This window comes from Solea solea, chromosome 20, assembly GCF_958295425.1.
Source record: "Solea solea chromosome 20, fSolSol10.1, whole genome shotgun sequence".
NCBI classification, from domain to species: domain Eukaryota; kingdom Metazoa; phylum Chordata; class Actinopteri; order Pleuronectiformes; family Soleidae; genus Solea; species Solea solea.
In genome coordinates this window covers 8,036,312-8,098,461 of record NC_081153.1, presented here as the reverse complement: position 1 = coordinate 8,098,461, position 62,150 = coordinate 8,036,312, and the positions used below count along the sequence as shown (strand labels likewise).

The following is a 62,150-nucleotide window of genomic DNA, read 5'->3' as shown; positions in this document are numbered from 1 at the left end:
AAAGGTGTAAATACATCATCTTGATGTCTCTCTTTGTTTAGCTTGAGCTTTGAGAAAGTGAAACACTGACAACACTGAAACACACACACACACACACACTTAATTATAACATAGCAACTTTTTTTTCATAAATTTCTGTCACATTTAAACAATTTCTTTTAAATAGAATTTTATATAAATTTCCAATTTTTATTCTCAAATTAGTGTGAAAGCGTGTGTGTGTGTGTGTAACATTAATTTATTATTGATTCCCCCCCTGATCTTTCCATCTGCTCTTGCTGTCTGTTTCCTAATGGGGCAGAGCCTGAACAGATGATTGTAAAAATCTTAAGTCAGACATCAGCTCCTCAAAGAGGACGAAAAAAAAAAAATATGGATCAACGTCAAACTGAAGCAGTTATTTACCACGAGTGTTGTATACACTGATTTTTTTTTTATTTTTGGCAGAAAACTGCAATAATGTTTTTTGTGTGTTTTTTTTTTTAACAAACGTTATAAATTAAATCACAAGTTTCCTGTAATTCAGCATGTAATACTAATAAATATAACACTTACTTCATAATTACCGTAATACAAACTATAGAATCAGACGACTGTGACTTATTATGTAAAATTGAATGTTAATCTCATGATAAAAAGTGATTTTCAACTTTAATTCACATTATTTACACATATATCGCCTGTGATGCGGTAAGGAAAAGGACAAAGTGTCCCTCTCTGAGTGACGATGTGGCGTTGAGACCACTGTTGTCTCTGAAAGACGAGACACATTAACTGAAAATGTATTGAATGCACAGAAAATCAATATCCTGTATGGAATTTCATTATGTGTCTGCGTGAACAGCAGAGAGATCAGATCACTTCATTGATGATCATCATTGATCGTTTAAAGGAAGGTAATTAACATTGTAAAAATTAAAGAAGGGGTGGAAAAAAAAACCAAAAAAGAAACATTTTTATGAGCCCTTTTGAATATCATGAGTTTATACACAGGCTTAACATCTGTTAACGGTTAGCCAACCTTTTCTATAATTGAACTTCTGATATAAACAAGGGGAAACATGGTGGTAGCTATTTAATTTCTAGCTTCATAACTAAAGAAAATATATTTTACACCGTTTATGACAGTGTTGGGTTCGCTGTAGTGCAACGTGTGGGAGACAGAACGCTTTTTTCTTTGACTTCAAACTAAACGTTTCCAGATGTGATTTGCATAATTTCATAGAAATCATCAAGGGCTTCGACGTGAACTGTTTGTTTGGTTTGGACACTTTGAAAACCCTGGTGGAATTTTGAAGTCCGGTGGGTTTGAACGATGCTTGTCCACACTACATTTGTTGTTTGAAAAGATGGGCTCTGTGTGTGTGTGTGTGAGGATTCATTACTGTGAGATTAAAGCGGGGGGGGGGGGAGAAATGTGCCACCGGTGAAATAAATGATCAATTTTGCATTCTTAATCTTGTTTTCTTTACTTTTTCAGGCATCTTGGAAGTCACGGGGAGAGAGGAGAGTAATGGAAGCTGCCAGAGCAGTGAGGAAACACACGTCTGTGACAAATGCTGTGCTGAGTTCTTCACTTGGACTGAACTGAGTGAACATCAGAAAGTCTGCACTGAGGACTCCTTGGTGCTGATAGTTAAGGACAATGAGGTTCACGAGGAATCTCCCGCGGGACCCTCGCCAATTCCGAGTGTAGCGTCCAGCAGCGACTCTTCCCCGGAAGAGTCCACTGACGCCGGCTTTGATCTGGGAGAGACGCTGGTGAATGAGGACAGTCTGGATAACATGGATGAGGACGAAGCCATGGAGCTTGATCCTCACCCACAGGAGAAACACACTATGACCTCCAGCCGTCGGCTTCCACACTCAGCTGAGTCCACTTCCCCTCAGATGTCAGCTGCAGCTGACAGCTACAGCATGCCCAGCACCAATGTGACGCTGGAGATCCTCCACAGCACCAGAGTGGCCGTGGCTCAGTTCTCCCAGGGGATCAACGGCAGCGGTGCAGGAGGGAAGGCGGCGTCAGCGGCCATCCCCATGATCCTGGAGCACCTGCTGGCTCTGCAGCAGCAACAGGTCCACCAGCTGCAGCTAATTGAGCAGATCTGCAGTCAGGTAGCGACGATAAACAGACACCCAACACAAGCTGCGTTAAACCCCGCCTCCAGATCCCTGTCTCTGGCATCGAACCCTTTCCCCTCTCAAGGAATCGTCACTCCTCCCATCCTGCCTCTGTCCGGAACAATGCCGTCCAGCGTTAATGGACAGGCTGCTGTTTCTTTGTCGTCCGTGCTTGAAAAGTCTCAAACTGTCCCCTCGCAGACTGTTGTTGGGAAGTCCGACTTTAAAGACTTTACGTGTACCTCAGCTTCCTTGGACAATTCAACCCCATCTCTCTCAAACAGCAGCAACAGCAGCAGCAGAAGCAGCAGCATTTCCATGTTACTGCCTCCTTTCACCAGCTCGCAAAGTAACAGCATCAGCTGCACTCAGACACTGAGCTCTTCCACCAGCCCGCTGTCCCTGGGGCAGAGCAACCTCCTTAGCTCGTCCTCCAGCCTGCCATTTCTACCTCAGAGCCCCCCCAGCAGTGTCATTTTCCCCAACCCGTTAGCTAGCATCGCTGCCACAGCTAATGCACTTGACCCGCTTGCCGCCCTGATGAAGCACAGGAAAGGGAAACTGTCCAACGTGTCCCTATTTGAAACGAAGCCCAGCCCGGAGGAGCCCTTCTTCAAGCATAAATGCAGGTTCTGTGCCAAAGTGTTTGGCAGTGACAGCGCTCTGCAGATCCACCTGCGGTCCCATACAGGAGAGCGGCCCTTCAAATGCAACATCTGCGGCAATCGTTTCTCCACAAAGGGGAACTTAAAGGTGCACTTCCAGAGGCATAAAGAGAAGTATCCTCATGTTCAGATGAACCCCTACCCGGTGCCAGAATATCTAGACAATGTGCCAACAACTTCTGGGATTCCCTATGGAATGTCCCTCCCTCCAGAAAAACCTGTCACCTCGTGGCTGGAGAGCAAAACAGGTGTAGCTACTCTGCCGTCCACCATGGGTCTTCCTCTGTCCTCCACTATTACCAGTGTCGGAGGCTCAAATGACCTTGTAAGTGTAACAACATCCGTTAAGTCTCCCTACCAGCCATCTCCTGGTGAATGTGTGTCTTTGTCTCCTAACCACAGAGGCAGTGAGGCTCATTTCTCTCCTGTTTCAGAGTCGGCACCGTCTAACCTTGAGACAGAAGCATCCAATATACTGAAAACAGAGGGAGTTCACCTGCCCCAAAACTGTGCAATGAGGCTGAGAGCCACCTCAGAAACAGACACAGCTCACGCTACTATCCCATCTACGGCCACCACACCCGAACCCACCGCCTCATCATCCCCTGTCCCCAACTCTCCGCCAATCCCGTTCAACTCAGATGAAACAAACTTTCAGTCAGATGGCCTCCTGGATTCTATGCAAACATCGGAAACCTCGAAGCTTCAGCAGCTGGTGGAGAATATCGACAAAAAGATCACAGACCCCAACCAGTGCGTGCTCTGTCACCGTGTCCTCAGCTGTCAGAGTGCACTGAAGATGCACTATCGCATTCACACGGGGGAGAGGCCCTTTAAATGCAAAGTGTGCGGCAGGGCCTTCACCACCAAAGGGAACCTGAAGACGCACATCGGCGTTCACAGAGAGAATCCTCCGGTTCAGGTGCAGCACTCGTGTCCAATTTGCCAGAAGAAGTTCACCAACGCCGTTGTTCTTCAGCAGCACATCCGCATGCACATGGTCGGACAGATTCCAGACTCAACCCTCGTGGACGGGCTGCAGGACATGGACAGCGACGTGTCTGTCAACGGGACCAACTTTGACAGCCTCAGCAGCAGCGGCAACGACTTCAATGATGACATTTCAATGGAGGACGATAACGAGGAAGAGGAGGAAAGTATGAAAGAAGATGCCAGTCTCTATAAACCTTTGATCTCGGAATGTAATTCTCCTCCTAAGTCCTACAACATTGTTTCAAGCATAGCAGCTCTGGAGAACCAAATGAGGATGATTGACTCGACTGTAAGCCTAAACCACTTGTTCACCATAAAACCCCTTACAAATGGTTTTATCAATAACAGCCAGCTCAACATTAAAAGTGCTTTATCAGAGAAAAGGGTTGTCAACGGCCCAAACGTGTCCGAATCCTCCTGTTTACCTCACGCATCCACGTCTCCCCGTCGAAGCAGTTCAGAGAATGTGACGATCAAGTCACCTGCAGTGAAACACAACAGACCGGAATCCCAGGAGGCTTTGGCAGCATCAGTGAAGAGAGAGCAACCTGAGTCTCCCACGTCAGCAGCCGCAGCGGCCCAGGAGCAGAGAGGAACACAAGCCAGCAAACTGTGTGTGAAAGAGGAGACATCTTACAGTTTGTCCTTTCAGCTGAGCAGAGACAGAGGTACAGTTGACCTGGGTTCATTTTAGTGCACTCTTCTTCTTTTTGGTGGTTTTGCTCATTTGTGTGTTTGATTTCACCTGCAGGTCAAAACATCCCCAGCCTGGTCACCAGCACGTCGCCGGCCAGTATCGTAAAAACTGAGGTGAACGGCCACAGTCACCCGAGCAACACACACGAGGGCCAGCACGCGCCGTTTACCGTCCACATCCCTCCAGCTTATCCGTCAGTCGTCAGCCCGGCGATGACGTCGCTGCTCAGCCCCGCGCCGCTGCCACGACGGACGGCGAGGCAGCACAACTGCAACGTGTGTGGGAAGAACTTCTCGTCGGCCAGTGCGCTGCAGATTCACGAGCGCACGCACACTGGGGAGAAGCCGTTTGTCTGCTCCATCTGTGGCAGAGCTTTCACCACCAAAGGCAATCTGAAGGTAAAGCTTGAGATAAAGGGCAATTTTGTGGTTCATAAATTGAGAGTGTTGTGGCAACGAGATATTCATCTGGTATATTGCCATGGAAAATAAATAAATAACAACATGTCAAAGAGTGACCAACCAATTAACTTAAAGATCTTTAAAGCCCAAAACCAATTAAAAGTCGTACTAGATGAGTTATCATCTAGTTATCATATTATATACTCTACTGAAGGAAATTGGCAATAAAATATTCTAAAAGGTCATTAAAGATGTAGCAGGTACAAGTAATGGCGCTTTTCCATTATGCAGTTCTAGCTCAACTCAACTCTGTTTTCTTTTTGCTTTTTCATTAGTGATAGTACCTGATGCTTTTTTTTAGTACCCGCGCTGGCGAGAAAATAAAATGTGATGTCAACAGACTGCCGGTCACTGATTGGTCAGAGAGTGTCAACACTGGAAGAGTCATGAGCGCGACGTCCGACACAAGAATCAAACTAAACAATGCCATACTGTAGATCAGTTAAAAAGACTTAAAAATCCATGAAAACATGCGTTAATCTCCAACATTTAGCAAAGGAAATGTTGAAAATGTCAATATTTAACAGAGGAGTCTGGTGTATTTAGCGACAGCACCACTGAACGCCAGCGATCATGAGCCAGATCATTACCTGTTCAGTCGTATTTCAGTTCAGTGACTGTGTCAGACGGAGGAAGTACTGAACGATTCTGTGAACAAATCTTTTGAATTCTTCTTTAATTAAATGTATGTCATATTTTTTAGGTTCACATGGGGACTCACATGTGGAACAACGCACCAGCGAGGCGAGGCAGGCGACTGTCAGTGGAGAACCCCATGGCCCTGCTAGGTGGAGAGGCGGCCAAGTTTGGGGAGATGTTCCAGAAGGACCTGGCGGCTCGAGCCATGAATGTAGACCCTGGATTTTGGAACCGCTACGCGACAGCTATCACTAACAGTCTGGCCATGAAGAACAACGAGATCTCAGTGATTCAGAACAGAGGCCTCGCTCAGCTTCACCCTCTGACTGCAGGCATGGACAGAGTGAGCGCCGCAGGAAGTCCCATACCCAGTCTGACCAAGACAGGCATGGACAGACATTTTTCTATGCTGATTGATGACAGCAAAGAAATTGGGATCAACTGAACAAAAAAAGCTAAATGTCGATTAAAAAAAAACAAAAAACAAAACAAAAAACACTTATGCAAACTATTGTGGACGTTAAAATATTTGTAAAACGACTCGTTTGTTCTAATGTATTATATAGACTTAAAAATTAAGTTTTTATCAATTCACATTTTGCTATTTTTTCCTTTGCAGTCATTTGTGAATGTTTTTTTTTTCTATAAATGAGGAATTCCTACGGTGCTCAGATGTATGGAGGCTCCAAAAAAAGAAGGGAACGTGTGTTCACATCAATAATGCGAAGGGACCGTCATCTCCTGAGGACAGCTGCCCAGTGCTGCTGCTAGAGCTGGTGCAAAGCACAAACGTATGCTCCTGAAACGTAACCACAACTACACACTGCAATGGTCTGTTGTCAATGTTATGGAGCGAAATTGTTATTCTTGAAACAACAACAGTTGGACTGAATAAAAAAATAGAAAAAGAAACTTACTGTATGTCTACTTCACTTCCTCACAGATTAAACACTGATAACTGAGATTATCTTGATGTCATTTTCACACACATTACACCTGAATCAAATGTTCAATGAGGATGGATTTTTTTTTTCAGGCAAATTACTGTTCCCTCTAAAAACGGCAGCATTTTCATTATGTGTAAGTTTACAAATAATTATAGGAAGTATGTATGCATTTTATTTTGTATTCATCGATCACCTTACAAACTAAATTCATATTCATTAGATGTTGGTCATCTCCAGTGAATCAATTTCAAACAGATAGCAGATTATAGCTGAAGAATCCTCACAAATAACAGTTTTAATTGTAAATGGCTGTTGCAGTTGTATTTTTGCAGATTCAGTTTAGATCTTCAGATTTTTTAAGGAAATAAAATGAAAACATAGTGGTCAGAAAAATCTAATTTTCATTCATAATGTATACTTTGTCAGCTGTGTTTTCAACCCAACAATGATGGGTTTCTTTCTTAATATGCATCAAATTATGTGTTATACATACTGCAGTTCTTATTTTCTTATATAGAATATAACAGTGCTTCACAGTCTTATGTTTATCATAAATAAACTATACATTTTCTTCGACCACAGTGACTTTGGTGACATATGCTACCCTCAGTTGCTCCAGGGAAAAACGGTTACTACTGAAAATAATTATTATTTGTAAGAATAAGAACATTGTTAGCTATTTACATTATTTTATATCATACTTTAACACATTGAATAGAGTGGGTAAAAAACGTAATATATTAATTTTATTTTAACATTAAAGCCCTCGGTTTGAGCTCCTTTTGTGCAGCATTTAAAAGTTCCAACTGTTTTTGACAGTACGTGAATGCTGCACATACTCGGGTCTTCCCTCGTGCGTGTGACGTCAGGACGTGCAGGTCCTGCCCAGCCAAGATGGCTGACAGCATCCCGTTAAATCCGGTGCGGAGTAACTCGAAGAGAATCACGTATTACAACTCCGCCAGACGTTCAAGGTATGAAGAGGCCAGCCGAGCTGTTCTTCGGCCTGACACCGCAGTAAACGGTCGGTTGTGTGACACGTTAACCGTTAGCTGCGTCGGTTCCTCCCTTGCTCCGTAATTGTTTGTACCGCGGCTGTTAGCTTGTGTTGCTAACACTGCTGCTGACAGCTCATACGCCGTTTCCCGTTTGACAGCTCATTCCTGTGCTCACATTGTCACCATTTAACATAAGCAAATGTGCTATGTTTATTAAAAAAGTGATTCGTTGTTTGTTCAAACGCAACGTGACGTAGCTTTGTTGGCCACTTTCATTTAATTGAAGTCACATGACATCAGTTTCTCTCTGTTCCTCGTGCTAGTCAGATGTCATATACATTGTTTTGTGTTTTGGGATTTTTCTTTATGGACGTCGTTGCCTGTGTTGGTTGGCAAATTGCTTAAAAGTTGTCAAGGTTGTGTATTTTGGGATTCATTTTATGTTTTAATTACATTGGAAACAAAATTAGGCAATATGGGTCCCTTAGGCATTTTTTGTACCATTTTTAATTCCTTTTTATTCCACTGACAGGACTATTTGAAATATTAATATTTGTTGTATATGGTGAGGAATTAAGTTAATGATGGCATTCATAAAAAAAAATTACAGTCTTTAATAGAGCATTTTTTTTGTCTTCAGGACACGTGAAGTAATTAATTTACAACCTGACTTTGCCAAACAAATAAAAAATGGATCAAAATCAATGTTGCTGTCCATTTTTGACACTCTTGGACCCAGGTTCAGATAACCCCCCTAAAAAAAATCTAATTTTCATGAATGGGATCGAAATAATCAACTTTTTTGTTTTTTTAAGAAAAGTAAAAAGGACTGGAATTTAAGGGGTTACAAATCTGAAAATGCATTCATATTTGTTACGTATCTAAGGACTGAAGTTAGTGATGGCTGCTGTAAAAAACACACAAAAACATTGATACATACATTATTAGAGCAGTTTTTGTGTCAAAGAACTACAGGTGAGCTGATAATCTGGCTTCGACAGTCCAGATTTTATAACTAGATACTAAACATAAAAATAACTAACTTACAAAAACACAAAAATGGTAGTATGGGACAAACTGGAACGACTTGGTTCAGAATTGGTTCCAAATTGAAATTGAAATAATTAGGGTGGAATTGTTTAGTCCTTATTCTCCATTAGTGCCATTACTAATGATTTATTTTATAATCACTGAAGGGCTGAAACAATTACTTGATAATTTAATTTTAATTTCTAAATTAAATAATCTAACTATTTGTCTATTTAACTGGTTTCTTTGCTACATATAACAAAGAAATCATTCAAACTGAAACATTTTGGTTTGTGGACAAAACAAGACATTTGAGAGCGTCATCATTTCCAGGTTTGAGAAACACTGACACACGTTTTTCTAGATTTTATGATTAAAAAACATAATCGTTAGTTGCAGCCCCAAATTGCTTGATCTGATGATTATTTCAACAGCTTGATGTCTTGTTTTTGTCCACAAATCAAAACATTTCAGTTTTGTTCAGTTTGATTTCTTTTTTATATGGAGCAAAGATATTCACAGTTTAGAAGCTGAAAAAAAAATACACCACAACCATTTATTAGATTTTCAAAATACAATAGATTAATGTAGTAATTTAGACTACCTACCAACCAACCAACCAATCAAATAAGCAATCAATCATTCAATCAATTAATTATACATTTTGGCTTTTGCTCAACTCTTACCCAATTTACTCAGGTTCTCAAATAAAACATTACTGACAATCTGGTTGGTTATTCTTTTACCTTTATTGAGTCTGTATTGATTTTCCATCTAGATTTCTACATGGTTTAAAAAGATCACTTTTTTTCTTTTTAACTTACCAAATGATCTTATTGTTGTTATTATTATTATTAGTAGTAGTAGTGGCTAGCACTGTTGCCTTACAGCAAAAAGACCCGTACTCTTTCCTCACACAGTCCAAAAACATGCAGAGGTTAATTGGACAACCTAAATGGACCCTAGGTGTGAATGTCAGCTGAGATTGGCTTCAGCTTCCCACGACCCTCATGTGGAGGATAAAGAGGTAGACAATGAATGAATGAATGAATCTTCTTTCTTCTAATGAACATTAGCAGAGTGGACTGTCAACGTTTTAATGAATGTAGCCCCCGTAGTCTCTTAAACAGCCCTTGTACTACTGTTATACCTGGCATCATATTTAAAATACACATGTGATGTAAACACCGGCTACTGTAGTGATGAGAGAATGTGTAACTTGGACAAAGATGGAAACTGTAGAGAGAGATGGATTTATTTTTAGAGGACAGAGAACAGAAACTGAAATTTGAGCCTAGATGCGATTGATGTCACTTTTGTTTCTCCCTCTTTATTCAGTTTTCTTTGTCTCGTGGTCCATGATTAACGCTCTTGTGACAGCGGTGTTCTTGCTGATACGTAGCCTTTGTTTACGATAACAAATGATTCTCATGTTTAGCTGCTGATAAGCAGTGTCTGATACTTTGCTTTTTGGATTAGGGGGTAAAATTGAATTAAATGGACCTGATGTGAGTCTGATTTTTATACATCTGAAGGTGAAAAACTTTTAAGATGTTAGCATCTAAAAATAAAGTCTTCTTCCTGTATTTAAATGAGATTAAAAGTGACTACTCCCCACGATCAACAGCACAGTGTTTACTTTAGCTGTATATGTTGATCAGCAGGTTTTGTTTGTTAGTGCTGGAGTTCCGAGTTCTGCTCTGCATCGTATACGCTCTCCAATGAAATTCAGGAGACTATTACTTTGCCATGTGTACAGCTGCGACTAACGATTATTTTCTCCATTAATGGAGTATTTGTTTGGTCTGTAAAATGAAAGAAAATGTTGAAAAATCTGTGTTTCCCAAACCTGTAAATGATGATGTTCCCTAAATGTTTAGTTTTGTCCACAAACCAAAATGATTCAGTTTAAACCACAACATATACACATTTAAGAAGCTGAAAAATCAGAATTTTTGTTTTCAATTATTAAAAATACTTGACTAGCGCTTGTAAACTGTGACTAGGTGGTTGCAGCTAGTTGTTGACTACAGGGTGGAGAATAATCAGAATATCTTTGAAGGATCAACGTTTAATCAAATATTTGTTGGAATTTTTTTTTTTTTTTAAACATCCCTAGTTTCCAATTAATAATCAATAAACTGTTACAGACCTAGCTGGGTTTACATTGACAGTAACATAAGTGTTGGTTGTGTTGTTTTAACTAAAGGAAAAATAGTTTCCTGTATTGTATCCTGTGTCGTTATGGTATTGACACAACTCTGGTTACTGTCCTCACAGATACTCTGTAGAAGATGAGCCATCTAACCTGGATGAAATGCCACTGATGATGTCGGAGGAAGGTTTCGAGAATGATGAGAGCGATTATCAGACGCTGCCCCGGGCCAGAGTCCATCAGAGACAAAGAGGTTTCGGGTGGTTTCTCCTCGGAGGGTGGAAAGTCCTCTGTGGCAGGTATGACTCATATTAATATATTTTTAACTAATAATGTGTTGGCAAAGACATTAGCCTCTAGAGGTCAACTGATATGCTGATTTTTAGAAATCAGGGCAGTGTCCCCCCTGTTTTTTGGTGTTTTTTTTTTTTCCCTTCCATCTGATAAAATATAAATGTCATAGTGATAATAAATCATTCAAAAAAATTGCTTAACTTCAGTGACCAGTTATTGAACTACTGTAATGGTCTGTCTCTTTATGTCTGAAACAATTATATACAGTATTTCCCATAAAAATAATGTCTAAACTAAATATTAAAAACATGACACAAGCCTTAAAAAAAAAAAAGCTTTAGTGACTTTAGTGACTAATAATCGACCAATGCAAAAAAACGGCAAGTATAATGTATATATTGCAAAATATCTAAAACAGATCTCCATTTCTAAGGGCACAGGTAAAGGACCTTGGCTTAATATTTATTGTAGATTTGTTAATAATAAAATCCCAAGAATTTATTGATTCTAATGTCACAAATCTGTACTACTTTTAAAGGTGCAATGTAGTGCTGCTGTAGGAGTACTTGTTTGGTCTGTAAAATGTCAGAAAATGTTTAGCAATGTTCCTCAAACTTGTAAATGATGATGTTCTCTAATTTCTTGTTTTGTCCACAAGTAAACATTATTCAGTTTTCATGATTTCTTTGTCATATGGAGTAACAAAACCAGAAGATATTCACATTTAAGAAGCAGAAAAATCAGAAAACTTGCTATATTGAAAAAAAAAAACACACTCAAAATTGTTGACGATAAATTTCGTAATCGAATTATGAGCGATTAATCGAATATACATTTTAGCCCTAGTGCAGCGTGTAAAATGTAACAACATTTATTGTTGAAGTTTTATGTTGCAGCTGAATATTCCTCACCTCACTCTGCCCGTCCAAGGGTGTTGAAGAACATATGCAGCCTTCAACTGAAAACATGTCAAGTTTGTCCTTTATGGGCTACTGTAAAAACATGGTGGTCCAAAATAGCAGCCTTAGAGCTGACCCTGCTAAATACGAAAGGCTCATTCTGGAGTAATACAAAACAAGAATTGATGATATGAAAATGATTTTACTCAGATTTTGCACACTGGACCGTTCACCTCCATTTGGACTGTGGAAGCTGCCGCCGTTTTGTCATTCAGTTAATGTATGTGCGGTGTATAATGTCAGTACGTCTGCCTGTTATGATCAGCTTGGATTTCCAACGCTCCAGTAGCTGTGCGTGAAGTGAAAAGGGAGGATAAGGGCATATTTTTGGTCGAGTTCCTTGATGCGCATCATCAGTCCAAAAAAGATTTTCAGGTCAAACAGAAGAGGGAGGGCGGTTTATCCAGCTAATGATTCATTTGACAGGTTTTGTCCTCTAAAGATGCTCCCGTCTCTCTCTCTCTCTCTGGCTCAGAGATGAGTGTTTGTTTATGCCAGAACAATAAAGTGTCACAGTAATAAACAAATGTTTGTGCAGCACTCCACTGCCCAGAAAGTAACATTTACCAACAGAGCAATTTCATAGAATATATGGTTTTAGTTTTTTTTTCTGTTGTCAGCGATGCATCTCCTGTTGAAGCCACATATTGATCCCCACCCCTCCCCGAACAACCACCCCCCACCCCTCCCCCGACTAATGAACAAATCGGATTTTTCACAGCTGACCAGTTTGATGCTTTCCAGTAATTTTATGTGTGCTTAGTGTGGGATTATAAAACACAAATAATTCACACTGAATAAGCCCCGACTGTTCAAATAGCATATTATTTGAATAGCATTCATTTGCTCAAATAATCGCTCTTATGAATCTGGACCGGGTTGTGCACAGAGAACAGGGCAAATCCAGGCCAATACAAACAAGGCTCTTTATATTTTTTTAACCAGAGTTGATTTATTTAGTTTCATGTTTTGCCAACTTGCTTAAAAGGTGGAAAAGCCAGGTCGATCAGCATGACGGTGCCCAGGTGCCAGGTTAGGTCATGCTCACATCGAGCCGCTCTCATTGTAATTTGCTGCTGTGTTTGTGTTTGATATCAGATATGCTAGATAAGCTCCAGTGTAGTCATTAGCGGGTTGATGGAAAGTCAAACACTTTTTTTTTAAAAAGTGAACGTCAACATAGCAAGTTATCTCTCTTTTCTTTCTTTTAGTTTTGCACATCGGTATGTTCTATAAGAGAGGACTGGTGCTTATGTTAGAACAAGGAAATGAATGCCATCAGGTATGGTGCGGTTTGGTACAGTACGGTATGGTTTGGAATGGTGAAGCCCTGGCTTGTGTTTGGACTGAGAACAGTTTTTATGGCTGAAGAATTGTCAAATGTTCAATGAGTGAGTGCTTCTGCCCCTTTCTCCAACATAACTTTCACTTTAGATATCTGGCAGTTGTTCAACCGTTGAGGAATTACGATACTGAGAAGCTGACGTCACAAACGTGTGACGTGTTGGTGATTTTTTTCCGTCATTAGACGGTCGTACCGTGGAAGTCCTGAGGGCTACCGTAATGACAAGTATACGGGCACAAAGCTCTATTTCTCTGCTTACTGGTGTCCATCCATCCGTTTTCTACCGAAAGGCGGGGTCACACCCTGGACAGATCGCCAGACCATAGTTTATGAATTTTCTAAACATCACAAATGGTCTAGGAGTTACGGTAATGAGAACCACACATGCCAAATCCCTATTGTTATTTATGTTTTCACATTCTGTGCATTGTGAACCATGTGATATATATACTTTAGCCTTCCGATATCCAATCGAGTTACTTTGATGTCCTGTCACAAATAGTCAGAGGAACTGATTTTTATAACAACAGAGTCATTTTATAACTTTTTATAATAATCTAATACTCAGTATTAATGTCTTGTTTTTTTTTTCAGCTGCTGCGACTGCCTGGCTCATGTATTTTGGAGGAGGAAGGAGCTGAAAGCACGGACGGTTTGGCTCGGCTGCCCGGAGAAAAGCGAAGAGAAGTATCCGAGAAACGGCATCAAAAACCAGAAGTACAACGTCTTCACCTTCGTGCCTGGGGTGAGTCAGCGTTCACAGAACCACATTAGTGTGTTCTCTTATGTAACATCGTTGACGTTTTTTGTTTGCGATCTTTGTTTTTTTTGTTTTTTTTCTGCCATGTTTCCTCTCGTAATAACCTTTGCTGTGCATGCAGTCAAGGTTCGTCCTTTCAGTTGAAATACAGCCATCGTTTCACATATTAACAGTATGTGAGGCACTGTAGCATATGCTGGATCTATTTGTTAACCATCCTGTCATTAGGGTTAAGGGTTTTCCACTGTAGGAGACATTAGGGATCCATCAGTTACTTATTAAAAAGCAACCGCTTCCATGATTAAGAGGGCCACCTTTGGTTCGGGCCATAAAATGTCAACTGACTATTAGAGACGTAGATATTCTCATCGATGTCGAACAAAACAGCTCCACCCCCGTTCTTTGAATTATTTAATGCACACAAATTAAGTTTAGCAGTGTGCGTTTCTCCCCCCTAAAGGTCAGGGGGGTTCATTAGCCGAAGCGCGTTGTCCATTGATCACATCGTCTCTGATAATCTGTGACCACACACTAGTCTCTCATTATTGCAAACATTATTCAAAATGTGACCTTAGATTAATAGAATACTTAAAGCTCCTCCCTCACTGTTGATGTATGGCCCATTAGTGACGAGGTGTCAGGAAGTTACAGTTGGCACTTTGGTGTAAGTGAATGAAGAAAGTTTTATTCTCTTTTTCCCTCCCCACCAATGTTGTCATCGGCGTGAGTTTATCTGTAAATGTGTCCTTCTGTTAGCAACTTCCTGTCTACAGCTTTTGACTGATCAATCTGAATTTTTTGTTACGCGTAGGTGAGCAACCAAGTATGTTCCCATGCAATTTTGGTAAGAATCTACCCACTGTTGACGTCACAAAAATCTCTTACAATGGGCAAAAATGTATCTCAAAACACATGTAAGACATCCAAGATCCAACCATCAGATTAAGTTTCATCCAGATCTGATCCAGATTACAGATTTGGAGGGAGTTTAAATGCAACATGGGAAATCCCAATTAATAAGTATGTATACGTATATGTATATCTCGGCAACAGAGATATCCTCACTGTGTGCTCTACTGTAGGAGTTGTTAAAGCATTAACACACATTATACTTTTTTAATACATTGAATTGTTTTTGCATGCTCTTCGTCTCCCTACTGACATTTTTGTTTCACCCTTGGTGGATCCTTGTCCTCTTGTCTCTTCTTAGGTTCTCTACCAGCAGTTCAAGTTCTTCCTCAATCTCTACTTTCTGGTTGTGGCCTGTTCCCAGTTTGTGCCATCACTGAAAATCGGATATTTGTACACGTACTGGGCGCCTCTGGTAAATAAACTTTAGTTTGCTCTCGTGAAATAAAGTAAATAGGCAACGAGTAACGTTCTTAAATCAAACCACAGATTTTCTTGTGTCTGTTTCTTATTTTGTCCCATAAATTTCAGAAAATGTATATCAATATTTCTCAAACCTGGAAACAATTATGTCTTATTTTGTCCACAAACCAAAATGTGTCAGTATTAATGATTTCTTTGTGATATGAGAGCAAAAACTATTCACATTTAAGAAGCTGAAAACTCATTAAAAAAAACCACTCTAAAATAGTTTATTCAGTAATTGATTTATAATCGATTCGTCATTGGAGTAATTTAAAAGTGTGTTTATTGTAGAGTATATTGATTTCAGTGTTCCGTCTCTAGAATATAAAAAATAGCAAAAATGTGATGTTTTATTTAAAAAAATGAAAAAGATTATGGTCTTCTTCTTCTGTCCTTCAGGCTTTTGTGTTGGCTGTTACGATGATGCGAGAAGCCGTGGACGAGATGCGTCGCTACCGGCGGGACAAAGAGATGAACTCCCAACTCTACAGCAAGCTGACAGTCAGAGGTGAGTGAGGGGGATTGAATGATATCTTTCCACTCTCCTCCTTGTGCCAGGAACTGTTTGCTGACGTTATGATAACGGATATTTCAAGCTGCTCCCCCGTGCAATTTAGAGACGACACCCCACTGCATCTACACTTGTAACTGAAGTCATTCGTCTTGCTGTAATTGCATTGATTTTTTTTCTTTCTCTCCTCTCTCGACTTCTTGAGACCGTATGATCAAAGATCTGTTCCTTTGTTAGAAGTGTGGTAAAATCCCCTTGTGTGATATTTGTGACTGTGGCGGAGGAGGCAGCTTTCACATTCAGTGTGTGCTCAAGTAGAAGGAAGAGGAGGACGAGGGTCGCAGTGTATACAGGGGAAATAAAATTGACTGACCCTCTTTTATGGAGTGGGAGTCACAGGGTACCTCACGGTACGATATGCGATACAACGGTTCTGTGATAATCAATATATTGCAAGACAATCACATAGCAATACATCACGATTCCTCTCTAACCGAAGAAAACAAAACGTTAATGTGAAAAGTTAAAAGTGCAGGATTTCTCTTTTTATTCCCAAAATAGAGAACAAAGTGCATAAAATCTGTGTAATGAACGTGGATGGAGCATCTCTTAACGTAGCTTTTTCCACTGTTATATTTAATCTTGAATAACAAATTCACAGCTGTTATTTATCTTTATGCAACCTGTGTTCTTCTTCCTCAGGTAAAATTCAAGTGAAGAGTTCAGACATACAAGTGGGAGACTTGATCATTGTTGAGAAGGTAAAACCTTTTTTTTGGATTTGGTCAAAGTTTCATATAGTGTATTTATCTGTTTGTGTGTAGCTGCTGTGGCTCCTGGTTAAGTTTACAGCAGAGAAAGTTACAAAAGGACGGAGAATGTTATGCCAAAAAACAAATCTTATATTGGTAAGCAAGTTCTGCTATAGAACAGATCTAATTTTAGGAAAAAACATTTGTTTGTACTTTAAGCTTTCATTACCAGTGACGAGCTGAATCCTAACTGCTCCTGGTTTGTGTGTTCACGGCTGGTGTGTATTAAGTTTATTCACTAACACAGATTAGTGTGTGCAAATATAAGAAATTGTAATTTTTTTAAATCAGCGCAATCAAGTAAAGGAAGACTCATTTTTACATGAGAGAATTTGTTTGCTAAAAGTCCAACTTTCTTAAAGTTTGGTCAGTTTTGTCCCATTTGTGGCCTTTTTTCCTCACATTGCAGCATAAAGGAAGCCTGATTTAAGTATTCTTCCAGCAGCCTGGATGGACAAACCAGTCTGAATGTGCATTTTACACTTTGAAGCAAAAACAAAAAGAAGAACCCTTATGCACTTTGTTAGAATCTGCAGTTTTACCATCAGATGTCACTAATTCTTTCACACTGGACCTTTACATTTCGGGGCTAATCTTATTAAGGAGGTGGACACAGGGATTTTTTTTTCTTTAACTTTGTGATACAGGGTTGTTTTAATGATGCTGAGGTCCAGTATGTGATTACCTTTATGTTTTATTAGCTGTGACTGCACCGCCCTGTTATAATAGTTTTTCAGGATGAAACACTAATCTTGTAAGGTCAAATAAAAGGGGACATTTTAAAGGCCAGTCCACAGTGTTGATTACACATTTGTTGTCGCTGTAACTGTTGTTGCACTTTTGAAACATTAAAACTCACCCGTGCTTGAGCTTGTGTTTCAAGTGGACAAGTTAAATTTCCATTACTGCTCTCGATAGACTTTTTAAAAAATGACCCACCGGTCAAAGTATTGACCTCGCTTAATTATTCAGGAAGACTCCAAAGGCTTTTGCCACAGCTCAATAACACACTTCTTTTTTCTTTCTTTCTTTCTTTCTTTCTTTTTTTCTTTTGTAGAACCAAAGGATTCCTGCAGACATGATATTCCTGAGAACGTCAGAGAAAAACGGTGAGTAATAGTGTTTTTGTAATTCAGTGTCAAGCAGGCAGCACTGAAAGGTTTGTTACAATATTCAATACACTGAGCGAGTCTTCTGTTCAGGGTTAGATGTGGTGAAGAAATAAATGACCATTTCAGTGCAGCTCCCTTTCAATAGGTCCCTGTTTTGTGTATTCTTGTTTGTTTTTCATTGGGGAAAAAAGGAAAAAGCGATATTTCTGTCACATTTTTACTGATATCTCTTGCATTTCTTATTGAAATAATAGTAAAGTTGGCACTGCACTCACTGGTGCTCTTAGTTGGTCACTTGCCAAGTTTGAAGCCTGTCCAGTGAACTCGTTGACAGAAATTCAAAGGTTTCAAAGGCTTTATTGTTAAAAGTAACATTCTTTCCTTATGCCACTACATGAGCCGCTACATAAAACACTTACAGTCTCAAAAAGAAAAAAAAAAGAATATGAATAAGAGAAAATACCATAATAAGAATTGTGAATGTATACTCCTATGTAAATAACATACTATACATAATAAACAATATGTACATGAGTGAGCTAGTGCAACATAATCTGTGGATATAGTGGATGGAATGTGAAACAGAATATCAATAGTATATTCAGTTTCAGATGTGTGATTAACAGACTAGAATTTCCTTTTCCGTTGCTGCTGCCCTGTGTAAAATGTTGATCAGTGTTTTCCCAAACCTGGAAATGATGATGTGGTCAAATGTCTTGTTCTTTTGTCCAGGAACTAAAATTATTTAATTATATGGAGCATTATATCTCTACAAAGCTCCCCCTACAGTTTCGGAGTACAGATTTTTACGACACAACCCTAAACATCCATCCATCGTCTACCTCTTTATCCTAACACAGTACGTTTACATGCACGCTTTAATCGACCTCAGGCCATAGTCCAACTAACACAAAGACATTCCTTGCATTTATCGACAGATATGTTGAACTCTTACTGCCCTGTGGAATTTGTTATCACTGCGTTTAGATTGTTTTCCTGCACTTCCTGTCCTTTGACATCATCCGATCAAGGCAGCATGCTATTCATATGATGTATTTTGCAATGTGCAAGTGACCGATGATGCAAATTCCAATTAATCAATGAGCTGTGCCACATCCCAGCTCTTTTCTGAGGGGCATCCGCAGGAAATGTTCTGAGGACATCGTTTCCATCAATCTTCCATGTGTCAATACGCTTTGACGGGAAGTTGTTGATGTCTTTATACCTCTTACACACTCACACACATACATAAACACTCTCTCACACCCTCGGTCATACACACACACACGCACACACACTGCAGTGGTGTTATGTGAGAAGTGCCACTGCAGCAGAGGGAAGACATGAATCATCCTCCTTGTGTTAGTGTTTTCCATCATAGTTAGCCCTCCATGGATGGTTTATAGCCGCCCTTTACCCCCGCTGTCAAATATGTTGCTCTCATCCATCAGTTTCATATGTAATATTAGCTCAGATCAATGCAGGTCACCACTGCTCAACGTTTATCAGACCCTGCGGTGTCCACAGCAGCCGCAGACTCTGCTCCACAGCCTCTCTGCTAATGTACTCTGCCAGTTCATCACCATTTAAACAGTATGTACCAGGGCTGCAACAATTACTCCATTATTAGTCGATTTTTTTATTAATTGTCAACTATTTTGGTCATTGATTAATCGGTGTGTTTTTTTCAATAATTAAAACAAGTTTCAGCTCCTCGAACATGAATATTTTCTGGTTTCTTTGCGCTATAACAAAGCTATAACAAAGAAATCATCAAACTGTGACAGTCTTGACAGTCTTGTTGTCTGTATTTGTTTCCAGGTTCATGTTTCATCAGAACAGATCAGCTGGACGGAGAAACAGACTGGAAACTAAAAGTGGCTGTTGGCTGCACACAGAGACTTCCAGCAGTCGGGGTATGGATACTTTACAGTGTATTGAATCTAAAAGTGGTCAAAGTTTCAGTAAGTCATTTCATGATTGGGCTTCATTAATCCTGACAAGTTATCCTCAGTTTAGCCTATTTTTTCCTGCGATGGCATGTTATTGATCAGTTCTTTTTAACCTTAGAAAAAACAAATAATATTTGACAGTTTTGACTCAATCTCACTGTGTTTCTTGTGGAGACAAGAATGAACCATTTTTAAAGCTGTACTATGTAAGATCAGTGTAAAAAACAGCTGATTGTTGAATTTTTATATGCTAATGTTTTGAGTCTCCTGCACTCTGTTCTGAGCTCTTCCTTTCCAGATGAGCACATGTCACACATGACTCCAGGCAAAATTCTCTATCTCTAAAATGAGCAAACTATAAAAACAATCATATCTATGTTAGAACCTTTCAGTTGTTTTTTAAATGCAGGATTTAGACACTGTATCATCAAACTAAGGCCCCCTTTATACCTGGCATTAAAATGCGGATTGCAGTTGGATAGTACATGAGGACTGCAAGACCACTTTAGGAGGTGGTCGGAGACGCATTGTGACCACATTGAACACAAGTGTAAATGCGATGTGTCTCTCAGGTACTGACAAAAACTGCACATGCTTGTCTGCTTTCATCGGTTTTTCTGCTTGTCAAAGATGACTTCTCGATGAATTGTGTCATGTTTCTGAAAGATGGTAATAGCTTATAAGCAGGTAAAGGTCTATACAGATCCAGAAAGAGTGGATCTAAATCATTTATTTGTATAAACTTTATTGTCAGTCCAGTGTCTTTCAGACTGTGGCATTCATCGGCCACATCTCTGCCTCTGATTGTGTTCAGACTCTTCAAAGTCTCTGAAAACGCTGGAGCAACATTACTCTCCACTGGGGTTTCAGTAAAATAATCTTCCCTGCTCCTCTTTAACCGCTCTGCCCATGTTCTCACCAGGAGAACACTATCTGAGGACGAGCGAGGGCCGTCGACTCGCCTGCCTGAATAATTTAATGTTTACAATCAATTTTCGCTCCATTATGAGGAGAAAAGAGGCTGGTGTTTGGTGCTTGACAGGTCATAGGGATGATGTGTCTTCTTTTTGGTCAAGCTGATCAAACATGATTATGGTATATCTGCTGATATATTTTTAGGTCCACTGTGGTTGTTTTAAAGTGCTTTACAGTTAAAGTTGGGTTGGATTGGATTGATGCCTTAGCATTAGAGATACACTGTATTTGTCCACATTTTGGCATTCAGGTGTTTCAATCAGGCTTTGGTCTAGACCACTTATCTGCAACGAAGGACAATGCTATGCTTCGAAACGTTTGAGGACAGTTTCAGGAAGGTCCTTTTCTATTCCATCATGACTGTGTCCCATTGCACAAAGCAAGGACTATGAAGACATGGTTTGACTTTGAGTTTGGTGTAGAAGAACTTGACTGGCCCACACAGAGCCCTGACCTCAACCCTATTGAGCACCTTTGGCATGAACTACAACATAGATTATCAGTGTCTGAGCTCATCAATGCTCTACAGAATGAATGGACACAAATTCACAAAGAAACACAAACACTAAATTCAGGAAAGTCTTCCAAGAAGCTTTTATAGCTGCAAAAGTGACCAACTTTATATTAAAGTACTGTATATGCATTTGAATATGTCATTACAATCCTTGTTGGTGTAAAGGTTAGACATCCCACTACTTTTGTCCATATAGTTTAGCTGTGGCATTAATGTTCACTTGGACTAATGCATTAACAGTTAAAAATAAAGTGGCCAACCTTTGGTCAGTAAAGGCAAAAGGACAAATTTAAATTAGCATATTTTAACAAAAAAACTCAGTGTCCGTTGAGCTGCAATTTTGCAATGGTTATTTTCATAATCGATTAATCTGTCATTTGGTCCATAAAATGTCAGAAAATTATTTAGTTTAAAGTGATTTATTAGCTATATGGAGCTTCTTATTTGCATTTAAGAAGCTGGAAAAAATCAGAAAACACTCAAATCGAACAGTTAATCATTAAAATGGTACACTATTAATTTTGTAATTGATCGATTCATTGTGTCAGCCCTAAAAACTAGGGTAGTAAAGTTGATTGAGACCTTTTTCTTTTCTTTTTTTCCCACTTCAGGATCTGTTCTCCATCAGCGCCTACGTCTACGCCCAGAGGCCTCAGCTGGACATCCACAGCTTTGAGGGCAACTTCACCAGGGTACAGTTGCCCGTTGACATATTTATAACCCGAACAACAAATCTCAAGCACATGCGGATTATTTCTATAGAAGCTGAACTGACGTAGAAGATGTGTATCACTGCAATATGTTGACATGAGGTAACAATAAGCTCTTGTGTGTCCATCTGGGCCCCGTTGTTATCTCCTGCAGACATGCCTCTTACATCACAGGCAGGTTCTCGCTGCTTCAGCTCCATCCATCCCGTCTTGCTTGTTGCTCAGTGATTTTTTTTTCTTCCCCCTCCTTCCTTTCTTTTTTTTCTCGTCTTTTTTTTTTTTTTTTTATTAATAGGAGATTAGTGCAGCCCCCACAGAGAGGAGAGCTCCAGTACAAAGGGAGGCTTTGTGGGCCGTCTTCACTCTTGGCCACACACCAGGCTTAGTGAGCGAGCACTTCCTCCGCTCATTCATCCTCCGCGGCCTTCCTTTGCATAGCGTGTGCTTTTAGTCTGAGCAGGATGGGAGAAAAAAAATGGGTTCCCACAGATCTACAGCAAATGAACTTACCTATTTATGAGGGGTTCTCCCCCCCCCTCTTTTTCTTTTTTTTCTTTTTTTTTTAAAGGCGGATATTGTGGCTTTGTTTGTGTGGTCTTTAATCGAGACCCTGTGCAGTTATGATGCCAATGTCAGAGCGGTCAAGCGTTCTGCAATCTGCCATTTATTTTTCATGCACCTCTTCCCATTTGTGAGTGGTCTGACAGGATGTGGGTGCTTAGGTATCATAATTATCATATCAGGAAAGCCATTTGAGCCGAAACTGGAGCCTTGACTCTGCACTCCTGACTCATGCCATTTTCAGAATTCGTCTTTATTTAAGTGAGAGGGCTGAAACACGGGAGGGTAGGGGGGTGAAACAGGAGGCTCTCCAGGGGCATATTTATCACTGAAATCTCATCTACATGCACTCTCTATACTGTTTTTAAAAGGAGCCTCTATCACCGTGCCAAATCTAGTCAACGTATCTATAAAGAGGCTACTGTATCACTACAGTCTGCACAGCTGTGTCAGGTGCTTGTGGAAATGAATGGCACAGGAGCGCCCAGTCATTCTGCTCCGGACGTATACTGACGTAACTGAGCTTGGCTACTTTTCATCCAGCAAAATATTTATTTTATGTTACTTTTTTTTTTTTTTTTAAAATAAACAATACATGAATCAGAATCAGAATTACTTTGTTCACCCCCCATGGAGTGAATTGCTTTTCTCACAGCTTCTCCCATCAAGCACAGAAAATAACAGAGATTCACTGTCTATAAAAAGAGAGTATTAGCGTTTTTTGAAAACCACCCTAAATAGATCATAGAAAGTACTTTAAGGTGATACTTAGTTAATGTCTCCGCCAATCTGTGGTGGTTGCTGGTCTTTGAAACAGGTGAAGCTCATTTCAGGCCCAGTTACTTATACATCAATTCTGCAAACGAACAACTAGAACAAATAAACGCGATAATTATGTAAAACTGAAATGCTATAATAGTGTTTTTTATTTACAGTGTGTATGTACAAATGAACACACAACGACCAGCTATTCTGTGCCATAGAGAACAGTTGAAGCTGAGCTTCAACTTGTTTTAATGTGGGGGCTGCTACGGGAATACGACAATCACCATATTATATTTTGTCAAAGACACTACTATAAATACTAAGATTCATACCCAACATCACCACAGCTTATTACCGTAAAATATATGCTATTGCTATAAAAGTAGTTCTTCCTCTCAGAATTAAGTTCAGTCAAACAGTGATTACCGACATTGATTTCAGCTACAAATTTCCTATAGATTTTTGTTTTCTAAAAGAGAATTTTATATTTTATTGCATCAATTGTCTCATTAAGTCTAAAAGCAAAATTCACAACCTCTTTTGTTTTTCTTATCTGCTCCAGGGCTTCACTGAGCAATACCAATTAACGGTTGTCTAATTGCAGAAATAAATCCACCTCATTGAGGAGGTCTCTGCCTCTCCACTGGGTTGTGTTCATGGGCGGAAAGTGTGAGACTCACACTGTGACAAAGGCTGTAGAAACAAAAGTAAGGTTATAAAATCTAACTCATTCTTGTTGTTTGTTTATTGTTTTTTTTTTATATAGGAAGACGCTGACCCACAGATCCAGGAAAGTTTGAGCATTGAAAACACTCTGTGGGCGAGTACAGTTGTGGCGTCTGGTGAGTGGATTTTATTCCATGTCCACTCTTATTTTGAAATGATCTAAAATATGTTTTTATTTTATAGAATGATGCCTTGCATGTTCCCAATGACTGAAGACACATTTCTATCAAAGATCTTGCAGGGTTTTCACGTTTTAGTTTGTTGTGATAAGGTGTGAGAGATCATGACACTTTCCTGTGGGATTATCTTCATCAGAATAATCAAAATTCACAATATTATCACGACAACTATAAAAAATATGCATGAAAACGTGTTACTAAAGTTCCGAAATTAGTGATATGAAAGTTAAAATTAAATTAAATTAAATTAAATTAAATTAAATTAAATTAAATTAAATTATACCTATACGAGATAGACGAGATTGACCACAGTCAACTTATTTATTGAGATCTGCAATGATTTTTTACATCATCAGATCTTTGGTTGTGATTTCAAAACTATCAGACCTGAGTGAGGGAGCATTTGTGTCTATACAGCAGTAGTGTAGGGGCGAGTGGGGACAGGAAGCATTTATCACTTATTAATTATTGCTGAACTACCTGTGTTTTTTTTTTAGCAGTAGAATTCACTTCTGACACTTTTTTGTCGGCGCTTCTTTGTTTTTTCAGTCATACTCGTACTGTCTTAATGTAAAACGGATCACTTCCTGTGTGCAGCTTGGGAAGTCAAGGTGCAATACAAACACATATCTAAACACAGCTATACTGAGAAACAGAGAGTTATGTGGAGCTTAATCAATATAGTGTGAACTCAGTTATTTACTACAGAAATTCAGTCACAATTTCTTTGTCTTTTGCTCAAGTTGTGTTGCATGAAACTAGGGCTAAAACAATTGATTGATGCTAATTTAAAACAGATATATTTTGATAATCATTTAATCATTGTGTGTGTGTTTTTTTTTTAACATTCTTAAAGTTCTCTGATTCATCAGCTTCTTAAATGTGAATATGCTCTGGTTTCTTTGCCCCATATAACAAAAAAATCATTAAAAGGGCATTTTTGATTTGTAAATATCATCATTTAGCAGTTTTGGGAAACACTGATCAACATTTTTCACCATTTTCCTGACATTTTATGGACCAAACCACTATAATCCATTATGAAAATAATCCTTAGTTGCAGCAGCCCTGCTCAAATCATCCACATCATTGACCTTAGAGGATGTTGCATTTGATACTGTCGTGCTCTTGTTTGAGTAAGTCTGAGAAAAACCCACAGTCGAGGTAATCCTCCCGCGCTTCAACAAAGCCTTTCCCCACAGAAACAGTTGTGTCAGTTGAGAGTGTTTGTGACGCTCTCGGCATTGGCCGCACCATTGATTTGTGGTGTTGCTCTCATCTTCTGGCCTGACCTTGACCAGAAGATGAAAACACACACACACACACACACACACACACACACACACACACACTCACACACACGCATACACATACACACAGATTCGGGCAGAAAGCCTGACTTGGATGCCTTACATCATCTCTGCTCGGGGAATGTCATTGTCCCTCATAAGCGTCTCCTTGACAGACACTTCACTGCCGTTGTCGCCACTTGAACTGGCCCAGATTTCACCACATTTTCACACACTTACAGGCCTCGATCCAGCTGTGATGAGAGAATTAGTCGCTCGCATAATCAAACTGAAGCCTCGCCTCATGCTGAGCAGCTCACCATTTGTCACATTGCTTAATATTTCTCAACGTGAGCAATCTATCACCGCCCTCCTCTGACGCTGGAACCACTGGTTGCTTTTCTCCTTCCCTCCGTCTGCACTTTACTTTCCTTCTTTTTGTTTTCCGATCATTTATAACTTCCCCGTTTTTATAGTTTGGGGAATTCAGGGGGTAGTATTTAGGTTTATTAGCGCCTTTGCTCTCCCATTAAGCTCATTTAATATTAATGACCCGTTCATCCTTTGTAATAAAGGCTCTGTAATGAATTGGCAAATAAAGATGGAAGCATATTGATCAGGTTTTATGAGGTTCCATAGGGTGGCTGAAGGCCTTGAGAGCCTAAGCGTATTAAACTCCTGTCTGTTGGTCTGAGTGGCAAAGAGACAAAACTGCCTCAGCTCAGCCTTATTGTGTTTCCCCTCATGCACTTCATCTTACTTGACCAAGATGAGTGTGTGCATGTATGTGTGTGTGTGTGTGTGTGCAGGTGTGTGAGATGGTGGCGGTGATGTTCAGTTAATGAGCAGCATTACTTTCTTTGTCTCTCTCCTCTTGGCAGGCACGGTGATAGGGGTGGTGATCTACACCGGCAAAGAGACCAGAAGTGTCCTGAACACGTCCTACGCCAAGAACAAGGTGAATATAAGTCTTTAGATTTTGTATATTTTGAAGGGAAAAAGTGACTATTTCTGCTTAAAATCTCCCCAAATATTAATTATTGTGAATGAAATGTCAAGGACGTCTCAACAAATCAGGATGACGTTTTTCTAGTACACGATATTCCACAGTCTCAAAGGAAAAAGAAAAGCAACAAACCAAAGGGCTTATATTTTACTGCAATATAACAAGTATAATACTCTATATAAAGTGCATCAATATAAAGTGAGGTTTTTTTTGTTGTTGTCAGTCAGTACATCAATCAAGCTCATGAAATCACATGGAAATACAATATAGATCATAAAGGATTGAAAAACATGCAAAAATGTACCTGAGGAAATGAAATATGATTTATTTACTTTAAATTTGTATTGTTTGTTTTCTGCATGCAAATAATTTTAAAGTTACAATGAATTGGATTCTTCAATTTTGTTACTAGACCTTCATAAGGAAATTCTGTCCTTAAAGTCCTCCACAGTCTTGATAAGAAACCTTAGTTTTCCATGCTACACAAAAAAAAATGCTTCCTCATTTTTCTTAATGAGTTAGACTCAAAAGTACCAAGGGTCTGTGAGGTGATGCCAGTGTGGACATCAATGTTTTGTAAAAGCTGCCGAGGGTAAAAGAAACATTCACATAAAAGTAACATCTGTTCCAACTTCCCCTTATGCCATCTTTGTTCCCCTGCCTCTAATCACTAATCAATCACTATGGCAAGGTGCTTTTTTAACCTTGACTCTCTAGATAAAGTTGGGCCTGTCAATGCTAAAGGTCAGTGCCAGTTGCTAATTAACCAAAAGGGAAATTAACTAACCAAGGATTTAAATGACATTTTCAGCAGGAAGTTAATCCCACCGAATCCCCATTGAGCGCTTTTGTCCTCAGATTGAGGGGATCAATGAAAATATAAGATTTTTACCTGGAAGATTGTAGTGCTAGATAGACACAGGTCAGTTAACAGAGACAGAATCTCAGTGGCACAAGCAAAGTTTTCACCCACAGCTACACCTGCACCTCACAGCACGGCCTCTTTCTGCTGCAGCACAGTTTTGACATCAGTGTCTTTTATTAAGAATGCTGATGTGGCCGGTCGAACTGCAGGGGCCACTGTTTTGTGTAAGCTCGCCAGCTGAGAGGAATTCAATATTTCAAGGAGATGATGTCAGAAGTGCCAATACGGAGCCTGGAGATTGCGGGAGAAAGTCGATACAGTGCGGCTAAAGTCACAGGAACGTTTTGGCCTCATATAATCTGTAGTGACACCAGCCAGGACAATGCCTGCACTTGATCAATCTGACAGGACGTGAGGCAGACTCTCTCACTCTTTGTCTGAGTGTTGTTTGACAGAGACAGAACAATGTCATTTGACAAGAAGCCACTCCTCAAAAAGATTGTCTGTTCGCACGTATCCAAGTCGCTCTTTATGTCTTTCTCTCTCTCCCTCTCTCTCAAACTTTAAGTTGTTTATCTCCAAATCAATTCCAGTTTATTTCCTAGACTTCCTCAGTTTACTGGTGTCACAAGCACTAAACAATACACTACATGCAGCTGATGTTCTTAGGGTTTAACTTAAACTTTGGCTTATTTGCACACACCATTTGTTGATTGACCTCTGAATTTAATTAATGGCATGCACACCAGTAGTGAATATACACTTATTTGCACCTGGAGAGCATTGGGGATGGGTACCTTGCTCAGGAGCTCTAACTACTAATACTAATAATTATGTGAAAATTACCATTCCCTGTCATATTTTACAATTAGATATGTTCATACTTGTTCAGTCATAGTTAAACAGGATTGGAATTTATTATAAATATTTGTCCGATATTCTCCAGTGACTATGGAAAAGCATGTTTGCCTGAAATCATCCCTAATTCACACGCAGGAGCTTTAATTCTTTGAGAAATCAGATTTCGCACATGTGATAAAAACACACGTCACACAGGCGCATTGAATCATTCTCTTCATTCTTTTTAATGGCTTGGAGATGAATGAGGTAAAATATGCACTTTTATTCATTGATAGCATCTTTAGGTTGAGGTAATTGAGTCCTCCCCCCCATCCCATGACTGAATGAATAATGACTTCATCTGATCCCCGGCAAAGCCTGGAAAATTTAGACCAGCCATTGTTCAAGCAGAAGGGGATCCTTTGCTTTTCAGGCATGCACTGTCTTAATTTTTCTTCATTTTAATCCACCCAAACCCCCTATTTTTCTCAATTGGTCAACCATGAACCTTGTAGTGAGGCACTGGGATGGGGAGATACCACCCTCTCACCCTCTCAGGCGTACCCTTCCCTTTTTCCACAGTCCGCTACTGGGAGTTTAACAGCAACCGATAAATCAGTCACACTGGTCTCCCAGTCCTCAGGGGAATGGACTTCACTGCCTAAAACCCCCACGGTTTAGTCAGTGTAGGAATTCTGCTGCTTTTTATAAGTTCCTTTCCCTCCTCCCCTCCTTTTCAGAGACGTTCCTTTATTTGAGGGAGGAGAGATGTTATGTTCTGCTGTTTTTGTAAGCGTGGTGTGTCAGATGAAAGCCCTCTGTGTACAGGGCTTTGCTGTGAGCGCTGCCAGAAAAGGGGAAGGGCACTTCTTTATTTGACATCTTTTTCCCACATGCTCCATTGGCTGGGAGATACACTCGAAAAATAAGACAACTCTGACCCCCTTCCTTTTTTTTTTTTTCCTGAGAGCCATCTCAATATGGGAACCTCCTCCATTTTTGAGGGCCTTTGACTGTTTGTTGCATTCAGCGACAATACTTCAGCATGACATGTTTGCAGTTTACCACAAAGTAGGGCCACTAATAAACTTATTTATGCCGTACACACACAGTTTGCATAATAAAAGCCTGCAGCTAAGAATGTCTTTCACTGGCTTTGTTTTCCTCCCTGTGTAGCATGTGCTTAAGGTTTTAGGAGCAGATGGTAATGTTATAAAGAGACTTCTTTAGAGCTGGTTGTCAAAAAAAGGAGTAAGATATTTACTGATAATCTCCGTCTGGACTGAAGTGTTGTTTGTATAATAGTAACAGCTGTTTGTAAGCAGTGGAGGGGATTATCCATGATATACGCCTACTTTTACTTTTTTAAAATAGATTCCACTCAGATTATATTTAAATTGGACACATTAGCAAATGTAAAAAAATACCAGTTAACCGTCAGCTTACTGTAATGTCTGCTGACCTCTGACCTCTGACCTCTTTTCCCCAAAGGTTGGCCTATTGGACCTGGAGCTGAACCGCCTCACCAAGGCCCTGTTCCTTGCCCAGGTGGTTCTGGCTGTTGTCATGATAGCGTTGCAGGGATTTGTGGGTCCCTGGTTTCGCAACCTTTTCCGATTCATTGTGCTTTTCTCGTACATCATCCCCATCAGGTAAACTGTTGTGTTTGCTTTAATCATTTAACACAACAATAGTTTATATTTTTAAATTTTAATTCTTTAAATTTAAAAGAAATGACTGATTATCAGTCAAGATCGTAGACCATGTATAAAATGGATATGTGGACACTGCCTTCTTGTTTAAAAAATTAAGCTTGGGAAGTGAGTTGCTGTTAGTCACCAGGAGGCGACTCCATTTGAAATGAATTCTATAAAAAAACTGAGCTTCTCTCTTCATTTTATGACGTCAGTAAATATTTTCTGAGGAGTTAATGGTCTCAATCACTAGTTTCAGATCTTCTTCATTAGAATACAATGAGAATTTTGTAAGTTATTCTTCATTTCAGAGAAAAAATAGATGAAGCATGGCACATGAGTGAACACCAGCGTGATTGACAGCTAGTGTCATCCAGGTGCCTGGTTGCAGTGACCTTCTATGAATCCTGTGGCTATACCTAGCCATGGCCGATATAGTCTGACAACTTATTGTTTGTTGTTGTTTTGCTTCTGCTCCATCGTTAGCTTGCGTGTCAATCTGGACATGGGGAAGTCGGCGTACGGCTGGATGATCATGAAAGATGAAAACATCCCCGGCACTGTGGTGAGAACCAGCACCATCCCAGAAGAACTTGGCCGGCTGGTCTATCTGCTGACAGATAAGACAGGTACGTGTCCAAAAACATAATCAGTTACATCACACTCTCTGTCTCTCTGAACTGTTCTGTGATTTGTCAAAGCCCTGGCTTTCTTTATTCTATATCTTTTACATTGTAATGTATCCTGTATGCACATGCTTCATGTTTTCTTCTGTGTTTTTGGTGTATTGTTGTGGCAGCGTTGCAGCGCCAAGTACAGGCCTGGCATATTTAATACAGCATTTAGAGCGGGGGTCTAAGTGTGTCTAGTTTGGTCATTAGGGAGCCAGTCAAGTGACAAAAAAAAGATATCGAAAAGAAAAAGATATAGAATTAATATTTATGAAGATATGTCGCAGAATTTCAAAATAAAAGTGTTTGTTGATGCAAAATGAATCTATTAATTAAAGGAAATACATAAATATCTCATTATAACTTCATATTAATTTTGAAACCTCTGGTTTAGATCCTTTTTTTTAAAGAAATGTATTGAAATAATAACGTGTTTATGGAAAACTTTCAAGAACAAAAAAAGAAAAAAAGTTCTGTTTCTGTGTGGATAAGACTTAAGTTCTCCTTAAACTTGTCTCATTTCACTATCATGACCTGATTCTCCAATAACAAATAGCCGCTCTTTACTGATGCTGGCCACTGTGTCACAGTGATCGAGTCCTGTGGTGGTCACAACATGCTTCTTTGTCTCAGCCCTCTGAGTTAGGTAAGAATAGATTAACTATACGGCCAATTTATCCAGTTTGATAGTTAAAGCACATGGAGGGAGGACCAAACAATCAGTCCATTAGAATTGTTTAACCCCGTGGCTCTGATGTTTTTGGAAGTTAGATGCCCTCTAATCAGGTTTAACGCTCTATCAGCGCTCATCCTGGCAGCCGGCATCCATTAAACCAAAGCCATTGCCCTCATTTTCAATGTTTCTCTCTTCTTTATTTTTCATAGTGTCTGAACATTCACTCCATCTTTATGGATGCAGTGTTTTGTCTTGTTTGTTAATTAGAGAGGACATGCAGTCCATATTGGAAATGAGATTAGGTCAGTGAGAAGGCTGCAGGTCCCATGATGCATTGCAAGTGCTGTGTGCTCACTTGACTATGGTCTGTCAGAGATTAATTCATATCTTTTTATGTTTTGTTAAGAAGTAGTGGCGGAATAATTCGTTATTTTAATCCATGAATATGTCTTGGATATGCTCGCCATGTTTTCAAAGCGTTTCTTGGTTAATCGAGTACTATTTTGGTTTGTAAAAATCTTGTTTTGTTTTGTCCACAAACCCAAACTGATTCAGTTTTAACAATTTCTTTGTTAAGTGGAGCAAAGAAACCAGAAAAATGTCACATTTAAGAAGCTGAAAAATTACTGTTTTCTTTGATTTAATTTTCTGAGTTTAAAAGAAGCTGAATGAGTCGTCCAAATATGAATATGAAACAGACAATGTAGAAGTTAAACCTGTATGTCCCAAACATGTAGGTGTTGCATTTTCTCCACTTCATGATTTTGTTTGTTTCTAAAATATGAAATGTTGATACTATACTATATTGTTTTTTTCGGTTTGCAGGCACTCTGACACAGAATGAAATGATCTTTAAACGGCTGCACCTGGGAACGGTTTCCTACGGCACTGACACCATGGATGAAATCCAGAGTCACATCATCCAGTCATATGCTCAGGTGAGTTTTCACACCTGCCAGTCTGAAATATGACTGAGAAAAGACAACGATTTCTCACCATCTGTTGTTACATGTTGCTCCAAATGTGTGAATTTATCACGTGTTCACAGGAAAAAACAACCTAAGTGTACATGTTTTTACTTGTATTTCGTTAAAATGCTCAAAATAAACACAATCTTTTTGATCTTTTTGTCTCTAATATCCCATAAAATGGATGTCAAACATGACACTGTGAAGGAAACTGTCTCAGATTTTGATTGGTATTTTCTGTTGAGCATCGACATTTCTCAATTTTTGTCCTTTGTTATAGACAAACATTGAGAAATGAACTTAGTCATGTCACTTGACACTTGTTTTATTCAACTGGAGTTAATTGAGAAGAACTGATTGTTATGAGTCTTTATGATTTATTGTGATAAATCATAAAGTGCGTGTGACTTTGTGTGTGTGTGTGTCTCGTAGTTGCTTCCTCCTGTATGCAGTGATTACTGTTGTTGTAACCATAGATAAAAGGCTAAGAAACACCTGTGCAAGTACAATAAGAGTAACTGACTCATCCTCTGACACAGTTAAATACACAACACGGTTGGTTTTAGGTCAGGTCCAGTCGAAATTCTCTCGGGCTCGGTCAGGAATGGAGGGAAAAATGTGGCCAGGGCCAGACTCTGCTACACAACAGCAGAGAGGACAGTCAGTAACTAGCAGCTTTACTGTTGTTTCAGTCCACTTTTGTCCCTGTGTCCCTTAAACCACAGGAAGTGAGGACAATTTGGCTTGTCCTCACAGTCTGTCACACCTTAAACGGGCTGATTATGGGGTAAGACTTGGTTTTAGGGATAGGATTAGGCATTTAGATGTGATGGTAAGGGTTAGGTTAGAGGGATAGGGAATTCATTATATGTATAGCCCCTTTTCTACCGTAGGAACTTTTCTCATTAACCCAGGATTTTGAAAAACCTTGCCGCGTTTCCATCAAAATTACCCGGGGGAAAAACTTTCCCCAAAAGAAGTTCCTACTTGCAACTGGGGACTTTTCCGATTACCATGAAAGTTGCCAATTTAGCAACTTTGACGCTAGTCTTCAGATCCCTCTAGCGACTCCTTTTCAAAAACAGCGACTAGCGACAAATCTAGCTACCTTTTCTGGTGTTATTTGAGACTTTTGGAGACACTGACGTGAAAGCATGTATCGTTCCAAAGGTCTTTGCACACCAAACGGTACGGAAGTGCGAGTCATCCGGATGCGAATTATGACGCACCCTCCCATGCACATCAAGTGCGAAGAAACTAATACATTATGAGGACAAGGGAAAAAAAATCGCATCATGGTCTGTCAGCGACCAGAGCACTAAAGCTCCAATATAACCCATCTTGCAATTGTTTTACAGTTTTTTCCTTGTTAATTAAAATGAAACAGGTTTTGGGAATCAAACACAATGAAGCGATCCACTGCTGTGTTACATTTTTTGACTGTACGTCATCAACAACACTAAAAAAAAAAAACAGTACCAGGAATTCTGGTAATAAAAGGTCCTGGATATGTTGGTGGAAAAAGGGCTTATGAGTGTCCTCAATAAGAATGCTTTACAAGAATGAGTGTGTGTTGGTAACAAAATGAATTTATAGTTTTCAGAGAGCTGGAAATAAATAGACCTCATCGTTTTTCTCTCCTGACTCTTTGAGATTTTAATTTAATGGGGCCTTGAAAATTACAGAGTCATTAATTAGCATTAATCACACAAAACGTAAAAACGTCCACTAAGGCAAACTTGTCACTTTCCGTATGAAAATTTATATTCACTATGGAGATATAAATATGTGCTGTGGTTCCAGCTCATTCCCACCTCTCTCACTCTCTCCTTCTTTCCCCTGCAGATCAGTTTAATCAATTTTTATATTTAGCTAAGTTTTTCCAGGAAAGAAAAACCATATTGTTCATTCATCACGCCGTGTGTCCCTGAGCGACTCCCTCTACTGTAAGTCTTTTCCTGACTGAGAGGCTCAGATCTGGTTTGGAGACTTGACAGAATGATATTGTTCGCTCTCAGCAGCCGGCTCCACAACAGCTGGTCCTCACTGAAACCATCTGCCCCACACCCTGATGTGTAATCTCAGCAAATGAAAAATGACTCGGCTTTTTTTTTTTTTTTTTTACTGCCGTGCAGCCGAGCAGCAACATCTCCGTCTGACTGACATGTTCAGTAGCGTAGTGGCACACGTCTGATTTTAACATGTTAACAACAGAGTTCAAATTAGACGTTCCTTCACTGGAGCAGACATAAAGGTGGCATTTATATTTTTATAATTAACTTTAACTTGCATATCATACAGTAGATAAGTGTTGTGTTTACCTCTATGTGCTGATGATATTAGCATAGCAAAGTTTTACTTGCATCGTCCCTCATAGAAAATAAATTCCTACTAAAATTATTCATAGTTTGTTACTTTTACATTTATTTCTCTATCAATATTGTTTTTGTGCGCAGATTGTCATTCATCCAGGTTTTAGTTCCCCAAAAGTGGACTTATACATTTAAGTAAACACACTGTTTTAGCTTTAGTCTAAAAAAAAAGAGAAACTTTTACATTACCGTCATTGTCCAGTAAGTCAGTTTAATATTCAACTAATATTATGTCTACAGATTTGGGCAGAAATATTCATGAATTCATTTAAAAATCAGCAAATCATCAAAAATCACTGTTACATAAAAGGTTTGAAGCCACTTTTTGTGCAGTTACTTAAATTAATTTAGTTGAATGATATTTTTAGCCTTGATTTTTTTTTTCTCCTACCACTCCACTTTATATTATATTATATGAAGGAATTATATAATCTACTAATAATGATTTAGATTATATAATGTTTTATAAATATTGACTAGTCAAGTCTAGGGCTCAACAACTAATCAAAATTCTATCAAAATCGCAATGAGGCCCATTGCAGTAGGCACAATATTTGTTTAATTTAATTTAATGCGTGTCAAAATATCATTTTAGATTAATTATTGTCTTGATCTATATGCATCATATTCTACAGACTGAAAAAGTTTCTTTGGTTTTCACAGATCTGCACAAATATCCAACAGTTATCATTTAAAACACTTTTTTTAAGTAAAATGAGAATAATGACATAATAATGACCATTCCCTCTGATATCGGGAATCAAATTAATTGCAGTTGCAATTTCAGTCATTATGATCGCAATTAGATATTTACCCCAAATCATTCAGCCCTAGTCTGGAGGCAGCACTGTGTACATAATAACACTTTTAAGCTTTATTTATGGACTGTAGCACCTTTTTAAAACACAGTTACAATATGCTGTACAATATTTAAAACAATAATATAAAGCAATAAACAACACCGACAAAAAAATAAAAGCACAGCAAGAACAAGCAGGACTTTATGTAATTTTTTTTTTTTAAAAGGTTTACTATTTCCAACTGCTCCTTTTGTACAATTTTGTCTGCATCTAGATTAGACTAAATTAGTCAGAGGAAATCTGTAAATCACTCTTGATGAAGGTTGTCATCTCGTGTCCTCGCTGTCCTTTCCGTTCTCTGCCCGGCAGGACTGAAGCTTTATCATAAGCTGAAATGAAATGCTCCAGTAGAGCACGTCGCCCCGGTCACATGCAGCTGGCACAGTGGGCAGCCTGCCTGCTCGTTCACTCACTCACTCACTCACTCACTCACTCACTCACTCACTCACTCACTCACTCACCGGCTCACACTTTAATTGATGGCAGAACACGTGAAAGGCCCTCAAACCAGATATGACACGATAACGACGGTGACACAACAACACTTCCCCTCTCACGAGTATGGTCTATAAATATATCAGAATCAGAATCAGAATCACCTTTATTGTCATTATACAGTGTACAACGAGATTAAAGGACAGCTCTAGTAGTGCAAGTGAAGAGATAAGAGTAGAAGAAGAAACAACAAAACGGTGCACTGTTTTGTTGTTTCTTCTTCTACTCTTATCTCTTCACTTGCACTACTACAGCTGTCCTTTAATCACCTTCGACAAAATTAGAAGGATATGTAGTAAAAAAAAAAGTATTCAAAGTATTTACAGTGGGAGCCAGTAAGGGAAATGTGCAGTATATGATATAGTACATTGTTCATTGTACAGCAGAGTGGATGTATGTGGGGTGTGTATATTGCACGGATAAGAAGTGTAAGAATACTGCACTAACAGATTGGAAGAGTTACTTAGTGTTAAGCACTCTTATTGCACTTGGATAAAAGGTGTTTGCAAACCTAGAGGTGCGGGCCTGAATGGACCTGTACCTCTTTCCTGAGGGCAACAGTGAGAAGAGTTATCATGAGAACAATATCATGTGCACTTCTGAAATTTTAGCTCCATGTCAGATTTGTTGTATGCAGTAAAAACTACATATCAACATTGTTGAAAAATGTTGAAAAATGTTTCCCAAATTTCAAAATGATGATGTTCCCAAACGTCTTGTTTTGTCCACAAACCAAATCACTTCCGTTTAAGTGATTTCTCCCTAAGCAAATAAACCAGAAAATGTATTCCATTTCGAAGACAAAGCTTGTTTTAAATGGTTGACGCCTAGGATTGAATAAAACACATAAATATTTCCCAAATTAACTAAAGTTCCCCATCCCGTGGAAAGTTTCTGGAAATTTACTGTGACTTTTCCACCCCTTTGCATCCCCATTGACGACTAATTTAGCAATCGGTTAATAATCGATTTGTTGCAGCTCTAGTTTAAGTAATAACATTTGCTAGTAATGTGACTTATGGGACTTGCCACAGAATATTTAGAGCAGTGCTGCAATTATTTTCATAATTAAATTATTAGTTTGGTCCATAAAATGTTGAAAAATGTTGATTAGTGTTTCCAAAAACCACAAAATAATGATGTTCTCAAGTGTCTTCACACACCAAAGTTATTCAGTTTTAGTGAATTCTTTGTTCTCTGTCATAAAATATTCATTTTAAGAAGCTGAACATGCAGATAACTTGTTTTAGTGAGTAAAAAAACGCTATAATATTGTTAAAAGAAGAACCACTTTTTAAAGATGCCAAACCATTGCAACCCAATTCACTTTCCAAGACACATATTTGAAAAGTTATTCTTAATTCTTTGTGTGGTTGTTCTAGGTGACGGCCCAGCCTTCCAGCAGCAGCACCGGTGCTGCGACTCCATCGCGGAAGACCCAGGCGTCCGCGCCCAAGGTTCGCAAGAGCGTCAGCAGTCGCATCCACGAGGCAGTGAAGGCCATCGCCTTGTGCCACAATGTCACGCCCGTCTACGAGTCACACGTGAGCGTGAACGGAGAGACGGACACTGCCGAGGCGGACCAGGACTTCAGCGACGACAACCGCACCTACCAAGCATCCAGCCCTGATGAGGTAGATATCTGAGATACAGTGGGCAGTTTAAGAAAATGAAGAAAGTCACAATAACATGCAGATTAAGTGGTGTCCAAAATGTAGTGCCCTGAATACTGTTGAAAGATGTTGGTTAATGTGTAAACATAGATGAATGTGGTTCGTTCGTGGATTCTAAGATGGCTGCCACTCATGTTAAGAGTAATGAGACACACATTTTTAGCATTATTGGACTTCTGTCTTATTTGTTTCACATTAAGTCAGCCCGACACATAGTACTGTTCGACCTTTATCTGTGGACATTTACCCAGTTCCATTTTCTGGGGTAAATGCGACACACAAGTACTCAAAGAACACAGGAATTCAGCCTTTGTAGTTTTTTTCCGTAATGCTGAAACATCTTTTTGAGTTGTTTACAACAACTTTAAATGTTGACCAAAGTTTTTGCTTAAAATTAAAATGCATTTTCACTTTTAAGTACAAGCGTAAATACACACGCGAAGCATTGAGCACAGATTGATATCCGATCTGCCAAACCAGTTCATGAGGTCTTTGGAGAACAGTTGTGACCACATTGAACAGAAGTGTAAATGCAACGAGTCTGTTTTGGGTCTTTGCTCCACTTGGTGCGTTAGCGGCAACAAAACTCCTCTGCTTTCGGCTCTTTTTTTTTTTTTTGTTGTCTTTGATATGGCGACACACAAGACGTGACGCTGTAGTCTACTGCTGGAAGTAAGGGTGGTATGACTGTGATCGCATAGTAATAGTGTAAGTGAGTACCGTGTGTAAAATGCATTAGGTAAATCACAGAAAACACATTTTAATGCCAGGTGTCACCTGACCATTCAGGTACACTGGACATGCATGTGCAGGTGTAAATAAACAGGAAGTTGATTATCTCCGTTACAGTTGTTTGCTTACTTTCAGAAACATAACACAATAACAGTGGTGAAATTCAGAGCAGGTATTTCTTTTTTTTTTTAGAAAGTGAAACTGAAAGTAAGTTTTAACTGAGCTTTTCTTTCACAGCCGAAAAAGTGGATCATTGAGTCATCATTTCCAAAGACGGTCCTGGAGATTTCAAACTAAAACAAATCCAGCAGCATTGCTAAATTTCATTATCTTGTGAAATATCAGACATATCCGGAGCAGAATTTAGGCTTTTTAAAACTAAAATGTTGTCGAATGGACGTAACCTGAGAGTCATGGGAGTAAACCTGATTGTTTTCCCTCTTCTCTTAATGTTTTATTGGTGATGCTAAATAACCCTGCTTTGTCATTATAGTCATTTCATGAGCAGGAAGTCAAAGGTCAAGAATTCCTCGTAGAGGTTAAGCCATTTATTCGTCTGTGTGTTTGCTGCTGGAGGATTTACTGCTCCGACTGAAAGAAGAAGAATGCAGCACAAAAACAAGCCCCTCAGGCATCGCCATAGCTTCCTCTCCCGCTCCTGAGGCCCATTCTCAGTGTTACCCGTGAGTTGGTGCTTTTACGGCTCCTAATTGCCGTATAGAGTGGATAAAGAAATCTAAGGCTGATGCTTAAAGTGATTATATGATGGAAACACGGGGGGAAAGTTTGAGTTAAAGTGTGTTTTGAAGGAGAGCTCAGCTTCCCATACACACCCAGCTCTAGACCGTTGACGTATTTATCACCCGCTTACGTGTGAGGCTCCATAAACCCTCCATGAGACTCACATACTTGTTTGTCAGAGCCCGGCCAAGTGTAGCAGTCAGAATGGAGTTAAAAAGGTGGTGAAAGATAAATCTCTGTTTTCCATTTTGCCTGTCCAGCTGATGTATATATTTATTTATATCCCCGCTCTTTTTCTCTCCTGTCTCTATTGTCTTACACTGCTCGGATTGATCAATATTTAATTTTCTCTGGGAGGCGATGAGTGGTGCGGGTCTGTGATTGTTGTTGTAGCTCTCTCCTCCTTTCCCACTACATTCTTTGTTCTTTTTCCTCTGTTTTCTCTCCCTCTGTCCTCATCCCTCTTTCTCTCCACCGTCTCATCGACTGCTACATCAGATCTTAAGTAACAGTTTGCTCTCTCAGCTCGCTGCCTCTCTAATGTAATGAGCCGTCATTAAGGAGATGAAGTGGGCCAGCCGCTGAGGTCGGCACAGGGGTCACGTGACAGTAGAGTTGAGCAGCGTCCTTCTGTAACCTTTGACCCTCGTAATATCAGAGGAGCAGTTGACTGCAGCCTGTAATGACTGCCACGTCCTGGAAAGTGGGTGCTTTATCATTTACAATCAGCCGGAACTGGCAGCTTCAGTGAGTTAATCAGACGCACACTCTGTACTGTAAGGAAGGAAAACACACCACTAATATATGAAGTAAAAGATAGACATATAATGAGGGTCAGGCGATTTTGGGCATAAAAATAAAATGTCCAATTTTTTCACACCAACCATAACAACTTAAATCGATTTCAAGTTTTCTTTTAAATTTGAACAAAAATTTCCCCTCAGGGTTAAAGTGCAACAAAATACAAGCCTCAAAACAAACATCTAAGTAAGATAGCAGGTCCCTGCCGTTGTAAACAACAGCAAAAATATTAAACTTCAAACAATGTCCCAACCTCCAGGAATCTTATCTTAACTACGGGAGCCTAAGGGCAGCATCAGCAGTGGGTTGGAAGTTAAAGAGAAAAGGTGATTTTCATCGTGACTAAAACGATGCAACAGTAAATGCAGTGACGATAGTCTTTAGCCTGTGTTAATTCCAAATGACTCTTATATTTTAGCCCTGATGCACAATATAATTGGCAGGTTATCGGTATTAGGTGTGGGAATCACAGGGGAACTTCCCAATACAAGGATTCTGTGATGTGATAATACATTGCAGGACAATCATATAGCAATACGTCACAATATCTGTCTAACTGAAGAAAACAAAACGTCTGTGAAAAGTTAAAAGTGCAGGATTTCTCTATTTATTCACAACATAGAGAACAGAGTGCATAAAGTCTATGTATTGAACGTGGATGGAGCATCTCTTAACGTAGCTTTCTCCACCATTGTCCCGCTGTAAACATGAAGTAGTGATGCCCAGCGAGTGAATCTAACAGGGAATGTTTACTTAAGAGCGCCTTAATTTGTTCCTTAAAACGTTGTCATTTGCCCTGATGTATCCATTATCGTATTGCTCGAGGAACGATACATCACCGCGTAGATATTTTCACCCACACAATGAAGAACATTTATATTTACATCTGCTGCGACATGAATATGAAAAATAATATGTTGATTTCACTACAGAGAAGCGGTTGGACACAGGGAAAAAACATACACGTATTGGTGTCGTTTATCGGCCCAATCAACCCCGATATCGGCATATTGGATATCAGCAAAAAGTCCAGAAAAATAATCACACAGACGCATACAGGGGATAATTGTTTGTGTTTAGTCACAGAGCATTACAATGAATTCACATCAGTTATGTTGCATTCATGTTTGAGCATAAATTTAAATTAATGTATGCCATTTCAAACAATTTCACTGACATAATTCAACGGTGTTACAAATATTCTCCTCCCATAAAGCAGAAATAAAAAGCCCACAACATGATTTACATTTTTACAGTATGTACATAATGAAGGATGCGATATGTAGGATTTTTGGATTGTATCAGATTTTATATTTGTCCGTGCGATCCAGTGATTTTGACCAGTATTCGACCATTACCGATACAGAGTATCATCCCTATATAAAACGTATATAGGGACGTATATAAAATGTAATTTGCCGGACATGTCTTACAGAATATAGGACATAATTCTTCAAACAATGAAATGGTATAAAAGAATAACCTGAAAAAATGTTTACTTCACTAGAAAAAAAGACCGTTTTACAAGGATAATCATTTCATTTCTTGCCCGTTTGTCATGTTTTGTTTCTGTCATGTTGTGGTGTTTTTTTTAAGCAGCTGTCTGCCGCAAATTTCCCTGCCACAAACTGAAATCATGTGTTTCCACATGTCTGCTTCTGTTTTGTGAGGGTTTCCACTATCACCACATTTGTGATCTGCCGACATGTTTATGCTCGACCTCTTGCTTCCCCAGACCCCAGGCGATTTGTGGCAAGAAAAAATATATATATATGAAAATCTGCTGTCAAACTATTACAAAATAATTCCAGCTCTTCTTTTTTTCACCACTTAAATCGCTTAATTATTAAAGAGGGAGAATTTAACTGTTAAGGGTCTGTTTTCATCATGACATGCCTCACTTTTTTTTCTTTTTTTTCTTTTTTTTTTAAAGGCAGTGCTGCCAGTGTGATTTACATCATCACTAGAACATTGTGAACACAGTTGAAATGATTGATCGGGTTGTTTAAGTCAGTCTGCCGTTGTCGTAAAGTAGTCGGCAGCAGTCTTTTCTATTAGCGTCGTAACGCGTGATTCATGTGCAGTTTGTATCCGACTTGACAAGGCTTTAAATAGTTTCAGTTAGAGCTGATAAAGTAGATTAAAGAGCGAGGTTTAGGATCCTCAGCACATGCTGCGTGCGTAGCCATGCAACTCACACACATACACACACACACACACCAGGATAATGGCACACAGATGTGTGTTAAAGCAAATATAGGCAGCCCCCCCTTTTTTTTTACAGAGCTCAAAGGAGGCGCAGGAGAAATGACGGGGTATTACCAGGAAGTTCCAATTTGTAGGTCAGAGTATAATAACAACCTTTGAGTGAGCAAATTGAAAATGAACCCATTGAGAATTGAGTCGTGTGCAGCTGAACGCTCGCTTGGGGGCCGCAGTTCCTGCTGAGGAGAGAAAGAGGAAAGAGAAACAGAAAAACACTTTATGCGGAGCTGAATGAGAAAGGAACGCAGCGGCAGCTCTGGAGACTCCGCAACTCTCTCATGTCTTGTCCTCCAGCGCCAAGTGAAATTGGATTAAATCATCTTATATTCAACTCAGACTTTATTACACACTCTTATTCCAGTAAAATAAAAGTAAAGACAACACATAAAATGTTTCTAAATACACAAGAAAAGCTCTAAATAATATGCAGAATGTAAAAAAAATATATAAATATAGATTACTGTAAGGAATGAATGTGAAACTTATGTAATTTATTGATGTATAAAGTCATTAAATTTAACAGCAAGATTCCTTAAAACAGCTTGAAAAGTATTAAAAATAACTGGCATTGAAGCATCTTGACCTTTTCACTAATTTTCGATAGATAAATGTACTTTATTGATCCCAAAACTGGGAAATGATTGTTACAGCAACACAATTTCAGAGAAATTAACAACTGTTATTAAAAGAGAGAACATTAAAATAAGATGTTAAAGAAGAATATTTACAAATATTACAATAAAATCCATATAAAATGTGACCCTGGAGTGCGAAAAATGTAAGGACATATGCTACAGCTGTACAAGGAATAAGGGATTTAAATGCAACCAGATAAACCAAGAAGTTGCACAGATATATTGCACATCATTAATTATTATATGCCACTTTATGATTTCATTACTCAGCTTTTTTGTTTTTGGTACCAATTCCTTCTTCATTACTTAAAAAGTACATTTTATTTTCTGCCTCCTTTCAGTCAGATTTTTCTGTTGATTATGATTTTATTTTGGTAACCTGAAGGCAAATTTCTACATACTACATACATACTACAAAAATTCCAAACATTTTGTTTGGATTTTTTTTTTTTGTTTATCAAGTAATTTGTCATTTCTATACAAAAATAATTGTGTAAAATACCTAAATACATCAGACTGTAAACATTTTGTGTTGTGTGAGCTTGTGTTGAGAGCTGTCTACAGCAGTGGTTCAGGAGTGAGGGTCTACGAAAAGCTTGCATGTTCATCTGCCAATTGTTTCTTATATTAGTCATATATTTTTTTTTTCATCTAAAATAGGTCATAGTTTGCATTTTAACTGCACTGTGTGTCATCAAATTGTTCCATGATGACTGAGGGGGGAAAAAAACAACCTTTTGTGTCTGTGTGTTCACCAAAGGTGGCGCTGGTGCACTGGACGGAGAGCGTCGGCCTGACCCTGGTCAACAGAGACCTGACCTCCCTGCAGCTGAAGACTCCTTCAGGACAGATCCTCTCCTTCTACATCCTGCAGATCTTCCCCTTCACCTCCGAGAGCAAGAGGATGGGTATCATCGTCAGGGTGTGGACTTTACACACGACAATAATATGTGTGGATGCTGCTTTCTGTGTGGTCTCTTGGTCCTCAGGATTTTTCTGTGTCAGAATGTCCTCATTGAAAGGGACCTTTTGTCCTTTTAGTGCTAAACCCTTTATTACCAGTAGAAGTTAACGTGCTGTTTATTAAAATGTTAAGTTTAAGTAGCTCTTCATAAGTCTCTTACTCACTTTCACTCTGACACTAAGGGCCTGTACACGCAAAAGAATCCCAAACGTTCTCGTATTCTATCGGCTTTTTAAGATTTTGGAGCCCTGAAATGTTATTTTTGGACAAAAACTTCACACTTGCGGTTCTGTTTCCACTACACAACTTTGGGAAAAAACGACAATGTCATAGCTCCACCTCTTGCTCTTGCATTTGTCACAATTTTGTCATTGTCGTTTTCCTGGGTTTGGAGTTTGTACACACAGCGTGCGAGCTTTAAACTTGTGCTCCACGTCTTCTTCTTCTTTGTTTTTGGTGTACTCCTGTGGCAGCGTTATAGCGCCACCTACTACAGCATTTGGCTTCATTTTTTTTTGTATGTTTGAAGACATTTCTTGAAATGATGCCACGTTTGCAGAAGAGAAAGATTGTTGAGGGACAATTCAGTGTCCTGTTCCTGTTCTAATTGTCGTTTGTGATTTGATTCAGGAGGAGTCAACAGGGGACATTACTTTCTACATGAAGGGTGCTGATGTTGCCATGGCGAGCATCGTCCAGTACAACGACTGGCTGGAGGAAGAGGTAAGAACTCCACCTTTAAAAATACAAAAAAAATAAATTAAATTCCTTTAGAATTTTGGACATGTGTTTGTTCTATGATTATTTACTACTGATAACACTATTGTGCAGTCATGTAAATAAATTAGCTTCACAATTAAAAGCACCATGTGTTATTAATGTTGATGTTTTACTGTAAAGCAGCAGCAGAAGTGTTTCCGCTTTAAACGGAGATTGAGATGTGAACATTATACACAATCCAATCCAAAAATCCAACTTTATTTTTAAAGCACTTTAAAATGGCCACAGTGGTCCACTTTGGTCCAAAGTGCTTTACAGAATAATAAATGAAAGACACAATAAATAAAAGAAAGAAGGCACATGAGGCGATCAGATACAACTAAAACTAAAATCAATCAAAAGGCATAAAACGTTGATAAAATTAGCAGTCAAACAGTGCACCACAATAAAAACAGATCAAATATAATAAATAAAACTAAAATGAAATAAAAAATAACACCAATAACTTAAACAGTGTCAAGTAAAAAAAAGAAGAAGGAACAAAACGCACTCAAAAGAAACGTAACAATGAGAAAGATGGCCGTCTTTGAGAGAAAATGATAAAATGTAAATACAAGGAAAGGCCAGTGCTTTGTTTTTTATTCCGATTACATCTGTGAATCCTCACTTAATGGATGAAAACTGCCAAAACTGAAAAGCGCAGTTGATTAAAACCAACAGATAAACGGATAAATGTCCGTTCACCCAATCACCTCGTTTAATCAGGACATCCATGGAGAGATCAACATGGCCACGTCAGTGCTCCACAGCCTTGTGTGCATATGTTCATAATTATATTGACAATTATTGAGTCATTTAGCACCGGGGGCAGCTTTTGATTTAATTAGTGACCTAGATAAAGTCGGGAGTAATTACAGTATGTCATATTCTTCACCGGCGGTGTCGATGATGTCCGTTGGCTCTAAATATCCCTGTGTCAAACGCACCCGACGCTGTGGTTTCTCTGCTTGTCAATAACCAATCAACGGCACTGATTCACCCCATCATCCATGTTATACATATACATATATATCAAAAGATAAACCGCCATCCTTTGTTTTACTGTGTCCTCTGACTCTTCACCACAGGCGATGTTATTCTATATTGATTCCTCGTGGTGTTGGTAACAATATGTAGATATTGACGTTACTGTACATGGTGTACTTATACAGCAGCTGCTCCAGTGGAACACTTCATCTGCCCTATATTTGATTTACACCTGATTTTGGAGGGAAAATACACAAATAAGTTAAGAATGAAGTCAGTTTTATTGCCTTTATATTATTATTATTGCACGTAAGTGTAATGGGAAGATGGATATATAGTGTATATACACATATAACATAGTACATTCAAATATGGTAAGTTAGGGGACAATAAAAAACATTTAAGTGATAAAAGTGACCAAGAAAGATAGCTTTCAAATAATGAATATAAAAAAAAATACACTTAACTTAAATGGTAAAGACATCAACAGATTAAATAAAAATGTATTAAACCTCAAAAGAGTGGAACTAATAAAACCTATGAGAGAATGTTATTATTCTAATGGGGTTTTTAAAGAATAATACTATGAAATGTGTGAATTGATCATTGTTGTGTTCATTTTTAAATAGTTCACATTAGGGCTGCAACTTCGGATTCCTTTCTAGATTAGTCAATTGGTTGTTTAGTCCATAAAAATGTTAATATCTCCTAAACCACACAATCAGAATGTTTCCCAACTATCTCTTTATGTCCACAAACCAAAAAACAACTTTAAAATCTGATTAAGCCAAGAATGAAGCATTTTAAAAAGATATTTTTGTTGATTGTGGTTATTATCTTGTTTCTAACAGTGTGGGAACATGGCCAGAGAAGGACTAAGGACCCTGGTTGTGGCCAAGAAGTCTCTTTCTGAGGAGCAGTACCAGGATTTTGAGGTTCTAATATCATATATTTTCATTTATTTTGTTTTTACAGTATATTTCCACTCTCTTTTACACCACAGTCTGTCTGTTTCTTCAAAAATGCAGCTATATATGTGGATGTGTTGTATGAAATGGACAGTAGTGTCGAAAATATCAAAAATATTATTTTATTCTGAGGATAGGAAGGATTACCTCATCTTATTATGGATATAGAACGTTTTGGTTAAATTCACAATCACATTTTTTTATTGCTTTGTATTAAAAAGTAAAAAAAAAGTTTTCATTTTTAGAGGGGTCTGTGTTTAGAACTGTGTTTTTTATGGTGTGTTTTTCAGAATCGCTACAACCAGGCAAAGTTGAGCATCCATGACCGAACGCTGAAGGTGGCAGCAGTGGTGGAGAGTCTGGAGAGGGAGATGGAGCTTCTTTGTCTGACCGGCGTGGAGGACCAGCTCCAGGCCGACGTCAGGCCCACGCTGGAGCTGCTCAGAAACGCTGGCATCAAGGTGAGATGGTGACAAACATCAGTCTGTTCTGAGGTCTGACAACAGGTTGCTTTAAGATGCTCCAAAACCTGACTCAACCTAGATTTTTACTGTTTTATTGTTTTTGTGTTTTATATCTTGTTGCTGTGCCTTTAACTCTGTAAAGCACTTTTGTCAACCCTGGTTGTTTTTCAATGAAACAAAGTTGACTTGATTTGTTCAGAGGAAACCTACAGTAACGTGAAACATACTGCAGTGATTCAGTAGCCTTTCATGAAAAATGATGGTGTTCATTAAAGTGATGTCTTTAAAGGCCACATCTTCACTCCATATTTACACTCATCTTGTTTCCTGCCTTAGATTTGGATGTTGACAGGAGACAAGCTGGAAACGGCCACATGCATCGCCAAAAGCTCCCATTTGGTCTCCAGAAGCCAAGACATCCACGTTTTCCGACCGGTACGCCATTTTTTTTCTCTCCCTCTCTCTCGTCTGTTTTCCTCGTATCTCTGTTTCCATGTGGATAATTGTATTGTGTGGCCCTCGAGCAGGTCTCGAACAGAGGAGAGGCCCATCTGGAGCTGAACGCCTTCAGAAGGAAGCACGACTGTGCTCTGGTCATCTCTGGAGACTCCTTAGAGGTGCTACAACACAACATCGCACACAGTGACTTTTCCCTGTACAACAGATGATGCTGAGGATGCAGCCAAATAGACAAGGAGAAGGGGGAAAAAGAGCATTGATAGCATAATTTGGATTTATTACTCTTATAAGAAAGTTAAATGGAAACTAATCAGTGTTTTCATAAATTTGTCTACAATATTTGGCAAATGAATGGATATGATTTAAAAGAGCAACTAAACCTGTGTTTTACATACGTTTTTTTTAAATATTCTTTGTGGTGTCGCAGGTGTGTTTGAGGTATTACGAGCACGAGTTTGTGGAGTTGGCTTGTCAGTGTCCGGCAGTCGTCTGCTGCCGCTGCTCCCCGACTCAGAAGGCCCAGATTGTCTGTCTCCTGCAGCAGCACACGGACAACAGAACCTGTGCCATAGGTGAGCACTGAAGAAAGACTCTTAGGGTCGGCCAGGAAAAATCAACAACAACAAAAACCATCTCTGTGCGATTAGAACACTGGAATGTTGACCAAAACTGACCCCGAACCCGACACAGTTACAGTAAGATGACGTGTAATCATAGTTAGCCTTAATTTATAGTTACGTCAAATGATATCCTTTAAAAATGTTATTTAAATTATGATGAATTGTTGTTCCTTACAGATAATATAGCAATGGACACAATATTATAGTATAATATTACTTATTTATTATATTTAATTTTAAACTGTAAAACTGTAGAAAGAGTTTTAAACAAATGTCATTCATATCAATAAAATCCCCAATTTTCAGTCAAATAGAAAATTATACTATTACTATTTGACTCTATATACCTATTAGGACTGTCAGTGTTTCCAAAAATTAAGTTTTAACTAATTTATAATGACTCTTAATTCCAATGGGGGTCTGCTTATTAATATTTACACGCTATTTTAAATAAAGCATTTAAATTCACCCTATTTTTCACTCAAACACGTGTCTGTTATAACTGCAACACAGATGTGGAAGCATAATATTACACTTGTACTACTCATTTAATCCACAAGGTGGCACCGATGCCCTCCTAGAAAAACACCTACATTATTATCACTGTGAGTTCATTTTACAAACTTGTTTTGTTTCTTCTGTGCAGGTGATGGAGGAAATGACGTGAGCATGATCCAGGCTGCACACTGCGGTATCGGAATTGAAGGAAAGGTAAATTATTACCTTTATTTTCAACATTCAAGATATATTTTCTTGTACTATTAACTGATTCAGTCAAAGCGACAGTTGTTTCTGTTTGTAGAGAATATTTTCTTCACTCTGGAGGCAAAATGTATTCATAATTACATTACATTACATGTCATTTAGCAGATGCTTTTATCCAAAGCGACTTACAATAAGTGCATTTCAACATTTGGGTACAAACAATAAAACAGGTTAGAGTTCCTGAACAGTATTTAATAACGACATGGATACATTTACAATATTTTAACTAAACAAAAACAAGTCCTAGAATGTTACATTTTCAAGGAAACATTCATATTTAGAGATAAACGCATTGTCAAAACAATCACAGAAAAGTCAATCATGTACATAAAATGTTATACATGAATAAAAATACTATTTATCCATATATTTTGTTGTACACATTTCTCAAAAAGAACTGCAAATACAACGTATGATAACAACGTCATATTTTGACGTTTTAGTCAAAAACAACTATTAATTACTAACGATAAAAAGCCAATAAAAGTAAATCTAGGAAAATAAATAGTAGACACTACACTACTAAGTAGTTGCGCTTTTAAACAGCACTTTATTTGTTTATCGTTTATTTGTGTACAAACAGGAGGGAAAGCAGGCCTCTCTGGCCGCGGATTTCTCCATCACACAGTTCAAACACATCGGCCGTCTGCTCGTGGTTCACGGCAGGAACAGCTACAAACGCTCAGCGGCGCTGGGTCAGTTTGTCATGCACCGAGGCATGATCATCTCCGCCATGCAGGTACACCAGGTCACCATTAAAACACCAGCGACAAGGCACATTCTTTACAGTAATGTTCATAAATCTCAAACTGTTTTTCCTCTCCTCAGGCCGTCTTCTCCTCTGTATTCTTCTTCGCCTCCGTGCCCTTGTACCAGGGATTCCTCATGGTCGGGTATGTGTTGGGCATTCCATGCACAAACAAATGTCATAAATGTCACATCTTGGTACATAAACAACATTTTTAAATTCTTAATGACTAATTTCTTGCCTCAAACGTTTCAAAGTTTTATTTCTACAGCACCACCCACAGTGTGTTCATTTATTTACAATAAAAATGTTTGTTCTGTGCAGATATGCCACAATCTACACCATGTTTCCTGTGTTCTCCCTGGTGCTGGACCAAGATGTGAAGCCAGACATGGCTCTGCTTTACCCAGAGCTTTACAAAGACCTCACCAAGGTACAGTTTCTATCAGATGTGCATGTGACAGATGTTTTTTTTAATCCTTATTTTCCCCACAGGTAAATACCACATTTGAATGATTGAAAAAGTTTAAAAACTGTGTTTCAAATTAGGCGACAAAATGACCTGGGGGCCAGTGAGCATTCAGTCTGGAACATGCTTTAAATCAACAGTATTCATGATGATATTTTACAGAATTTCAAAGTAAAAGTGCTTGTTATGATATGGAAAGATACAGTTGACAATTAAAAAGACATTTATGATGTAATATAACTAACTAACATGTAATAAAAACACGGAACAAGCTCATATATCCATCATTTAACATTGAATGTATTACCTTTTAAAGTCTGACATATATAATCTAATGTATAGTTATTCTTTTTGATAAAATATTGCTCAGTGTTTATGACAACAGCTAGCAATCATATTTAATATTATATTCTGTCTCTAATCTCGCGACACATATAGGAGGTCATGGGCCAATGGTGCCTGCTAACTTACACTTCCTTCACAATTTTGAAAATTCCCAATTTACCCAATTTTTTTTAAATTTAAAATTTACCCATGAAAGTTTCCAATTTGAAAAAAATCCCAGAATTTGTTTAAAAACACTGTTTTTCCTCATGGTTTCTTCCAGGGGCGTTCGCTGTCTTTCAAGACTTTCCTCATCTGGGTTTTAATCAGCATCTATCAAGGTAAGCAACACAGACTGGAGCTATTTAAAATATGTAATGTTATCTTTAAAATAGCGACCCGGCGTTGTACTGACAGCTGTCAGGGCCACTGCTCAGCCGTCGCTTCATCATTTCTGCCACGTATTCCACCGCCGTCCCTGGGCCCCATCTGAACTCCCTGATACTGACTTTCTCAGTATCTTAGGTTTCCAACCACCATCCACTTCCACATGTGGGCTTTTGTCCGTCCAGTAAATCGATATTTCTGTAATCGCTAAGCCATGCAAGAGTGTGAGAAAGATCTATGTTCCAGCTGGAGCGTGACTTCCTGACAGCTCCAGGTTTTTAATTAAAGCCAATACCACGTCTGTGGAGAAAGAGGGGAGAAAAAAAAAAGAGAGAAAGAAACATGAAGACGATATGGAAAATATACCAGGCACCAATTTGACTTCATTTATTACAGAGTTTGACTCACAGGAATGCACAATACGGCAGCGAGCGCTATGAAAAAAGCAATTATGCGATCACTTATAGGCTATTAAGCCCAATTAGTGTAGCATTATGATAAAATCATACAGTTGGCACCGAGAGATGAGCGAGTGAAAAGAGGTTTAACAGACTGAGACACACTGGAGCGCATTGTGCATCTTAATCTGCAGACGCACAAATCCTGACCTCAGTGTCTCAGTCAAACTGTTCCACTCAAATGTTCTCAGGTAGAATTCACCTCAGGTTTCTCATTAGATACTTTAGTACGGGGACGAGTCCGACATGGGAGTTTCAGACTTAAATTTAAAGAATACATTTTGAATCAGAGTTGTTGAGGTAAAACACACCTTAAAAAGAACAAAGGCTTCTTAAAGTGAAGAGCAAACGGTGTCAAAATAAAAATAGAAAAGGAAGTTGAATGATGCAACACCAGGGAGAAATCACATGTCAGCAGCAAGTCAAGTAACAAATACTTAATAGCAGTAGAAAAAGACAAAATAAACCTTCTTCTTCTTCTAACTTCCCGCAAGCTGTACAGTAAGAGGTGCAATGCTGCCCTCTACAGTTCAAAGTTCCTAATCACATTTTCAAAGATTGATATCAGGTGAATATTCTCCTTATAGTTCATATTCACCTTGTTTCACTTCTGCTCCTTAATCCCTCTGGATTCTGATCCGTAGTTCCCACTTGGTGGTTCTTCAGCACAGATGTTGAGCTCTATAAAAATGCAAATATTGTTTTATTTATCTCAAAATGTGTTACTTTCTTATTTGAATTATTTTCCACAAAAAATAGTTTGGATTCAAATACGTCAACACAGTTCTGTGTTTTATTTCAAAGCCTCCGCTTCCTAAGACGTTGCTGTTTTTCCCTTTTACTAACAAGCAAAATCAGCAATGAAACGTCAACAATTTTCTTTTTGTACTTCTTACATTTCACAAATGCATGAAGCTATAGTTCCTTTATATGTATATATAAAACGTCATTGGAAGCCACTTATTTATAGTTAAACATGTCTAACATTTACAATGACAACACATTTATCTTTCCTTCTCGTCACATGTTTGAAAAGGAGTGGACAGAAGTATAAACTTATATGTTCCTATTACACACAACTTTTAATTTATTAACTGTTTTATCTTGTCACCAAATATTTACACAACATTGTATAAAATGTTCTGAGTACAAGACAAGAGTATTTCTGGCTTTATACACAACCATTTCCATCACCGTCATGGATTAAACTGCGGTTCTACATCCTTATGTTTATTTAAAATTTGTATTTGTATTTTCTCTTAAATTATAATCTCCTTGTCTTTCTGAAAACAATGTCTTTGCTTTATTTGGGACGAAGTTATTTCTTGCTTTGAATATTGTTTTCCCTGTTTTAAACTGAATCAGATCTGGATTTACAGAAGGCTATGGTGGAGAGGATTTGTGTTTCTGTTTATTTATTTTTTTGTTTGTATAATTTTATTATATTTATTAAGAGTTCATTCCAAAAAAAGGGGGGATGCATATATTGCCTGAGGAATGTTTGCATTTTAAAGAGAGTTAAAAGCTCCCTGCTGATTTAAATCTCTCTGTCCTGACAAATAAAGGTGAAAATGCCTTAAAATATCCTTTAAAAAAATGCTGGATTAATCCTTTAAACAGGATCCACAGCAAAACACCTTCAGTTATTTATAACTTTTGGAACAAATTAATCTATTTCTTCTGCAGAGTGATTCTGCTGACAAACTTACAACACTCTAACATGTTATTGTTGGTTTAAAAAAAGTGCCGATTCATCTTTACTGTGTCCTTTGGCGCCACCAGGTGGCATCCTCATGTACGGCGCGCTGCTGCTCTTTGAGTCCGAGTTCGTACATGTGGTCGCCATCTCCTTCACCGCGCTCGTCCTCACGGAGCTCCTGATGGTGGCGCTCACCATCCGCACCTGGCACTGGCTGATGGTGGTGGCGGAGTTCCTCAGCCTCGGCTTTTACCTCGCTTCTCTCGCCTTCCTCAACGAGTACTTCGGTAGGTACCGCCTTTTATTTTTAACCCTCACTGGGTTTGAAGTAGTTGTAGGTATTTGTATTTAAAGGGAAAACAAGAGCTGAGTCATAAATAAGAAAGAGCAGCGTTGGGCCAAAACTGTTGATTTTGTTCAGTGATTCCCAAACACTGGGTCGGGACCCACATATGGGTCGCAGGAGAGTGTTTTTGGGTCCCCACATTTTGGTTTTATATGTTTTAAATAACATGAATAGAATTACCTTTTACAACGTCTTGACCCTTTAATTTGCAACGTTTCTCTGTGACTTATCATCATGTCTGGGTGGATGTGTTGCTTATTTTGTTGTATATTTCATTGATATTTATATTGTATTTTTTGTGTTTCCCCCAAAAAAACCCCAACATGGTTCATCCCAGTTCTAATAGTCTAGAGTGGTTAACATGGGTTACTCTATTGACCATTTTGTTTATTGATTGCAGGTTTTCTAGAACAGAGAGAACTCTCTTAGAAACTTTCGCTTCTTTTTTAAGACTTGATGAGCAAAAGAATCCAAAGAAATGTGGATTTTTAGTGTCTGTTAAGTTAAGTTAAATTAATTAGGAAAGTCGTAGTAGTATAATTGCAACGTGTTATCATACTTTTCCAGTGGAAGAACGTAGTCACTGCAGCCATTTTGTGTCAATGTTTTTCTGGCACATTTGTGTTTTCTTCTTCTGCTCCTCCTTCCTCTTCTTCTTCTGCTTCTTCCTCTGCTCCTTCTTCTCCTCCGTGCTTCCATGTGTCTCTCCTCACGACTAACATTATGTTTCCACTCACTGTGTCTCTGCTGCGCTCGTTTTGCTTCTGTATGTTGACACCAGGCATAGGCAGGGTCTCGTTCGGAGCTTTTCTTGGTAGGTGTGCAGCCTGAACATTTAAATCCATGTGTCTGTTTTGTCTGTTTGTTCCGGTGATGTTTGATGGGTCGTCATTTTATTTTGAATTTTATTTTGAACTTTTTTAAGTTGTTTGGAACGTTTCTTCCACTGTTTCGTGAATTTTCATTTTGTGACAAACGCATTGATCCAAATCAGGCCTGGTATTAACGTCTTCAGCTCCAGGGGTCGCTCTAACCAAGAGATTCTGCTTTAGTTTGTCGTTATGGCTTTTTATCCACACAGTGTTCTGTGTGGATAAAAAGCCAGCTGAAATGCTGTTTTTGAAATCTTGCAACCAATATGATACTTTGGAAAAAAAAAGATCATAGCACCACCTCTCTCTTGCATCGTCGTCTTCCTCTTCTCTCGTGTTTGGGTTCATTTTTGTCATGATAGTGATCATGATGGTCTTTCAGAGTCATTTTGCATGGATGAAGACATCTTTTGAGAGACTTTTTAAGAACAAAAAAGAAAAAGATCGTATTGGGAAGGTTCTGTTTCCGTGTGGATAAAGCCTGATCTTTCGCATGTATTTGTCCTCAGCGTGGAATAAAGACAGCAGTTTTTACTACTTCCTGCATCCAGGAACAGAATTTAGGAAAGGCTCAGGGCAAAATTCCATTTGAAATATTTGAAATTTCCCTAGAAATAAACCAAAATGCCATGGAAAACAAAAAAACAAAACATGTCTAGTCTCTGCCTGCCCCTGCTCTGCTGCTGTATATACACAAACGCTCCCTCTGTCAGGTCTGATAGTTTTGCTTGACAGAGCCTGTTTTCAGAATGCAAACAAATAATGTGACGACGTTTCACATCATGAAGAGCAAACCTGTACTGCAGCTTTAAAACCAGGTCTGAACTCGGTACATCATGACTTTTTCAGCCGCATCGTGACTCCTCATTTCATTTTTTATTTATACATCTTTTAATGACGTCATGCTGACACGTGTGACTCAGCGTTTTGTGTCTCTTTCTTTTTCCTCCTCTCAGACCTGTCGTTCATCACGACGTGGCCTTTCCTGTGGAAGGTGTCGGCCATCACGCTGGTCAGCTGTCTTCCTCTCTACATCATCAAGTACCTGAAGCGCAAGTTTTCGCCGCCAAGCTACTCCAAGCTCTCGTCCTGAGCAAAAACAATGGATGTATTTTTCTTCTTCTTTGCTCTTCTCTGCACTTTTTTTTCACCACACCGGTCCTCGGTGACGGACACGTGACCCGTGGAGGTGAAAGTAAGAAACACTGAATCAACGGAGCACGGAGAGAAAGCAAACACTCACTCTTTGGATCTTCTTTTTTCATTTCTCCTCATTGAGTCTTGGGATTACTTGAAAAGTCGGAGCACATAGTGACAGACGACAAAAACGTAAAGTTCGCCACGGGCCTGACACGTGTGACCTGTGAACCTTGGGTCGTTCTGCCTTTCTTTTGTTTTCAGACAATTCAGCGTCATTTTATACATTCACTTCTTCAACGTTCAGATTTTTATATGTGCAGCTCAGACTGATTTTTTTTATCGTAGGTATTAACTGCTGCGTCTTTCAACACTTGAGTTGCTGTAAAGGATAAAAAAAAGAAACAGAAAAAAGAATGTTTTTTCTCTGTAAATAGGCGTTTTTTTTTCCTCACTCACGTTTAAATCATTAACCAAAAAACAAGGTCATTTATACACAAATGCTGAGCACTTGTTCCGATACAAACCTCTACGTGTCTTTTTGTGTCTTTTTGTCGTGTCTGCAGAATTCAACTTCAAATATCTCAGATTTGAGCATCTGTAGATAACTAACATCACTCCGATAACTGCCATTTTATTTACGCCTTTTAAACAAACTCCACTTACACTTTGTTATAAATAGACCATTTAAGGTAAAAGTATAATCATTTTATTTTCAACTTCTGCTAAATTAAAAATAATTTCACCTAAATTTTTACGCACTGAACCTTTTAAAATATTGCTGTTTTTTTCTCACACAAATTATATTTCTCAGTTTTCTGTTTTATTTTAGCTTAAACTAATTCCATTCAGTTTTTACTGCAGCGTCGTCTTCTGGTTTAAAATGTGAAGCTTCGGAAGTTGACTGGAAGTAGCAGTTATCCGCCAGCAGGGGGCGAAACTCTGCTACGTTACAAAACAAATGGGGAAATGGGAAATTTGTTTTGTGACTGGACGACTCTATTTTATACTCAGACTCGGACTGAAGCTACGTGTCGGATCGACTCATAGGTGAATAAAAGCAGCATTAAATCTATCGTCTGCATATCTGCGTATGTCTGACATTCTGAGATTCCGACGCGTCCGGTGTTAATCAATCACTCTTTTTGTGGCGTTTTTCCATGACACAGTTCCAGCACAACTTGGCACGGCTTGACCTTGCTTTTCCATCAGTGATAGTACCTGTTAACTATCACTGATGGAACTGCTCTGGCAAGGTTCCCAGTGAGCTGAGCCCATACTAAAATGTGACGTCGACAGTCTGCCGGCCACTGATTGGTCAGAGAGTGTCGTCACTGGAAGAGTCATGAGCGCGACGTCCGACACAAGAATTAAAGCGAACAATCCTGAACTGTGGATCGGTTAAAAAAGACTTAAAAATCCTGAAGACGTGCGTTAATCTCCAACATATCTCCATCGTATTTCAGTTCAGTGATTGTGTCAGGCGGAGTCTGTGCTCCGGTCATGCAGGAAGTACTGAACGATTCTGTGAACAAATCTTTTTAATGAACTGATTCTAATGATTCATTTACACCGAAAACCGCTTTACAAGTCACTAGTTTGTGTGTTTGTGTCGTGTATAAAACCATGTCACGGCAGTTTCACTCAGCTGCGCTATGATAACTCCGCTCACGTTGAGGATGTACTATATAGTTATACCAAATTGTGTTGAGTCGAGCAGGAACTGTTATGGAAAAGCACTTTGGTTTGTCCTGCTGCTGTTTTTCTTTGATTGTTAAAAAAAAAAGTCACAAAAACGACCCTGAATCAGTGACGGCTGAATATTTTTAGACCTTTATCGACAGTATGACCCTCCCACTGGGCGTCGCCGTGACTTTAGCCCATGGTGGACGTTGACATTCAGGAGAGGATGAGTTTTATCATTCACTCCACAGGCTGTGTGTAAGTGTTAAAGCACAGAGGAGAGACAGTGTGTGTGTGTGTGTGTGGCGTTTAGCTATTTTTATTAGTCCGGCTATCATTTATCTCCGAATCCTAATTGAGTTGAACTCAGGTTAAATCATTCCGTAAATAATTAGTATTAATCGTGGCGGCCCGACTGTAAACGTGGCTACACTGCGTCACTTCGGTGTTGATGATGGGAGTGAATTCCCATTCTCACATAACGGTGTTGGTTCTTTTATTCCTGTGTTTTTGTTTTACGCGGTGTTTAAATGTTAAATGTGTAAAACTTCGTGCTCTCCACGTCTTACACTGCACTTTCAATCAGTGTCTGTTATTTTTATTATTCTTATTCATTAAAAACTAATAAAAGAAACTGCACATCAGATGTCTTTTCATGTGTTTCCTGACGCTGAGGTTTAAGACTGGAGGTTTTTTATAAAGTTGACCTTCAACATGTGGCCACTAGATGGCGGGAGAGACCAGATAATGACGAACGAGTGTGTTTTAAAGGAGCATTTCAGTCAATGTTGACCTCATAATATGAAGCATGTACAACAATGAATCCATTATTAATAGATTACGAAGTTAACCACCGCGTGTTCATTTAATAGTTAAAACAAATTTTCTAATTTTCCATGTGAATATTTTCAACTTTTTCTTTGTTTTATATCACAAATCATTAAAAGTGAATCATTTTAGTTTGTGGACAAAAGGAAACGTTTAAGATCATCACAGTTTTTGAGGTTTGGGAAACACTGATGAAAATCTTTGACATTTTATGGACCAAAGAATAATTTACAGATGAATTCCTGATGTAAAATAATCCTTAATTTCAGCTTCAGGACTCAGACGTCATGAATTTCTCATTATCTCATTTGTATATAAAATACTCTTTATAGCTGTATTGTCTTATGAGCTTGAGTCAACATGTTCAGTTGTCGCTGCTGTAAACTGAAACATTGAGGCTAAAAATATGGGAAAGTAAATTTCAGGTCTGACTTTTTGCATAATTTTCTCCTCTGGCTGCAGCCAAAAATGTCTTGTTGCTGTTTTAAAAACATGTCCAAAGGTTTTATGTTGTGGTTTTGAGTTTTTGGTACAAACTTTATTTTTACCTTTTCAGCAGAAGACTTGAAAACCAAGGAAGGAAAAGTTTGAAAAATGTATGAACGCAGGGGAAAATTTAAAAACTGCACTCTGGTGCAGTGAGAGATGTGAGGTGCAAACAGGATACACAGGAAATGACATCATATTAATCACACAATTCAATAAAAAACACATTTTTGAAACAAAACCCAAGTAACAATGAAGTCGTCATAGTTTTGACATAAATCGACAAACTGTATCTTTCCAAAAATCCCACTCAGACGTTTGACGTCACATCAGGAATCCTAATCATCGTCTTCATTTAAGCCTGGATATTATTTTTATCTTTGTCTGTGTTGACTTTTATTGCAGCAGGAAATCTTCTCTGCGCTCAGTTTACGCCACGTCAACACTGAGTCACTGACGACACACACGTGATAATGACTCACAAACAAAAAAGCCTTAAAATAGACACTTTTACAACCAGTGGACGCTTAAACTCACACACTGTGGAGGAAACTCGCGTTTTAATTTGAACAAATGTGAATCTTTAGATTAAAAACAAATGGTTACGGTGCTTAACAAATGTATTAGACCCTAAATTAACAGCATTGCTATTTATCAAAATCATGTTTTTGTGTTTCTGTAACAGTTAATACACCAGTGTGTAGAAGCTCTTTAACCAAAATGATATTTTTAAATGCTTAAATGTAATTATTATTGTTGTCCATGCATTTTCAAATGTACTCTTTTACTAAAAGAAATACTGTAAGAATAGTCAAAACATTTCTGGATTAAGACGTGAAATAGTTATTTGGGTATAAAAGGGGAGTTCAGTTATTTATTTTCCAAATAAATAGCAATAAAACATTTAGTTTCAAACTAGTTTTTGAAAAATTTCTAAAATATTTGTTAAAGATATAGATGATAATAACTTGCAAATCAACATTCAGAAAAAAAAAATTGAAGTTACAGTGTGTGCCTGTAAATGCAGCGCAGAGTGAAGATTTACAGTTCATTGTAAAGAAAAAGAAGATAAAGATAAGTTTTATTGTGTAATTTCAAGCCTGCGTTGAGCGCAGACACAATGTGTTATCAATCTCTTCTTCACCACATAGGAGGAGGAGGAGGAGGCGGCACTGATGAATGTGATGGTCCGCTGGATTTAACATGTATAACATATGTACATTCTCTCTATACTGTACGTCGTTATCACTGCAGAGGAAAAGAAGATGCTATGCGTCGCTATTTTACCGTTTCCTATACATAGATGCATACGTTTAACACATATACAGTGTATTTGTTTGACTGATCTATATATGTATGTATATACAGTGTGTGTGTGTTTATATATGTAAACATATACACACATATGTATGTATATAATGTGTATATACGTATATGTATATATACACATACATATAAAGCTATTTAATGTTGAGAAGAATCCATTAATCCACCCTTTTATGTAGATTCTCATTGATAAAACTTTATTAAACCTATATATGTATATATATGTACTGTATATATATACATATATGCATGTATGTATATATGTGTATTTATATATAACTATAATAACTATTTAAACTATTTAAAACTAAAACTTTATCAAACCTATACATATACATATATACGTATGTACTTATGTATATACGTATATGTAAATATAATTTTTTTTATATATATATATATTGAAAACACATATACACTGAAGAATGTAGTAAAAACTGTCACTTTTCTGTGATTCTATACTTTGTTGTTGACGATGGAATTTTTTTTCTTCAGTGAAACGTGTAAAACCATGTGACACAAAAAAAACATGAAAACAACAAATTAGACGTTTATAAATAATTTGTTCATAATTGTTACATGACCAGGTTTCATCATAATAACGGAGGAAAATGGCACAATAACAGGTTCAATTTGGTAAAAAAAAAAAAAAAAAAAATACAAAACAGAGAATGGGACAATAAAAGGTTAAATCTGTCAAGTTTTTTTCTAATTTAGTGCCATTTTTGATTTATTTTCATTTATCTGATTAAAACACAGACAATTGCACAATGATACGTTAGATTTGTTGAATTGTCCTTCATACTTTGTCTCTGCTGGCGCCAATGTTTTTGATTAATAAAAATGTATAGATAGAAACACATATAAAACATAATGATACATTACATTTGTTAAATTCTTCTTTATGCATTGTCTCATTAAGTGCCAGGAACAAATAGAATACATGGAAAATTGGACACTTCATTTGTTAAATAAACAAAAGACATTTCAGTTTGTTTGTTGTTTATTTATTGACATGTATTCGATCATGAGCAGCTTTAGCCCGAGCGTCGTGCTCACAGTAAGTGCAGCAACACCATAATAAACGATGTGATCCAGGCCCTAAGTGGCTGTAAAACACTGACACAGCAGAAACTTCACATTTGTCAGATTATTATTCTTTTCTCTTTTTTTCTATACGTTGCAGGGAGACCTACCATTATGCCATTATGCTATCTGGTTACTAAGCGTCTAAGTGGCTTCTGCAGCCATGTTCCATCTGACTGGGCTTGTTCGAAAATTCCACAGCACGCTGTTTGAATTAAGAAACACGCAGCAGCGGCAGCCGAGAGATGAAGTTACCAGTAATAATAAGAATAATAATAATAATGATAATGATAATAATGATCCAGCAGTGACTCAGTGAGGCAGGAGTTCTGCTCTCCACGATAATTCCAACATTTCACTATTTACTCAAACTCTCTATGTGAAGCACGCGTCATTTAAATCAAGTTATTATTTCACCTGCTTTCACTGTGACACCGAGCTGACGTTTACATGAATTTTAATGGAAGAGAATGGAAATGACAACATGAAGTCATGTTTTCACTGTGTTTTCTCATTTCAGCTTTAATACGGTGCGTGTGACATGTGAAACGTGTGTGTGTTCTTGTATTTGTGGCTTTATGAGGACCAAACATTGTATAAAGCGTACATTCACATCTTTGAAGGGCTTTTGGGGGCTTAAGACCTGGTTTTAGGGTCAGGGTTAGAATTAGGTTTAGTTAAGGTTAAAGGTTAAGGTTAGGCACTTAGTTGTGATAGTTAAGGTTAGGGTCAGGGTCTCGACCAGGGCTCTGCAACCTTTACTATGAAAAGAGCCCCTTATGTCCCCTCTCCACTCAAATAAAACTAATCTGGAGCCACAAAATCCATTAACTTAAGATAAGATCACATTTATACAGATATGCTATATACAAAATAATGATAGTTTGTTGCATTTATGAAATTTATAAACTACAAAATGAAAACTGTTGACATTTCATTAATGTTTATAGCCAACGTTTTATAATAAAACACAGAATTATGTACAGTAGACCTAGTCCTTCTATTGTTTGATGAAATTAAAAGTAACCCACTCTAAAATAAATAAAGCAATCATTTGATTTGATGTACTTCCTGCTTGAGAAAACCTGCCTGACATAAACAGTGTAGATCCAAAGATGGGCAGGTTTTGTGAGTTTGGGTCGTTTTTTGACGTAGACGTTGGATGTGACGCACAAAATAGTAAAACACTTTTATGTATCACCTTGATCTCTAAATAAGATAAGAACTTTTTTTATTCAAAGCTACAGTGAGCCACTGCAGAAGGTCTGAAAAGCCACTCCAATCTTAGTTTATATAAACGAGTGTGTGCATGTGGAGCGTGAGCAGCAGCTCAGAGACAGTAAACCTGCTGTGTGTGTTCAGGGAGATGTTGCTCAGTGTCTCAGCCTCAGTATCATTCTCAGCCTCAGTCTCAGTCTGAGTCTCAGTCTCATTTAGTCTCAGTCTGAGTGTCAGCCTCATTTAGTCTCAGTCTCAGT

The 62,150-nt window shown here is 38.5% G+C and overlaps 2 protein-coding genes across 4 annotated transcripts in view; both read left to right on the top strand.

Annotated features, from left to right (window-relative positions):
• Positions 1–6,516, top strand: part of sall3b (spalt-like transcription factor 3b) — a 10,651-nt gene extending 4,135 nt beyond the window's left edge. Inside the window, exons 2-4 of the mRNA XM_058619703.1 lie at positions 1,481–4,447; positions 4,531–4,874; positions 5,641–6,516. Of these exons, the coding sequence (XP_058475686.1) occupies positions 1,481–4,447; positions 4,531–4,874; positions 5,641–6,021 (3,692 nt within the window). The 3' untranslated portion in view covers positions 6,022–6,516. The remainder of the gene's footprint in view (positions 1–1,480; positions 4,448–4,530; positions 4,875–5,640) is intronic.
• An 844-nt stretch (positions 6,517–7,360) lies between these two features.
• Positions 7,361–57,590, top strand: atp9b (ATPase phospholipid transporting 9B). 3 transcript variants are annotated; one of them, XM_058619231.1, is made up of 30 exons: positions 7,361–7,497; positions 10,831–11,004; positions 13,898–14,048; positions 15,274–15,387; positions 15,837–15,945; positions 16,651–16,709; positions 17,818–17,869; positions 19,694–19,788; positions 21,925–22,005; positions 24,116–24,191; positions 26,425–26,501; positions 29,746–29,906; positions 30,435–30,577; positions 32,121–32,233; positions 37,373–37,624; positions 43,598–43,759; positions 44,432–44,524; positions 46,399–46,482; positions 46,806–46,976; positions 47,316–47,414; positions 47,507–47,596; positions 47,866–48,010; positions 48,705–48,769; positions 49,407–49,562; positions 49,652–49,716; positions 49,896–50,004; positions 50,648–50,705; positions 52,992–53,195; positions 54,036–54,068; positions 55,083–57,590. In XM_058619231.1, the coding sequence occupies exons 1-30, from the start codon at positions 7,418–7,420 to the stop codon at positions 55,217–55,219; spliced, it is 3,408 nt and encodes a 1,135-aa protein (XP_058475214.1). In that variant the 5' UTR covers positions 7,361–7,417; the 3' UTR covers positions 55,220–57,590. The 3 variants fall into 3 exon arrangements, with proteins under 3 accessions (XP_058475214.1, XP_058475215.1, XP_058475216.1); XM_058619233.1 differs by having other exon boundaries at positions 7,411–7,547; XM_058619232.1 differs by lacking the exon at positions 54,036–54,068.
• The last annotated feature ends 4,560 nt before the right edge of the window (positions 57,591–62,150 follow it).

Bases quoted from the DNA above. Each gene is read 5' to 3' on its own strand.
- atp9b (XM_058619231.1), top strand. From the start codon at position 7,418: ATGGCTGACAGCATCCCGTTAAATCCGGTGCGGAGTAACTCGAAGAGA. The intron at 48,770-49,406 runs GTAAATTATTAC...GTGTACAAACAG, and splicing joins GTATCGGAATTGAAGGAAAG to GAGGGAAAGCAGGCCTCTCT. The intron at 53,196-54,035 runs GTAGGTACCGCC...TGTTGACACCAG, and splicing joins CTTCCTCAACGAGTACTTCG to GCATAGGCAGGGTCTCGTTC.